Below are 72,089 nucleotides of genomic sequence, written 5' to 3' on the forward strand. Positions count from 1 at the left end.
GAGTACAATGTGAGAATAACTGGAAAAGAAGACACCGAAATGAGAACCAGAGAGAGAGAGGGAAATAAATCAGAGACCGTAAAGGGAATGGGACTCCATGCGTTATGTACTGAGAATAGAGATGGACAATAGAAAATAAAAGGAAGAGTGGACGAGGTTCTCATTCTGTCTTGGACTTGTCAACCTAAAGACACGTGAGATAATTAACTGCAGATGAGTATCTGGAATGCACAAAATGTAGCAACAGAGGGAGCAAACGTTTGGGCAGAACAGAATAGGAATTTGAAGGCCAATATTTGTCTAAAAAGACAAAATTAGAGTGAATATCCTAAGCTAATTTAAAGGCATCAAAGATATTTTTCCCATTTTCCTTTGCTTAGACTCATTATGCCCATACTCATACATGTGTGATTGTGTAAAATGTACAATGTATCTGTACAATTCTGTGCTCATGTATTGCAAGTACTCCCTCCATAACAATTGGCCGCTAGATACAAATGTTAGTATCCACAAAAAACAAATGTTGTGATGTTTTGTGTTGTTCTCATTGATAAGCAACAAACTGTCATAGCATTGCCTGAATTTACCATGACCTCTTTAAGGACCTTCAACCTGGTTTTCTTTATTTCTTCCTAACTCCTCTTTCATATAATGCTGGTCATAATTTTTGCCAATTTTCAATAAGGAATTTATTGTCCTCTAATAACCCTCATCCACACTTAGTACAATTGTTTAAAATGTAGATCCAGTTTAGATATAGATAGGGGCAGGAAAATCATACAGTATAGATCACAATTCAATGGCCTTACACATACTTACAGATGTTTGCAAGAATAGAGACGTTATAATTCTAGAAGTTTTTATCAAGGTAAAAAGATCTCATTTGCATATCAGTCTAGATCTCACATCTAGTTCTAGGCAATCAGTGCCATTCTTTCTGGTTGTATTTATTAGCTTTTTCAGAACCTGCTGCATAAACAGTAATGTATCATGTAGTATTTTGTGACTATCCTCTTTCCAAGGATAATGCTTTTCAGTTTCATTCCTGTTGTTACAGGTATCAGTACCTTATTACTTTACATTGCCAAAATAAATTTCACTGTATGCAAAGGACACTTAGTAAATCGGTATCACACATAATCAAAAATTAAGGGTGATATTTATGTGACATACTTTAATAACTTATGCTAAGTAAAAGTATTTCATCTTTTGAATTGCTCTAATACAAAAACAAGCTCTATTTCACAATACATAGGTATTTATTAATAAATGCACAATTAGTATAAAATTAAATAATAAAACAAAAAAATTGTAAACATTATTAATAATTACATACAGAATAGCAACTATTGTCTTGCTTTCTAATAGATTATCAACAGGCACATCACCTAAGAAGAGCTTACAGGAAACACATCATGCTATGGAGATTAGTATGCAGACTAATAGTTAACTTACAATTCCTTCAATATGAAGAAAACTGGTACTTATAAAAAGTTTAGCCAAAAGAGATAAGTATTTGTATAAAAGCAATCATGATTAGTTACTAGAGTGCCTAAATAAAATAACTCCAATTGGTAAAACACTAATTAATAATTTCCTAATCAACTTCAGTGGAGAAATATATACCTGTTTTTCTCAAAGAAGAACCTAGAAGAAAAAAAGGCAAATTTGAAAATTAATTACAGCTACCCTATTCTCCCAGTTCTCAAAAGAATGTAACAAAGTATTATGTTCTGTATGGGAAATTTATTATCTATACTGCTCCCCTTTGTACTTGAGATATTCAAAGCTTTTTGTGTGCTATGGAAAGCTTTGTGTCACATAAAAATATTAACGGGGAGGGTTAACTTGATTAAAATTCTGAGATTTAGGAATCAAGTATGTTAAGAATATATAATGAATAATTAACAGTGGGTATTAATTTGAATGTAAGAAAGGGGTATAGAACAGTTTAAAAAATTGTGATCCAGCCAGATATGTAACTAGCAGTCTATCTGTAAGCTAACTGAAATCTGTAGATCTTAAGATTTTAGTGACCAGATTGTAATAGGAATGTTCCAGTGTAACAAAGTACAAGAATATGATGGTCAACTAACCATGTAGTATGAACAAACACGTAACAGCCAAGAACTAACGATTGCGCAAGAATCAAAGCACAGAGGCAATTGCAGAAACTTTTTCTATGAAGATGGAGAGCTGAACAAAACCACGACTAGTAATCCAACAATTAGAGTGAGTTGTGGCTCACTCACAAATATGAAATCTCAATTGTGAAAAATGTTTACGGTTTGCCAATTTGGGAAACATCTAATACATCACAAATAAAACAATTCAAAGTCCTACTGAACCTAAGAAAGTTGTATAGTTATACAGAAGCAGAGAGTTAAATAAAAATGTAGCTAAAAGAACATTGTTTTGTTGAGAAAGAAGGAGAGGAGATAATAAAAGAGATAATTCAGATACAACAGAGTTTGGGCTATTAGCCATTTTCTGTTAGTGAGCACTGATTGTAGCAAATTTGCTTTTATTTGAGTTGGAGTTATGAAACTGGTAGAAAGATAATTGCAAAACCTAATGTTCGCTTTTGTTTTCTGTAGATTGAGAAGTGATGGAGACAGAGAACAGCACAATGGTGACAGAGTTCATCCTCCTTGGTCTGACGCAGTCTCACGATGTTCAACTCCTCGTCTTTGTGCTGGTCTTCATTTTCTACCTCATTATCCTCCCTGGCAATTTCCTCATCATCCTCACCATAAGATCAGACCCTGGGCTCTCTGCCCCCCTGTACTTCTTCCTGGGCAACTTGGCCTTCCTGGATGTGTCCTACTCCTTCATCGTGGCTCCCAGGATGCTGGTGGACTTCCTCTCTGAGAAGAAGGTCATCTCCTACAGAGGCTGCATCACTCAGCTCTTTTTCCTGCACTTCCTTGGAGCAGGAGAGATGTTTCTTCTTGTGGTGATGGCCTTTGACCGCTACATCGCCATCTGCCGGCCGTTACACTATTCGACCCTCATGAAGCCCAGTGTCTGTTATGCATTGCTGTTGGCCCTATGGATTGGGGGCTTTGCCCACTCCATTGTGCAAGTGGCCCTAATCCTGCACTTGCCTTTCTGTGGCCCCAACAGGCTGGATAACTTCTTCTGTGACGTCCCACAGGTCATCAAGCTGGCCTGCACGGACACCTTCGTAGTGGAGTTACTGATGGTCTCCAACAGTGGGCTGCTCACCCTCCTGTGCTTCCTGGGGCTTCTGGCTTCCTACGCAGTCATCCTGTGCCGTGTGAAGGGTCACTCCTCTGAGGGGAAGAGCAAGGCAGTCTCCACATGCACCACACACATCATCATTGTGTTCCTCATGTTTGGCCCTGCCATTTTTATCTACACTCGCCCCTTCCGGGCTTTCCCAGCTGACAAAGTGGTTTCTCTTTTCCACACAGTCATCTTTCCCTTAATGAATCCTGTGATATATACACTTCGCAATCATGAAGTCAAAGTCTCCATGAGAAAGTTTTTGAGTCAGCACATAATTTTCTGAATGAGAAAAACAAATCAGTAAGGCAAGAAAAGGGAAAGCCCTAAAAAGTTTTGTCATTCAGACACCAAAACAGTCATTTCTCAGGTGCTGTATTTATCGAGTATTTTTTCATTTATATGAGTAGACAAGTAAGACTATACATTGCTAAGGATTACATTTAAATGTATAAAGCAAGTTAAATTGTTAGTTTAAGACCCTTAATTTCAGATAAAAATAGTGTTGTAAATCCATTCAAAATTGTGACATGGTAGAGATCAATTGAGAAAAGAGAAGCTATTGTTGGTAACCAAGATATGTCTTGTTCAGCAATGATCAGCTGATGCCAAGATGACCCGAAGGAACAATGCAGTTATTTAAGCATGAAAATACAAGACAAAGGAAGATTTGAACAAGGACTCAAAGATATTATGTGTTGATACCTGGGATGGCCAAAAGGAAGAAGAGTACCTGTTGGTTTATGAAATGAGTATGAAAGTAACAGGTCACCTTCTCATATGACGATTTCACTTCCTGTGGATATATTCCCAGAAGTGGCATAGCTGAATCATACAGAAGATCGCTTTTCAATCGTCTTAGCACTCTATGTACTGACTTCCATAGTGGCGACACGAGCCTTCACTCCCACCAGTAGTGAAAGAGGATGTCTGTTTTTCCCACATCCACGGGTATTGTTAGCAGATTTCTGATTATAGGTTGACCTCACTGGAGTTAGGTGAAATGCTTTTTCAAAAGTGCCTTTTGTAAAAGCATACAAGATCAAAAAGACATGAGGATACATCAAGTAAAGCAACACTTTCAACGTCTATTAAAGTGAGTATACTGCACTCTAAATTAACAAGAAACACATTAAAATTTCATGTAAAAACTAGTGTTGCTGCAGGTGGAAATTAGTGCAACAGTTAAGTGGCTGCTGGGAAAACCAGCATTCCATATCCAAGAATGTGAGCTGGAATCACAGCTCCACTGTATATTGTGGCTTTCTATTAATACCAGGCAATGCTTCAAGTACCTCCGTCCCTGCTATCCACATGGATGACTCAGATGGAGTACTAGCTCCTGCCTTTCTCCTAGCCTTGGCTCTGTTTTTTTTTTTTGGGCAGAGAGCAACAAAGGAAATTTCTCTTGCTCTCACTCCTGAAGCTTTTCAAGTAAAATAAATTTAAAAGCTAGAATTTTTGAATTTGAAAACAATGTTTACAAGCATTTGTAATGGTTAGAAATCATTGCAAATGAAAGGCTGGACATTAAACCATATAAATACACGTTCCTTATTTCTAATGCATTTAATATTTATAAATTTACCCCTTATTACAAATGTTATAACCTCCAAAGCTTGTGGGTCCTTTTTGGTCATTTGAGGGCATGTAGAAAACAAGACGAAAAAAAGAATCACCCTGTGTGCACATTCCCTGCTAAGGCGACACAGGGTGACATGCAACATTCTTTTTTTTTTTAAGATTTATTTATTTATTGGAAAGTCAGATATACAGAGAGGAAGGAGAGACAGAAAGGAAGATCCTCCATCCGATGATTCACTCCCCAAGTGAGCACAACGGCAGATGCTATGCCAATCCGAAGCCAGGAGCCAGGAACTTCTTCCGGGTCTCCCACGCGGGTGCAGGGTCCCAAAGTCTTGGACTGTCTTCGACTGCTTTCCCAGGCCACACGCAGGGAGCTGGATGGGAAGTGGAGCTGCTGGGATCAGAACCAGCGCCCATATGGGATCCCGGCGCATTCAAGGTGAGGACTTTAGACACTAGGCCACGCCGCTGGGCCCGACATGCTACATTCTTGCTTAAGCTCTCATTTTCATAAATAAGTATCATTTTCCCAGTCTTCTCACTTTCACATTTCTGGTGCTTATTGTTGCTGATTCTGCTGCTTAAAATACCCAGCTGCAAGAAATTTTGCTGAAAAACTGGCTGGTATTCAAACACTGAAATGTCTTGTAAAGCCTTCAGGCAAAAACAGGAGTTAAACTTCCTGCAAATGTTATTTACACAGCACATAATACTGTTGACCAAAATTACCAAAGCAGCAATAATATGCAATAAAGATATCTTTTAAAATAAACACAAAGCAAGAGTTATCTTGGAAAAATGTTGGGATTATCAAAGTTCACACAAACACACACGCGAATGTGTGCTGAATTGGTTGAGTTTTAATTTATTCAGCATTAAAAGTGGCATTATAAGGTATAACTAGAGCAAATAAGAAAAACTGATTCTACTTTTCAGCAAATAAAAGATAATATAATCAAACAAGTACTAGACAGGAGACTTTATTAGGATTATAAAAGAAAATCTCAAAATGCTTTTTTTTTAGATTGCTTCTTTTCATTTATTGGATGGTAATATTTTTTTATTATATTTTGACAATCTTTACTTAGTTAATTAGGGTAAAAAGGTTCAAGGGCTATAGGGAAGTGGGTAACACTATTGTTTCCACCTCAAAATGCTTAAAAGATTAGACTACCAATAAAATGCCACAATCCTAAATCTGATGCACTCTAAAGGTTAGATTTTCAGGAGAAATTTTGTAGACATAGTATTATTTCTCCCAAAACCGTGCTGTGAAATTCACCAGTGACACCATCTAGGCCTTACGTTTGTTTGTTTGTTTGTTTGTTTGTTTTTAATGGAAGATTTGTAGTGTTACAAAACATGTAATATGCTTGATCAACATGGAAGTTATAAGCTATATATTTCTTCAGAGTGCTTTAAATTATGTTCCTTTAAATAAACTGATAAGTATTATTTTGAATGTTAAAATTTTATGGGAATGGTGTTTTTTCACAATAATCTTTTTTTTTTAAGATTTGTTTTTGTATGAAAGCTGGATTTACAGAGGAGAGACAAACAGAATGATTGTCCATCTGCTGATTCACTCTTTAATGGCTGCAAAAGCCAGAGTTGAGCCCATCTGAAGCCAGAAGCCTGGAACTTCTTTCCAGGTCTCCCAGGTGGGTACAGGTGCCCAAGGACCTGGGCTATCTTCCACTGTCTTCCCAGGACATAGGCACTGAGCTGGATTGGAAGTGGAGCAGCCAGTTCTAAAACTGGCACCCGTATGAGATGCTGGCACCACCTGTAACACCACTGTGTCTGGCTAGCAATAGTTTCTGATTCTTTGAATCTGATATTTACTCAGTCTGTATGTGTGTCTCTGTGTGTATCTGAGAATGTGTATGTGTGCATGTGCCTTTATGATCACTGTAATAAGTTTATAAATTTTATTCATGTTCTCAAAGAGTCAATTTGCCTTCATTTATTTTTCTGTTTCGGTTTTCAGCATTATTGTCTGTTTTTGTCATTATTGTTGCCTTGATTGTGCTTATTTCAGTTTTACTTGCTCCTTTTGGTATTCTACAAAGGTAAACATCAATACTGATGATTTTATGCTTTTTCGTTTCTCATTAAAGTCAGTGTCATGAAATGTCCCTGCAATGCCTGGTGACATATATTCCAACGTCAGATAAGTTGTAAGAGTACTTTTATTTTATACCCTCCATTATACACAAAATTTTTAAAGCAGTTTGAAGGCTTAAATTTAAGTTGCAAAGTTGTGAAACCATTAGAAAAAAATCATAGGAGAAATTCTTTAGCTTATAAGAATGAGCAAGAATTATTTTGGACCAGACTGAAACCACAGGAGACAAAAGTAAAGTTAGACATTGGAAGTTCACCACAAGGAAAAAGGAAGCCTGCAGATATGAAGACAACATTTGCAAATTACATGTCTCAAATTGGATTAGTGATAAAATGCAAAGGAGACAAACAACTCAATAGCTATATATATATATATATATATATATATATATGTAATTTGTTTTTATATGATAAAAGAGAAACTTAAGGACAAACACTAGTCATGCTTATTTTGTGTGAAATTTTTAAAAGATGATCCTATATGAATTGAGATTTGAATGGAAATTATCAGATTCTAGACAATGTAGAAGGGGAGACAAAGACAACAAAAAAAGTAATTAAGATTCCCTACTTTATGGTTAAATAAAGAAAGAAGTTTTAGCATTTGATTGCAAAATAAAAAGATATACATAATGACAAGATGCCATATGAAGGGACAAAAAATATCAATAGAATCTGTGTTAAAGGATTTTCACGTTTGGGGAAAAAAAAGGTTTGAACTCCACAAATACATTTCTCCACACTTTGATTTTTCATGAATATTTTGACGATCCCTTACATGTCTATTTTTAAAGATTTATTTTCCTTTATTTGAAATATGTATTTATAGAGAGAAAGAGAGCCAGAAAGATCTTCCATCCACTGGTTCACTCCCCAAATAGCCACAACAGCAAAAGCTAAGACAAGTCAAAGATAGGAGTCTCCTTCAGGCCTCCCAGGAAGGTGCAAGGTCCCAAGGTGTTCAGCCATCGTCTACTGCTTTCTCAGGCCATAATCTGGGATCATTACATCATTTTTTAAAATTGCTGAAAACTCAACAGTAAAAGGTAAACAAAACGAAAATGTTTAGATGATAATACTGGAATATTTTAATCCCATATAATTTATAACAAATGTGTGTAATTATCTGCCTTCCAAACATAAGATTTTAATTTCTATCACTTTGAAGAATTCCAGGGCCTGCAAAGTGTCTTAAGAACTAATGTTATGCTTGGCATCCATATTAACACTGGTTCTAGTCCCATTACTCCACTTCAGATTCCGTTCCCTGCTTATGGCCCAGACAAGCAGAGGAGGATGGCTCCCAGGCTCCTAAAACTCCGTGGGACACCTAGAAGGGGCACCAGGATCTCAGGTTCAGACTGTCCCAATTCTGGCCACAGGAGCCATCACGGAGTGAACCAGCAGAAGAAAGAATTCTCTATATTCCCCCCTCTCTCCTTCTTTGCAACTCTGACATTCAAATAAAAAATAAACAGATCATAAAAATAAGCAGAGATTGAAGAGGTCCACATATTAATTATCTCTTTAAACCCATTGAATTTAGAAGGCAGTTATTTTCTAAAGACAAAAAATAACTATAATCATAAACATATGTTGCTACAGAAAGTAAAAATCATGAAAGCAAACTTTTTAAAAATGTTGTGGATCTCATTTGTTCTGAGTCATGGTTTTGTGTAAATGGCTTTAGTTCTCCTCTGTATAGCTAAACTTAATATTGGAAAAACTAACATTAGGATTGTAAACTTTATATTCTGGAATTTCTTGGTGACATTAAGGCAATTTCATAAATCTACAAAAACAAGTTTATTTATGACAAGGAGATTTGACTAAGGAGAATACCTAGCAATGAGGCCTGGGAAGGGAATTAATTTTGCAGTTCCATCTTTGAAGTGGTAGGGAACCAAGACCAAAGAACACAGGATCCATAACAGCTGCAGCCAGGAGAGGACAGAGAAGTCATAGACCCACACTGCACTGAACTCATCCCACGACCTACAAAGACCCAAATCAAATGCACTGCACTCACACACCTGAAAACAAAGAATGCTCTTCTCATGCCAACTGAATCCAAGGAGGAGAGGGCTGGCTTCAGCGCTCCCTACGAAATGGTCTGAAAAAAAAAACACTTACCAACACTTACCAAAGAAGCCTCCATGCTTGTGGTAACTTCATTAACAGAGAAAATATAAGTAATATAGACCCCAAACCTGGTCTGCCATAAGACCATGACTTCTTTTGTCCCTCTAGACATGGTCACATCTTCTTCCAGCCATGGATAATCCTAGCATTCCCTGGACGCATATGTCAGACGTTCTGCAGACTGATGACTAAATTCTTTCTTAATGAGAGGCTGTGTTCTTTCTCCTCCCAATCAGACTCCCCAAATCATGGGATTTGAGGGAAATAAAGGCCATAATTAACCACCATGTCAGCCTCATCACAGAATTTTCACCAAATAGCTACTCAATATTATCATTTTCATGCAACTTTGCCATTTCTAAATGAGGCAAGGCGTACATTTTATCTTAGATGAAGTCAGGCATCCTATGCTGCAGTGCCTGTCTCAAGTCTGACTGTTCTGCTTCCGACCCAGTTACCTTGTGAGGCAGGACCTGGAAGGCAGCAGCTGACGGCTCGAGTACTTGGGTCCCCACCATCTGTGTGACAGATCACGGTGTGGTTCTGGGATTCTGAAGTCATCTTTCCCAGCCCTGCCTGTTGAGGGCATTTGTGAAGTGATCCGTGAACTTTCTTGGAAACTTTACTCATTGAAGAAAGCATTTATTTTGCCTTTACTTGAATCAAACAGCCATTAACAACACATTGGCTATATTTATTGCAAGAATATAAATATAAATACTCTTGCAATAAAAAAGAGAGAAGTATAATTTCCTTTAGTCCACCACCCATGGTATGTTTACTTCCTGTGGAAGGGCCCACCAACTAGATGACTTCAGCTGGCACTTTCCAGAACAATGACATTCCAGAGAAAGTTCACTTAGCTGATACACTTGGTGAATCCTTGTTCTGCTCAAATAATGAGAGAGTGAGTCCTTGTTCTGAACTCAAGGGAAAACTAACACATTCATTTTAATGATTCCCCTGGAGTGGATCACCATCCTGAAGGGCAGGTATATTTTTGTGGCTCCACTATCTTTTCTTTCTTTTTCTCACCTGCCACTGACCACTAGGGGTGTTCCTAAAGATCACCGTTACATATTCAGAATCTCACTGTGCCTGTATGTCTTTGAGAGATGACTCCTCAACCAGAACTGGTAGGTTCAAAGAGGGTGCTTAGAGTGTAATGTGATGGTGTGCTTTAGTTAATGATAAGATGTTTCACATATAACTTTTCACTGGATTAAAATCACACTTTTCTGAGGACGAGACAAAGTGTAAAGACAATCTAGAATGTGGATCTATGTATCTGGCTGCAGCAAAAACAACAACAGCAACAACAACAACAACAAAATAACACCACACAAGAGCTACCTGTGAAGATTAAGTACATGCCATTCATGTTCCTGGGCCAAAGGAATGATTCAATCAACAGGCAGAGAAATATAAAATTGTCTATAAGATGGGGAATTGATGGGCATTTGTTTTCTCCTTAGCTACGTTAGCATCTGTGATACCTCTGACATTAGTCTAATAAATTCTCAGGTTTGGGGAAGGGAAGGCATTACTTATTTTCTTTAAATTTTAATTTCTTTCATCAGCTTGTATTATCCAATATTGAGTACATTAATGCATAAAAGATGGAATGCCCTGTGAGATAACAGATTAATCAAAATGATTTCCTTTAACGTCTTTTAATGTTTTCTGCAAAGAAGTCCTGAATTGTTTTTCAGTACAAATCTGTATTGTGCTGATAAGTTCTGTAACCCTTTAACTCTACTAATCCCTCTTCTACTAAACTGATCCTTTCATCTCCAGCAAAAACAACTTCCAATCCTATTATTTTTATTTATATAGAAGAAACCACTCATAGTACTGATCTTAATTGCACAGCTGTATTATGTCAATTAAGCAAATATTTATTTTAGTTTCTTGGCACTTTGGAAAATTTCCTTAGTGCAACCTAAACTTTATATTTCAATTATCAAATCAATATATGCCTCATACTTTCATTGAAAGACACACAGTGAAAATTCATGGTTACATAGTAACTGAGCATTCCTTATCTTTAGTCCAACATTCTTAGCTCTGCCTGTGCAAAAAATGCACATGTAAAAACCTTGTTTTGATGGTACATAAGTGTTGTCAGAATGAATGGTTGTATCTAGTATACTAGATTCCAGTGCACCTCATTGTAGAATTAAGTATACAGGCATATACTCCTTTGAAATATGCTTTTTAATTAAACGTACAGATTTTGATTAAAAATACTTTTTAAAGAAATATGCTCATACAACATCTTAAAAACACAAATAATAACTATGGTGTGCTACTCAAATTATACATTTTACCTGCTAAATGAAATTATTATTTTTTTAGTACCTGAAGCTTTTCTACCATTAGTATTTAGGAACTGTGGATGTCATGCCTTTAATAAACACTTTCATAATCAGTGGACAATTCCTGCATGATTGAAAATGCCGGAGAAAATGACAATAATGACTGATGGAGCATAGATAATTAGGATAGTATATTAATTACAGCAGATAAAATGCTTTGGAGAACATGACTGTCTTCAGAAAATTTCCAGAGTAAATTGGTCCTTTGGTGTGATTTGGTTTGAATATTTCATAATTAACAGAAAATGCACTTCATTCTAAAGAAAATAAGTCTAAAACATGGAATCTTGTAATTCATATGTATCGCACCTGTACATTTATTAAAATATACAAATATATTGAATATATGTGTCACATCAGAGCCTCTCACACTGTGAGATTCAGAAATGGACATGTGGCTAACAAAAATACCCATAAATAGATGTTGAAAAGACTGCAGATCATATGTTCTTGATAGTTGCTCAGAGAGAAACAGGACTTTAAGTTTAGCTCTTGAGGTATTGGGTTAAGAAATGTCATCAGAACACTTGATGAATTATGAGTCAAAATACTGGACCAGAGTACATATTCCACTCATAGCTCAGTGTTCCATCTATACAATGCAGTTTGTGTATGTGCACTGTATGTGTGTGTGCATTATTAAAAATAGCTGCACATTTGAAAAATGAAAGTTCAGAACAAAAGGACAAAAGGTCCCAATCAAAGCTAAACCCTGATACAGAAGTAAATCAACATCATCAGTTCAATGTGGCAACACACAGAATATGGAAGACCCAGGGCACTGGTCCAGAGTCAAGCTAAACACACAGGACATGTCAGAGCAGACCACTGGGCACAAAATAGCCTCTGAAGTCCAGGAAACAGTCAACTATTCACAGGAAGCTGGGAACTCTTCAGAGTCTTTCCCCACACAGAATACAAACATATAGCCAAAGAAAGAAATCTACCCAGGCTCCCAGGAACAAGAGATTCTGGAAAATAACCAATGACTTCACAACAGAAGTCAGGAGCCTAGGGACCACAGCATCATTCACAACACTGCTCTTCCTCCCAGCCACCCACACCACACCCCACATACACACAAAAGCACACTTGTGTTATCACCAAACACTTCCAGGGAGCTTCATCTCCCTATCATTTGTGACAAGGATGATGAGAACATATGACAACGGGCAAGTTAAAAATTACAGGAGTAAGTGAAATTGGTAGATAGTCTTTAGGGGTGACAGTGGAGGTAAGAATATAACTGACAGAAGAAAAGCGTTGTTAATTTTCTGAGTTGAATACATAGTTTAACTTACACAAGTATCTCTGAGTACTTGAAAGGCTGGAAAGAGAAAATAACATATACTAGGCAATAACAATTTCAGTAAACATGTTTTTAGTCACTTTAACATAATCACTTTACTAGCAGTATTTATTTGACACATTTAACTGTTTCAGCAAGTCAACTTTATGGTTCTTAATTTCATGAACTCAAAATAGAAAAAGAAAGAATACATGTGATGGCACAATTTATCCCAGCAAATTATACATGAATACTTTCAGAAAGAGTTTCTCACATTGTGCTTCTCTGACTGAAAACCACAAAAATGTAGTATTGTCAATGTTATTTTCATTAAATAGGCAATGTCTGTTTTCAAGACTACCTCTTCTCGAATCTGTTGAATCAAATATTCACTTTCTGTGTGTCCATATCTTCAAATGTCACAGGTTCATCACTTTCTCCAGATTATCTTCGTTTTTACAACTTGCTGTGGACTCCTACTAGACAAGCATGAGCAATAGCTCAATGATATCCGAGTTTGTTTTGTTGGGACTCACCAGCACTTGGGAACTGGCAATTTGCTTTTTCTTCATATTTTTGTTGGCCTATGCAGCAATCTTGGCAGGAAACATCCTCATTGTGGTCATCGTTACTTTTGACTCACACCTGCATTCAATACCCATGTACTTCCTTCTTGGAAATCTCTCCTTCCTCGATATGTCTCTTTCTACAATCACAACCCCTAAGATGATCATGGATTTCTTCAAGGAGCACAAAACCATCTCCTTGTGGGGATGCATGGCTCAGATGTTCTTCCTTCACTTTTTAGGGGGCACGGAGATGACTCTTCTGATCGTTATGGCCGTGGACCGGTACATTGCAATATGCAAACCCCTCCACTACACAGCCATCATGAACCGCCGAGTGCTCATGGGATCTCTGCTGCTGTCATGGACTGTTGGCTTTGTGCATACTATGAGCCAGATGGTCTTCACTGTCACCTTGCCCTTCTGTGGCCCCAATGTGATAGACGATGTGTTTTGTGACCTTCCTCTCGTTCTAAAGCTCGCCTGCACTGAGACCTATGTGTTGGAGTTGCTGGTGATTGCTGACAGTGGACTGCTGTCCTTCATCTGCTTCATTCTCTTACTCATATCCTACACTATCATTCTGGGGACCGTGTGGCGTCGATCCTCTGCTGGACTCTCCAAGGCTTTGTCCACACTGTCTGCTCATATCACGGTGGTCACACTTTTCTTTGGACCGTGTATCTTCATTTATGCTTGGCCTTTTAACAGCTTTTCGGTTGATAAGTTTCTTTCTGTGTTTTACTCGGTTGTTACGCCCTTATTGAATCCCATTATTTACACCCTGAGGAATCGGGAGATGAATGCTGCCATGGTCCGACTGAGGAGCCGACATGTCAGCTCCAGGCAGTTCTTCTGACAAATGTAATGATAAATAATTTAATGCAAACTCACACAAGTGATATGCCAGGTGAAGTCAGGTGGCATTTGTCCCATTTGTGCATTTTTATAAGCAATCATATTGTACATTGAAATTACAATGATTATGTTTCCATCACTGTCCCTCCATGGCATTTTTTATGTTTGTTTTTAAAGGATAAATTTTTGTGTAAATCTTCTCCACCACACTTTTACATGAAGTATGAATCCTGTGCTAAGTAGAGAAAAGGCCCAGGCGTTTAAATCTGACCATCAATATGTTTAGGACCCCTTCGCATCATATCAAATTATATTATAAACTCATGTTTTGTTAGCTACAGTTCAAATAACAATATAAAAATAAGTCTCCATTGGTACTTGAAATGGTGTCCATCAATAATAAATACATTCATTTGATACTCACATATTTCCACATATACATCTCATTTATTAACTGCTTTTTCTGTACACAACTTTGTTATTTTGTCTTAAAATAATATCATATCAGGCACAGGGTGTTATCCTAATGCCCAAAGTGCTCACCTTATATGCCCCAGGATCCCATAATTACACTAGTTCATGTCTTGATCGCTCCACATCCCATCCAGCTCCCTCCTTGTGTTCTGGAAAGCAGTAACAGCATGACCCAAAACCCTTGGGACCCTGCAGCAGCATGGAAATTTGTAAGACCCCTAGCCCTGGCTTCAGACCATCTCAGCTCCAGCCATTGCAGTCACATGGGGAGGAACCCAGCAGACAGAAGATCTTTCACTCTGTGTCTCCTTCTTGCTACAGTTCTGACTATCCTGTAATACATAAATAAATATTTAATTACAAAAATATGACATCTATTGTTTATGTGTATAATAGATTTTTCAAACAATATACATTGAAGGTGTAATATTATATCCTGAAATGTCTTATAATACATTTATGAAAGCCAAGGCTAACTGCAGGACTCTTCACTGCTTTGAATTTCTGTACACAGAGAAATTACTATGAGGATTTTATAGCACCACTTCTTCTCAACCCCTCATCATTATGTCAGTGATTTCTTTCCAAATATCATGTTGACCCTTTGCACACCAACTTCACTGATACACATAATTAGTGAATTTCAACTTGACCTCCTCTTCCTTGTGAATAGGGTTTCTACTTCCTATTCAAGGGTTTTTTTCGACATGATTTGTCTCTCTTACAACATACAGAAAGGAAAAAATTTTATCCTTTTCCAGATTAATTGCAGTGATCTACCAATTGGAACTTAACCAAGTAATCAAGTTGAGATCAGTAGAAGCAGCTAAAACAAGCCAGACATTGACAAAACCAATGATTTTAGTGAATCATGAATGGACATCTAGTGAAAACTGTAGCTAATGTGTAATTGTAAATTTAATAAATTCAATGATATTGACTTTATGACAAATTGAATCTAATGTGAGAATTGCCACTTGTGCTCGCTGTGTCTTTACTCTATAGGACATGGGATTAAAATCAGAATTCCATATAATGCAGGCATCCCAACACTGGGAATTTACTCAACCCAAATGAAATCAGCATATGAGTGTTAATTGTATATTCAACGTATTGTAGCTCAATTCACAAAAGCAAAGACATGAATTAACCCAGATGTCTACCAGCTGATGTCTAGGTCAACAAAAAGTGCTAGATATGCACAACAAAATACTTTTTAATTATAGAAAACAATGAAATCCTGTCTTTTGCAACAAAATGGAGGCAATTGGAAAACATTATGCTTACTGAAATGACATAGACAGAAAAACCTAAGTGATACGTCTTCCCTAATCTGTGGTAACTCATGCAGAGGGCAGAACAAATATAATCTGTGAGAGTGAAATCCACATTTTAGAACTTGAATATTGTTTATAACCTTTGCCTATCAAATTGGTAAGGAATTCAGCAAACATCAAATAGAAAAAAGACCACAGTTCCCAGGGCTCTGTACACTAACCTTAGCATTCAAATACAAATTCCTGGCAAATATGACCCTTTTGTCTTTGTCATTCCTAAAATTACTGTGAACTTTGCTGGAATATTCCAAATTGTTTTTGAACCTATTTTACTTGTTAGATTTGGGGTGATGCTGTTAATCTCCATGGAAAGATGAGAGAGAATGAGAAAGAGAGAGAGAGAGAGGGAAGGAGAGAGAGGAGACACTGCACTCCCTTCTACTGGTTAACTCCTGAAATAGTCACATATGTCAGAGGTTGGCTGTGGCTGCTGGATGGCAGAGGTCCAACTGTTTGAGCCACCACATGCTCCAAAAGCCTGTAAAGACAGAAAATGAACATTAAAAATTGGTGTCATGGGTAGAATCCAGGTACACAAATATTGGAAGCTTCTATTTTAACCAGTGAGCAAAATATCTGCCCATGTTGTTTTTTTTTTAACGAGACTATGTGGTCACAGTGAAGGAAAGTGAATAAAAAAAGATCAGTCTGTGATGTATAACTTTTGATCATAATCCCAAACTAGTAGTTAATAATCAAGAAATATCTTAAGATTTTAAGAGAAATCTTAGAGAGAAGCTGTGGCTGAAAAACAAAAATGAAATACAAAACTAATCATGTGTATTCATTCAATGAAGACAATAATCTGAATAACATAGAACAAGTAACTTTTCATTCTGTTCAATAAATGACAAATTTTGATGAATTTTCAATATAAGTCTGATATCAAGTTAGCTCAGAAAAGTAAGTACTTACAAATCACAATCACTGAAAGATTGCTTTCTTATGTTCCAGTAACAGGGATAAAGAGCTGCTAATATTCAACACGGCAACCTAACAGTGCTCAAACAAGAAAAACAATGGAAATGAATGCAAAAAGTAAGCACATACATTTATCATCTTACAAATGCAAGCTTTTCAGTGCCTGAACTGAGTAACACACCAAAAATATCACAAATTATGATCAAGTGGAAAGATGTTTCAATGTTTGCAGATAAATAAGTACCATAAACCACACCAACAGAGTAAAGAACAAAATCCATAATGTCCTCTGTGCATAATATATTCAACAGCGTCCAACATTTCTTCTCTGCAAAAATTCTTAATAGCTTAGTATGTCTGTTTAATATTATGAGGTTAGCTCAAAGAAGACTTCACCATCTTCCCTCAAGAACTAACAAGAAATAAATTACATCAAACTCTAGGACCCTTTTTAACCAGTTTGGCATGATCAACCTTAAAAAAAAAACAGCAGTTATTCTTTCTTCATAGGGGTATACAGAAAATTTATATACCTAGAAATATATTCTTGAGCACAAAGAAGTGTTAATACATTTAAATATAAGTTCATACAGAGATTGGTACACAGATGTGAATGTATCTTTATTTCTAACAGTAAAAATCTGGAATCAGTTCAAATGTCTCTCAGTAGATAAATGGGTAACATAACTGATTATGTACATGCAATGCAATACCCTAAGGAGTATAAAGGAATGCATCATTGATACTAGCAGCATGATAAAGATAAAACTATTCTATTCTTCTCTCCTCTATACAGTTCTTCTAGATGAATAGATGTATATATGTGCATATGTATGTATATATATATATATAGAGAGAGAGATTGGTTTTATATTTTGCATGAAGGTTGCCTTATGTCAGAAAGAACATGTAGCATACCAAGAAGTGAAGATAACAGTAAAATATTCATCTCTACTCCTGAATGAAAGAGGGATTCCCAATGAAACTGTTAAATATATCTTGACAATAGGATGCTGCACACTCTACCATTGTCTATAATTACTATGTCATGATACACTAAAATAGAATGATAGGTATGTGACTATTGCTTAAAGACTATACTAATGTAATAATATAGGGGGGAAACAGTGGGGGGAATGATAAATGGGGAGGGTTGTAGGGGAAATACCTGAGCCTATAGAATTATATCATAAAAAAACTAAGAAAATGTAATTGAATGAAAGAAAAAAGATCAAAAACTAGCAGAGATACTTAGTTCTATTTGCATAAAACTCTAGTAAATGCAACAAATAGAAAATAATGCCAAAAATCAGTTGTGTGGGAAGGTAGATGTGTAGAGGGAAGTGAAAGCGTTGATTTAGGGACAAGTGGCCTTGGGGCTGAAACCAGTGCTAACCCTCTTGGCTGTGATCCTTTTACAGATGCATGCATAGATCAAAGCTAACTAAACAAATAATTAAATATGGACAATTTAGCACTTTGGGGTTGTGCCACAATAGAGCTATTTTAAAACCTAAGATTTCAAAAATAGCAAATTTATTTTAAGCTAACATCAAGATTCTTGTTCTTGTGATCATCTAAATAAAATAATTTTAACATATAGTGTATAATTTCTGGGTCCTCGATTAATCACTATATGGAAGTAAGTCAAGGAACTGACCGAGATCTTCTGCCTCTTTGGATGGTCAAGACATGCATTAACACACTCCAACACTACCAGTGTTTTTGATGGTGTCTTCAATTCGTACCAATCACAATATCCCTTCCTATGTAACTCAAATTATAATATTAATTAATCTGATTATATAAATCAAGATCAAAGATCAATATTGCAGAATATATATATCCCCTGATATGTGCTGACCACCAAATAACATCATAACTTTTCTTAATGTTCAATGCCTGCCTGATACATATAAAGTTTCTTATTTCCCTGACCTAATTTTCAGAATATGAACATTTTATCTTATCCTTAACAAAATTCCCACGAGATGTCCAAGGCTAATTATTTCCACAATTCTTGCTCTTTTCAGAGAACAGCATTGGAAAAATTCCACCCTAGGGACCTCTTCAGATGGTGAATATAGGTCAGGCTAAGGGAAAGTACTTCCACAGACACTGTCTCCATCCAAAAATGGGCATGTTTCAAGAACACATCACAAGAGAAGACTAAATGAAAATCTGCTCTTAAGAAATTTAATGTTTAGTAAGTCATCTCACCACTCTCATATTATTTTTGAACAAATCTTTAGAATATGTCTCTGGACTATTGTACTTATATCCAATATGTTTGTTTTTCTCTGCTCTCTTATTCCTCCTGGCATTTCTATCTTATTAATAACAGTACACACATGAAATGAATGCATTGCCTTAGCGATGCTTTCAGAGTAAAAATTGCATGGGGAAAAAAAAAACTTTGCCATATGAAAACTAATAAGAAGGTTTGCTACTGAATGGGAAGTAATATTACTACAGAATTGGGATTTAAAAATACATCCGAAAACAAAGCAAGACAGAACAAGTTAGTGGGAGTAATTTGTACTTTCTGTGTACCTTTGAGAATTTCCCTTAGGCAATTTACTAAAAAGCATGAGTCAAAATTTGTCTGTGTAAAAACATTAATGTTGAGAATCACTTATAATATTAGGCCTATTATAAAAACAATATGCTGGAGATCACTGCATGTTGCATGCGATGAGCACATTTTATCATTTTTGTACCTCTAAGTCAGCAGCACAACCTGTCTTCTCTAATTTTTCAATTTCCCCAATCCTAGAATGAACATTAGTCCTTTTGTGATCATTCTCCCATTGATTGCTTGAGGATTCTGAATGTGCTTTGATTGATTGTCCTAATGTTTCTTGTAGATTCTCTTAAAATAATATTAACTCCCCCAGAGAAGAACAATATAACAGGTGAAAATGTTAAACTCTTATAAAGTATCACATCTAATGTGGTGTTTGCATTTGTACATCTTATAGATCTCTAAGTAGGGGTATGTTGATTTAGACAAAATACTAATAGATATTTTAAATAAAGTTAATTGCATTTATCTTGCAGGCAAAGCTCTCAGCTATTCTATAAAATTGTTTCCAATAAGCCTCATAAAACTTAATACTTCAAGATTTCATTTGATGAAGGGAAAGAAGAAAAATAGCATTTGTTACTTCCCACTGAGTACTGAAGGAGCTGGTTCATTCCCCAAATGACCATAGTGGCTCTCTCTGGTCTAAGCTACAGACTGAAGCCCGGAATTTCACTCAGAGTGCCTGTGTGAGTGACTTGGTCCAAGTGCCTGGACCACCTTCTATTGTCCTCTCATGCATACTGGCCAGGAGCTGAATCAGAAGCAAAACAGCCAGAACTCGAATCAACATTCCTATATGAAATGCCATCATTTCAGACAACAACTTAGCTCACTGGCACAACATTAGACCCATATACGCTTTCCTCCCCATATGCTTAACTCACTTTCACAGTACATCTATTAGTAAGGAAATGGATGCTGTAACAGATAATCTTGAGGACACAGGGTCAATAAGCACAAAGTAAGATTCCAACCTATATTTAAATAATTTAAAAATCTGAGGTATTATCCTTAGTTCTCCTACTATTGTTTAATAGTAAGAGTGTGATATCATTGAGTAGCTAATATATCAAATATTAGCAATTTCAAAACTAATAAGAAAGCATTGTCATTTCTTATTGGTTAGTTCCTCCCTGGAAATACATGAATTCATTCTTTAATAAATTTCTCTCCCAGCCACAGTTAAAGCCCCTGTTTTCCAGTTAGCTATCCTCTGTCTGTGGCTCAACAGGTAATTAGTCATTGATAACTTCTCCTAGAAAAACCTGTGATTCTGGGAAGAAATTCCAAAAAAAGTCAAGTTGTTCCAATTTCTCAAGAGACAAGAATATATTGATGGTAACATCAGAATCTTTTCCATAAAAGTTGAGCATTTCTTTTCTACTTTATCTCAGCAGTCGCACTCCAAGGTATACTTTGCTTACCCAGGTATATAATCTATTCTTATCTTGGAAACAGAACAATGATAGATAAATAGGCAAACACATAATGTTTGATCAAAATATGTTACTGTTTTAAACCCTGGATATTTCCCAGAATCCATATATTTAAATGAAGGCAAATGTTTTTCATCAAAAAATTTGGATTCTAAGATGGTAACATTCAGCAAATCAAAATTCAAGCCTGAATAGTGTTTTACCTTCATCTGTTTCCGCATGGCTTGTCTCTCCTTTTTTAAAAAAGAATTTTATGTAAAAAGAACAGATTTCATGTATTTTATATATACAGCTTTAATAATGTAATATTTTGTATAAATCCTCCTCTTTCCTTTCTTGCTTTTCTATTAATTTTTTTCAATAATGTACTTTGAATTTACCTTACAATTACAAGCTTAATCCTGCTCTAAATGAAGAATTCATTAGGTAGAAAGTAGAAAGACCACTGTCACTGGACATATTGATAAGCACTATAAACAATAATCAGATCTGAAGATGTCAGTTTCACACATACACATTACACTTTCCCTAATCCCTTTGTTTTATTATATTTTACTGTGAGTTCCATCATATTACACAAGATATTCTCATAAATGTGTAATACGCCTGGCATCCTGCTGTAGGACTTGATGTTTTTACGGTATCACACTCAATATTTAGCATCAAATTACTAGACATTTCCCTTCATGCACCTAATAAGCTTATGTTTTAACGCCATTCCCTATGAACATTTGAAAGTCCTCCATTTCATAAATATATTGACATGATGACTTAAATGCAAAATCAGGTATACACTTGTCATTTAAAGTGATTTTAAAAGTTCATAGAAGGGCTTGGCATAATGGCTCAACTAGCTAATCCTTTCCTTTCAAATGCTGAGATCCCATATGGGCCCTAGTTCATGTCCCAGCTGCTACACTTCCTATCCAGCTCTGTGCTTCTCCTCTGGAAGAGCAGCAGAGAATGGACCAAAGCCTTGGGACTCTGCACTTGTGTAGGATATCCAGAAGCTCCTGGACTCCTGGCTTCAGATCAGCTCAGCTCTGACCATCGCAGCCACTCAGGGAGTAAGCCAGTGATTGGTAGCTCTTTCTCTGTCTCTTCTTCTCTCTGAAAATCTGATTATCAAATAAAAATAAATGTCTGTTTTAGAAAGTTTATAGAAAAGGGGATTTAAATATAAGGGAGGGTTGGTGCAACTTTTTGGAAGCCATACATAGTTTTTCGTTGAATGAATTTTCCATTAAATCTTTCATGTTAGTTACCATGTAGTTTTTCTCCTTAAGTCCCAGTATGTGCTTTACAGGGAAATGCTAAAAATTTCATTTTATGATATACTACAGAAATTCAAATGAGGACTGAAGAAATTATTTTATATATAGTAAAGAGGCTCTTTAATGCTGTATCGTGTCATCTGTTATTTCATATTTGTCTTTCTAAACAAATTGCTTATTTTTAAATTTGGCATAGCTATTGCTTATTAATCCCCCCCCCAGACTCTTCTAAGTGGATTAGCAAAGTGAAACTGGTTTCTATCTTTTTTTAAAAAATTAAAAATTTTCAGCTGACTTTCTTTCATCTTCATTCCCTTCAATAATTTCTACTAATACAAATGCAAAAATGCATATTGCTGTCTAAACTTTGAAATCCTGTTAGAGTTAGAGGAATAGAGCTAAGTACATTTTGGGCAGCACTTCTCTTCACAATTGTTATTTTCTCTCATACACACATACTAAATGTCAATTATAGGAACAATTAAGTTGGGGTACATAGTTGTGGAACAGTAGATTAAGCCACAGATGTGACAAGAGCAACCCTACCTCAGAGTGCCAGTTCCAATTCGAGCTAACCCAATGCCAATCCAACTTCCTGCTAATGTTAACTAAGAAGGCAGCAGAAAAATGGTTGAAGTAATTAGGTCCCCACCAGCCATGTGGGAGAATAGGATGAATCCCTGCTTCCTCGTTTCAGCATGGCTGAAACATACACCTGGCTGTTGCAGTCACTGGGACAATGAATGAGAAGATGGAAAAGCAAGCTCTCTCACTATCTCTCTCTCCTTTTCTCCCTCTGCTGCCTTTCAAATAAATGCATCTTAAAAAATAATAAGCTCTCTTTTTCATCCCACTGACTGCTAAGTTATCTTTTTCTCTAGGTTAACTCAGCAGACACGCAGAATACAACATGGATCATGGCAATGAGTCTGCAGTGTCAGAATTTGTGCTTCTGGGACTTTGTCATACATGGAACATTCAGATTTTACTCTTTGTGATATTTTTGATTACTTACATATTTATCATATCTGGAAATATTGCCATCATGACCTTGGTCATCACTGACTCCCACCTCCACTCCCCCATGTACTTCTTTTTGGCCAACCTTTCTTTTGTTGACATGTGGCTCTCCTCAAACACCACACCCAAGATGATTGCAGACATTCTCAGGGAAAATAAGACAATTTCCTTTGGAGGCTGCATGTCCCAGATCTTCTTTTCACACTTCATTGCAGGACTTGAGATGGTAATACTGGTGATAATGGCCTATGATCGCTATGTAGCAATCTGTAAACCCCTCCACTACTCCACTGTTATGAACCTGCAAAAGTGCATTGGGTTAGTGCTGACTGGCTGGACTGTTGGCTTTGTGCACGCTGTGAGTCAAATTATTGTACTTGTACAGCTGCCCTTCTGTGGCCCCAGAGAAATAGATAGTTTCTTCTGTGATAGACCATTAGTGATCAATCTTGCATGCATGGATTCCTCTAACCTGAAAATTTTAATGAATGTTGACTGTGGAGTTGTGGCTGTTACATGTTTTATTCTGCTCCTGATATCCTACACGTATATTCTTCTCAATGTTCACCGAAGCTCTAAGACTGGAGCATCCAAGGCCCTCTCTACCTGCACTGCCCACATCACCGTAGTGGTGCTCTTCTTCGGACCCTGCCTCTTCATCTATGTGTGGCCACTCAACATCACCTGGATGGACAAATTTCTTGCTGTGTTTTACTCAGTTATCACACCTCTTTTGAATCCAATCATTTATACTCTCAGAAATAAGGAGATGAAAAATGCTATGAAGAGATTCAGAAGATACTACATGGATCCTAAGGGAAATACTTACTGCTGAGAACAGAATCCTTGCTTCCTGAGGAATTATTCCACTGTTAGTCTTTCTATGCCTTCAATTAGATTTTTTAAAAATCTGAGTGATCTTTGTTTATTACTTTTTGTTCTATTTTTGTTTTACAAAAGCATGCATCTGACCTGCAGGGTAGCACTTTTATTTCTCTTTAATGTTCTATCTAACTTTGAAGAAATTATTGCTCTAATATTGGCAGCTTCTGTCAGAATTCCTCTTTATCAGTTTTCAAGAGGGAGTGGGATTCTTCTTTTTTATTTTAACCTAACCCACTTTTCAAATATACTAGGGAAAATCAAGTGGAAAAAAATTTAAAAAAAATAAATTAAAGTGGTGAACTGCAGAACCACCATGGAGGCTACTTTTGTTGGAATTCATTCAACAGATGTAACAAACTAAATTAAAGCATCTGCTACTTTTTTTGTTTGTCTCAGTCTTACTAGTAAAATTTAACCTTTAATTTTTTATTTGTGTTACACACTGTAGTATAGAGTGAAAACCATGGTTTACATAGTTAACTTAGAATGAAGATCATCTTTTACATGGTTAGCTATGAAGCTGTCATACTTAACATTTTCAATGATTAGTACCACTTCCCATCCAGCTCCTTGCTTGTGGCCTGGGAAAGCAGTCAAGAATGGCTGCTTCAGGAAGTTCCTGGCTCCTGGCTTCGGATCAGTATAGCACCAGCCGATGCAGTCACTTAGGGAGTGAATCATCGAATGGAAAATCTGCCTCTCTGTCTCTCCTCCTCTCTGTATATCTGACTTTGTAATAAAAATAAATAAATTTTTTTTAAAAACAAAAGAAATATCAGTGTTTACCAGAATTCATAGACAAGGAATAGAGAGAACCCTAAAGAAAACCATCAAATGACAGTTGTGTGTCAGGATCAATAAAAAACATCCCACTATAATGCTGGTATCAATGGTGGGAGGGTTGTACATGTATATAACCATGGGAGCAATATTATATACTGTATCTAAAATGATGAATCTAAATACTTGTATCAAGAAACCAAGAAAGAAAAGCACATATGAATGATACTGCTTTTTACACACCAATGACCATTTCTTGTTGGGGTTCTCATTCAGACTGGATTGCCACTGTGACTTTTCACTTGCTAATTTCTATATTGTCAGATGCATGGTTGCCTAGTACCTACAGCTAGTAATTAAGAAGACGTGACTCCAAACATGCTGGTGGTTCCTAGAGTAATGGGTGCTGCATCACCAAGCTTGGCTAATAACAAAGACTCCTTACTACATCCTAGACTTGCTGGCATGATCTCTCTCACACCCAGCAACAAAGTGTGCTTAGGGCTAGAGGCGTGTCTTCACTCTCTTGAAAGTGATGAACTTTTCAAGGTTGCACACATAGGTCAAGAGTAAGCAACTTGTACACTGAATTATACTTCATTCTTCCATAGTTTTAAAAATCTACACTAAAAAGTACTTTAAAGATATTATAAACTAACATCAGTGTTGTTTTAAAATCTAGATATACTGATCATTTAATACCTAATGCATAATTGTCTGGAACTCCATTTAATAAGATACATTACTGAAATAAAACAGTAAACTAATCAAGATTTTCTTTTTAAAAAAAGTTTATTTATTTATTTATTTATTCAACATTGCATTATGTGACACAGTTTTATAGGCACTGGAGATTCCCCCCGCCCCTCCCATACCCCTCCCCCCCTAGTGGATTCCTCCACCTTGCTGTATAACCACAGTTCAAGTTCAGTTGAGATTCCTTCATTGCAAGCATATACCTAGCATAAAGTCCAGCATCTTATTGTCCAGATAAGTTCAGTGGCCTCTTGGTCTGAAGGTAGAGCTAACAGAGTAAAGTTCCAGTCAGTTAAAAGTCCCAACAAAACATCAGCATCAATATACAACGTTATGGACTTAATTGACATAGTATTGAGTAAACAATATGTTAAAAATAATGCAAGTTCAATTCTTCAAAACATCTGGGTTGAGACAGTATCAATGACAGGTTCAAAAAATAACAAACAACCAAACAAAAATTACAGGTTAAATCAAGGCAAACATGTAGTATCTAACCTTTTGGGATTCGCTCATTTCCCTTAGCACTATAGTTTCCAGTTGGGCCCATTTAGCCACAAAGAACTACATTTTGTTTTTTTTAATAGCTGAGTAGTATTCCATGGAGTAGATGAACCAAAGCTTTCTTATCCAATCTTCTGCTGATGGGCATTTCGGTTGCTTCCATGTTTTTGCAATTACTGATTGTGCTGCTATGAACATAGGGATGCATGTTGGTTTGTCGTGAAACAGGTGTTTTGGATATATTCCTAGTAATCAAGATTTTCTATCCATTTGGACAACCATGACATAAACTGGGATACTCCAACAATCTCAGGGGGGTTTGTTGGTGGTTTTATACCACACCAACAGTACTTGATTACTTTAGCAACTGAAACTGAAATGTCAACTGCATTTCCTTAAGTGGCTCAAGATAATTTAACACATCTGATTTTCACAAGATATAGCCTTAGTGTCCTTATGGGGAAAGCAACTCAAAGGAGACAGACTGTGTTGGTTCTTGTCTCATATGAAGAAAGAATTTCTGTTAAACGAAGTAGTGAGCAAAAGCAAGATTCGTTGACTCAGAAGACTGCCACAGTGGCCTGCAAGTGGGAGCCTTTGAAAGAGAAAGATGGAAAAAGTTAATCAAAAAGGACTCTCTTAACCAAAATTTAGGGGAAAAAGATATAACAGAGCTGCTAACAATCTGAGGTTAGGGACAAAACCCATGAAAAGGGTCGAATTGCAATCCTGACTTGTCTGCCTATTAAAAACTAAAAACTATTGGAAGGTGGCATCAATAACTTTCACTTATTCTCAGGATGAGCAAAGCTCAAAAGCGTGAAATCACTGCTTCCTTGGTAAATTAGTAAGACTGGAAAACCAGAGGAGTGGAATTGCTATTTTACATCCCAAAAGGCAACTTCCGGGAGAAGCAAGTATCTTGCACACTATTAAAGACATTCCCCTTTATTTCATCCCCACCAGGGACCTGGCCCTGTCTGCATATTAACCCGTCTAATTGCTTAAGGGACTTATCATCAGAAGAATGTTTTTAAAAACAACTATTGTTTACTGCTAGACTGCTTCATAGGAGATTTTCTTCTCTCCCTATTCTGATTTCCAGAAGATGCCATGATTGCAATTATTCTTAACAACAAATAAATCCCAAAGAAATGACCAAGATCATTTTCTCCATGAACCTTGCTCTGTTCAGCAAGATCCGTTCAGTCCTGTTAGGTAATTTCACTCCAGGGACCTCTTTGGGTGGTGAATATAGGTCAGGCTGAGAGAAAGCACATCCACAGACACTGCCTTCACTCAACAGGGACGTGTCTCAAGCACACATCAGAAGACAGAAAGAACTAAAGGAGAAACTTTGTGCTTAGTAAGTCATTCCACATTGTTTCTTTCAGATGATTCTTTTTGTTGTTGTTGTTGTTCTAAAGCATTTATTTGCTTTTATTGGAAAGTCAGATTTACAGAGAGAAGAGACAGAAAGATCTTCCATCTGCTGGTTCGCTTCCCAAGTGGCTACATTGGCTGCAGCTGAGACAATTTGATTCCAAGAGCCTAGAGATTCTTCCAGGTCTCCCACACAGTGCAGGGTCCCAAGGCTTTTAGACCATCCTCTACTGCTTTCCCCAGCTGCAAACAGGGAGCTGGAAGGGAAGTGGAACAGCTGGAACAGGAACTGGCACCCACATGGGATCCCAGTGCATGCAAGGTGAGGACTTTAATCATTGGGCTACCATGCCGGGACCTGAGATGATTCTTAAAATCTTTCCATGGATCTTTTTCACACATATTTTGGTAGTTAAGAATGATTTCTTTACATTCTGGAATTTTCAATGAGCAGTTCTAAGATTCTCTCTTCCTATTCTTTTCCTTCTGGAATTTCTTGACACTCTAGCAGTGATGCAATAGCCACCAAAATCCGTGGCCTCAGAGATGCTCTAAGGGCTACTTTGGGAAATCCAAGTCCTTTGGTGGCTACTTGCCCTGCACAACTTTCCACTTGTGAATTTTTCCCTTTCATTTAAGACATTGATCTCATCTGCCTATCAGACAGCAATGTATGTAGTACAATATAACTTTAAAATACAAGCCTTTAAAAGGGGCTATTTTTGAGTGAGAAGGTATATTACCAAAGAAGTGCATATTACAGTACATATCTGAGACAAAGGAATATAGCATGGGTGAGGAGGGAGAAATCTGGTACCTATTCCCTGTTTACCATCCATTGGATCTCTCGGGTAATCTGTCATATTCTCTGAGGAGAGTCTCTGTAAAATATAAACACTGAGGATATTATTCAGGAGCAGTGTTATAGAAAAAAACTTACAGAAACATATTGCCTATGGATAGGGTGAATGTTTTACTTCATCTTTTCACGCTGTAAAAGAGTGACACAATTTTCCAAAATATAGGATTTCCAAAGAGGGTGACAATGTTATTAGTTTCTGGATAGCAAGTATCAGGTATTGACATATTTCTTGCACCATACATCCCATAGTATGATTGCACAGATGCATGGTAATTAGAGAAAATGTGCCAAGAGAAATTTTATTTTTTTTTCATTTATTTATTTATTCATTTTTTTAAAAAGATCTATTTATTCTTTTTTTTGACAATCTTTACATAGTTAATTTGCGTAAAAAGGGTCAAGGGCTACAGGAAAGTGGGTAAGACTATTATTTCCATATTGCTTCCTTCATGTATCTGAGGTAAAGGGAGATATTGAGGGAGAAGCCCCACCCGGTTTCCCACCCACCCCAAGTCCCGCATGTCAGGAGGGATTTTAAAGAAAGTTTTATCATGTATCGTTTGCTTAAAAAAGTTTTTTGGCTATATAATATTATTTTTTACAAGCTTGAAAAGTTGTTCCTTTTAAATAAGCCCTAATTAATGCAAGATAGAATACATAATATTAACTGCTATTCACAGAATTCTAAGTGAGTACTATGTGTTCTGATTCACCTCCAAATTCATTCATTTAAATGTGCTGTTTTATAAAAGAAATAGGAGAGGAAGATGTAGCTTTACCTTCAGGTGAAATATTAGCAACAATAAATTTTCAGCCTACATTTAAACTAGTTCATGGTCATTCTGTTAGTACTTCTAAATAATAGATGATATTAGTAGAGCAATCAGTTGGTTTCATATTTTAATTCTATTTACCACAAACTTTTGAAAACAGCCTCATGTAATAATCAGCTATTATTACGCAGGGTTAATGAATACCAAACTTCTTTTTTCGTGGATATTTTTCCTAGGAATGTATATGTTCCTCTTTTACCAAATCTATCTCAAACACATTTGAGGAATTCGACTTTCTAATAACTCTGCCATTCAATACATATGGATGTAGTTATTAAAATCTTCTCCCAGAGAAGATTGTACTAATAAGAAAAAGAGTGAGTTTTAAGAAAAAGATCAGATTGCTCAAGTTCCCACATCCATCCATCCCAGACCCCCCTCTGCCTGCACTTCCCACAGCACTCTTGATATTCTTTAGATCCCACCTCACCATCTTATGTGTACCTGATTAGAAACACTTGGATAGACAGATTCCTTGCAAAATTTATTCTGTCATTACACTGTTGCAAATATTCTGATGTAGACATCTGTGCTCTGATGAAACATGAATATATTTTGAATAATATCAGAATATTTTCTTTAGAAATTAGATAAATTTTTTTCTATTAGGGAAAATGTTTATTTGTATATTGTGGAATATTGTCTATCTCCTTCGCAATAGCAAGCTTGTATTTCTGTAGAGCTTTTATTCTCATTGCCCTTAAAAATTCTTCTGATTTCTCAGTGTAAGGAAAAGGGAAAACCATGTTCATGATGAAGTCATAGTCTCCATTGTTCCTTTGCTCTCCTGGGAGACACTCTGGAGATTTCAAAGTAAAAAAGGAAACAAATGAAAATTTAAATAATGCCAAGAGAGAGAAATAACAAAGGCAAAGGCAAAACAAAAAAATTGACAATTTTCTTACCAATACTTACCTCAAGAAGAATTCTCAGTTTTAATTAAAAAAAGATCAATATGAGTAATATGATTATTATACCTAAAGTTGAATAATTAGAAATCATTTAGCTTTAACCTCACGTCCATCCTCTACTAGATCAATACACGTGTATTGTTTTCATCCTACTAGTTATGTCACGTATGTATTAAATGAGCTTCTTCATTGTTTCTCATAAAACTAACACTGTCATATGTATTATCGAGGGGGTAAAACGAAGGTTTGATTTTATAATACATCATAGAAGAGGATAATGAAGAGCTGAAGGACTATGCACAGCATAGAGAAATCATAATGTTATGTAATGTCATTAGTACTGTGTTGTAATATTTGTTCAGTTTGCTAAGTAATACCAGTTATCTGGGACTATATCCCACTAAACACATCAATACCTGGAATCAATGAGTAATATTTTATTCTTCATATCCTGTGTTACGATTTCATATGTAACAATGGAACAGTGGTGATTAATACTAGCTGATAGTGAAATTTTAAAAACTAATGAAATTCACTAAAGTTATATAATTGTAATCTCTCTCTTTCTCTATCTCATCAATACAGTCAAAATAAATACTAGTATTTTCAAACTGCAATTGAATACCTGTATCTGACACCTAGAAAAGTGAAACACTGCAGACATGGGACTACTGTAATTGACCTGATTCAAGCGACTTACAGTGGATGCTGTTGGTGTTCCACCTAGATTCTTATTTAAACGCGAGTGGACTGAATCTATTCTCTAGGGCAGCACAAAATCTTTTTAATATATTCCCACAGTCCTGCTTCCATTATTCCATTTTTGTTTGATTTACATAATTTATCTCCCATTCTGTTGTTTGGAGATTCTACCGTAATTACATAACTTTATTGTCAGAGACTTCTTTTCAGAATTATGCATGATACTTTCATATTTGAATACTGAATTTCAATGTGAAGCACAAATTCCAAATTTGAGTTTTCTTTCTCAGCCCACTAAGTAATAATGTCATATGCAGTTACTATCAGAGGACAAACTGAATAAAATGGATTTAGGAAATCAGTCTACGGTGTCAGAATTCGTGCTTCTGGGACTTTGCCAGTCATGGAACACTCAAGCCTTACTCTTTGTGATATTTTTGATGCTTTATCTGCTCATCGTGTCTGGAAATGTTTTCATCGTCATCTTAATCATCACTGACTCACATCTCCATTCCCCCATGTACTTCCTGCTGGCCAATCTGTCCTTCGTCGACATGTGGCTTTCCTCGGTCACCACTCCTAAGATGATCGCCGACTTCCTCAGCGAGGATAAGACCATTCCCTTTGGAGGCTGCATGTGCCAGGTCCTGTTTGTGCATTTTGTTGGAGGAGGCGAGATGGTGCTTCTAGTAGTAATGGCCTACGATCGCTATGTGGCCATCTGTAAACCACTCCATTACACTACCATTATGAGCCTGCAAAGGTGCACTGGGTTGGTGGGGACTTCCTGGACCATTGGCTTTGTGCATGGTATAAGTCAAATTGTGCTTATTGTACAATTACCCTTCTGTGGCCCCAAGGAAATAGATAGCTTTTTCTGTGACAGACCGCTGGTAATCAAGCTGGCTTGCATGGATACCCGTAGTTTAAACATTTTCATGAATGTTAACTGTGGGTTTGTGGCCATTACTTCCTTTGTCCTTTTGTTGATATCCTACACATATATTCTTCTCACCGTCTGCAAAAGCTCTAAGACTGGAGCATCCAAGGCCCTCTCCACCTGCACTGCCCACATCACTGTGGTGGTGCTCTTCTTTGGGCCCTGCATCTTCATCTATGTGTGGCCTCTCAACATCACCTGGATGGACAAATTTCTTGCTGTATTTTATTCTGTATTTACACCTCTCTTCAATCCAATCATTTATACTCTGAGAAATAAGGAGATGAGAAAATCTATGAAGAGATTTAGAAGCTGTTACACAGATTCTAAGGAATACACTTAGGGCCAAGAAATCTAGCAATCATTTGTAAGAGAATTTTACAATTAGCTCAGTTAGTTAATATCCTATTATTTATGCTCTGAGAACTAAATAGATTAGAAATTCTGTGACGAGGTTTGGATGCTAATGCATGACTCTGAGGAAATATTTGCTGCCTAGAAATCCATCAGTCTTCCACGGGAAAATTATCCCTTAATCTTTTTATGCTTTCAACCAGATTAAAGGAGGCTCTAAGTTCTTTATGCTTCTTGGTTTTTTTCATACACAAAGATAAACTTCTATCCTGCTGAAAAACATTTTATTTAATTTCTCTTGAACTTCCACAGAACAATCTTGGAAGCACATCTTTCTCTAGCATTAGCAGGTGTACTCAAAACTTTCATCTAGCTTGTCAAGAAACAACAGAAAATCATTTTTTCTTTAATTTTGTATCTTATTCTACTGATAAACAGAAAAGAGAATTAAAGAAAATGTTAGACTGCAAAGGCAATACATGTGGAGGCTTCTTGAATTCCATTAATTCAATAAAGGTACAAAAGCAAATAAATGAAACTTAATGCTACACCTTTGGTTATCTCAGTTTCACTGGCTATAATTAATCTTTACTATTATGAAAGAAATCCTTCCTTGGCAACAAGACATCCGGTACAATAGAGCTTAAAATTATGGGTATGCAAAACAAAAACTTTGTTGTACTTAAATAGATACTTAAACAGGAACTTAAGCCCTTACATAGTTGGACCATCTCCTTCTGCTTTCCCAGTTGCATTAGCAAGAAGCTGTATTACAACTCGAGGTGCCAGCACTTGAGCAACTACACGGAGGGATTGCTGGCATTGCAGGACAACGACAGAACTCACTGTGCCACAATGCCACACCCCAATTTATTTTAAAAAATGATGCTAACTTTTAGTAGGGTTTACTTTCTGATGTTGTACATCCCAGTAGTTTGGACATATATATAATATTTAAGTGGTTTTACTGCCCTGAAAGTTCTCTGTGTTATGGCTATTCACCAGACTGGAGACCTATACAGTTGGACAAGATGTTTTCTTGGTATATACCCGAGAAAGGATTAATAACTGATGTACAAAAAATTTAAGCAACTCAATAGCAAACATACACACACCAAGCAATACGCACAAATGAATAGTAGATTTTAAAAAATCTCTCAAATGATGGCAAACACATGGCCAAAATGATATTTTAAAAATCATTCACTATCATCCACTAACAATCAAGGAAATGCAAATAAAAGTCAAATGAGATATCACCTCACTACAATCACATTGGTTATTATCAAAACTATGAAAGTGATGGTAAGGATTTGGAGAAAAGGGAATCCTTCTTCAAGTGTCTTTAGCACAATCGGTACAGAAAACAATGAACAGATTAACATATAGTAAATATGTTATAAATACCCATCAGTGCTCTTATCTTAAAGTCTAAAGTTATATTAATAATTTAAAACCCAGAATCCCAGTTAATCAGAAATATTATTTTCTGTAATAATATGAGAGAAAATGGTGGGAGGGGAAAACAAGGAGACAGAAAGGGCAGGGCAAAGGGGAATCCTTACACCTACAAAACTGTATTATGGAGAACAATACAAATCAGTTTTAAAAAAGAAATTATATTGAAACAAGACAATAAATTAATTTACTGCTACTTGGACAGCCAAGGCATGCATGAGGAAATTCACTCGATATCAGAGGCTCCTTGGTGATTTTATATCAATAACAGGACACAATTTCTTCTACCAATAAAACTGAAATACTCATTGATTGCATTATGTAACTCAAAATCAGATAATGCATTACAATTGTAGACGCTGTATCTTTAGTATTAGCATCAAAAATATTTTTAAAACCACTTGTTTAGAGCTGGAACAATTCACATGAGATTCTCTTTTCCTATTCAGTTTTCCAAAAGATGCAATGATTGGAATTATTCTTAACAACAAAGAAGTCCCAAAGAGATGACCAAGATAATTATTTCCATGATTCTTGTTCTGTTCAGCAATATCTGTTCAGTCCTGTTGGATAATTTCACCCAAGGGATCACCCCACGCTGTGAACATATGTGAGGCTGAGGGACAGTTACACAGCAAAGGACATATCTAAGGCACACACCACAGGACCAGACTAAGGGAATCTGATCTTAAAGAACTTTGTGCTTCGTAAGTCATTCCACCTCTCTGATTCTCTTCTTTAAGATGATTCTTACAATGTTTCTATGGATACATTTCACACATGTCTACTTTTCATGGAATTAAAAATGACTAGTTTAAGTTTTGGCATTTTCAGAAAAAATATTCTGAGATTTTTTTCTTCCTGTCCTATTCTTCCTGGATTTTCTATGATCATTAGCACAAGGGCAATCACCACCAAAATATACTGTCTGAAAAACTTGTTCAGGTCCACCTTGGGAGACATGGGGTTTAGTGGCCATCTGAAATAAGTGATCTCTGATTAAACAAGCCTTCTCATTTAAGATAAAAATCTTTCACAGCAGGAGAGCATAAAACATAAACTATGGAGATGAAAAAAAGAAGAGTAAACATGAATAATAAGAACTGATAATATTATAGGAAACTATCTGCATATTCATATTTCCAAAGTTCAAAAATAATTCATTAAAGCGTTCATACAATGCAAATATGATCACAAAAAAAATGTTTTTGATCATCAGCGTATTTCACAGACGGAATGGAAATTGGTAGTTAATTAAATGAGGTAAGTAAATAGAAGTTCATTAGCAGAGTTTCCAGTTTGTGATTCTCTCTACTTTATATCTGAGGAACGCAAGGTTAAGAAAGAGTAATAGAATTTTCCCAAGTTCAAACTAGCATGAGTTTCAAGTAGACAGTAGAATACTAATTCTGATAATCCTGTGCTTTTACTTTGCATTACTTTTGGCTAAAAAATATTCTTTGTATTCTGAGTTTCTTTGGGGAAAGAACATGTCTAAGTCACAATATAAATATATGCTCAAGAGGGTAAAACACATACCTGAAAATAAAGGAAGGTAGCTTGAGCAAGTGGGGCACTTTCTCCCCATTACCTCATTAAATGAATATCTCAATAAATCTGTTCAATTATCTGAGAACATACATCTCATAGTAAAATACAAATAGGGATGGACTCAGACAATTTAGTGGTATTTAAAGAGAAAAGTACAAATGGAAAGTCACTGCATTTAGAAGGTATGAAAAGTTTGTTTCACATCTTCACACTCCTAAGAGAATAGTTTTTGTGTTACAAGTGAGAATTACAAAGATTCTTTAAAAGAATGCTCTATGGCCTCCTTGAGGTTCCATTTACATATTGGTAACTTTACTTGAGAGAAGACAGATTGAAAAGTTATTTTGACTTCTTAGAAAACAAACAGCAAGTACAACCTGCTCCTTGCATCATACATTCTGTAAGGTGGCTGAGTGTGTGTATGTTAATTTAGAGAAACGTTCCCAGTAACTGTTTTAAAGAAAATGTGTCATACATAACTGGATGATCAATCATGCAGATGAACACTATTATCTCCAATGAACTTAAAAACACTATTCTTTTAAATCAATCATAGTTGATCCAGGAGAAAACAATATTATGATTCACTGTGTTCTAAATGGGTTTTTGTGTGTTTTGATTTACCTTCCCATCTGTCAATTTCAATGTACTATTTTACAAAAAACAGAACAAAAACAGAAATAGGGTTAGCTTGGGATAACAAGGTCAGATCACTAGTAGAATAAGTTCTCAGCCTGCATCTGCAAATAAAAATTTATGGTTATCCTATAATTCTCCTAAACATTGGTTTAAAAATAATAGAATAAGTATATAATTTCATAATACTCACAGAAAAGGTACATTACAAAAGAATCATGTGTGCATTCCAAAACTTTTCCATTAACATAAACATTTCAATTCTGTTTGAAGTTCCCTTGTGTATTCAGTCTGCTGATATTATGAAATATTAGCAAAAGCAAAACTGATAAACATTACTCCTTTGTGAGTTTTCCTATAGCAATGCACATATTATGAATGAGCAAATTCATGCCAAGCGCAGTTGGAGTCCTTGTTTTACAAGTTTCTTTTCTATCACTTATTCAATGGGTACAGAATTAGTCATTGGAAGCTTTTGAGTATTGGTAAGAAAAACTGCTTTAAGAAAAAGTTCAGACTGTGCAGGTTTTCCAAACAGATGAGTCGAACACCCCTCCTTTTTACAAGGTCCACTTCACAGTGGTGCTGCTCCTCCTGGGTTCCTACATCACCATCTCCGTGTAGCCACTCAACCTCACCTTGGGGGGCGAGTAATTGCTGTTTTAAAAATTCAGTCACTTACACTTGGGAAACAGAGACATGAATATATTGTGAGTAGTATCATTATATTTTCTTTAGCAATTAAAAAACTTTTTTATTGTATTGGATATATTTATTTGTAAATTGTGAGGCTATTAACTATGTCTTTGTCTGCAGCAAAGATGTGTATAATTTCTGTAGGAAAGTTTTCCTTCTGGTTTGTCTCAATCAGTGCTTCTGAGTTCTTAGTATGAGAGGACTAATTTCCAGGACACTACAATCTTTTTTAAGCATAGTTCCCGCAGCCCTGGCTTCTTAATCTCGTTTTTGTGAAGTGGACAGTGCAAGCTCATCTCAGGCTTGACTTCTTTTAGATTCAGTCACAGTCAATTGTAAGTTAATACTTGGGGTACCAAGAATCAAGAGCAAAGGAGCTTTCATTTGTTCAAAATTTCTGTTTACAGCTAATCTTTACACTCATTAGATAGATGTTAACTTTCGATGTATACACTACACTCTAAAAATTAATGCTTCCTTGCCATCCCACTAACAGATAATCTGTCATATCTAGGTGACTATAGAGGACACGACTGAATCAAATGGATCATGGAAATCAGTCCACGGTGTCAGAATTTGTACTTCTGGGGCTCTTCCATTCCTTGAATATTCAGGTTTTACTCTTCGTGATATTTTCCACACTTTACATCATTATTGTATCTGGAAATATTGTCATTGTGATCTTAATCATCACTGACCCTCATCTCCACTATCCCATGTACTTCCTGCTGGCCAATCTGTCCTTCGTCGACATGTGGCTTTCTTCTAACACCACTCCTAAGATGATCACAGGCCTCCTGCAGAAGAACAAGACCATTTCCTTTGGAGGCTGCATGTGCCAGATCTTCTTTGCCCAGTGCATTGCTGCACTTGAGATGGTGCTTCTTGTAGTAATGGCCTACGATCGCTATGTGGCCATCTGTAAACCACTCCATTACACTACCATTATGAGCCTGCAAAGGTGCACTGGGTTGGTGGGGACTGCCTGGACCATTGGCTTTGTGCATGCCCTCAGTCAAATTGTGTTTATTGTACAGTTACCCTTCTGTGGCCCCAAGGAAATAGATAGCTTTTTCTGTGACAGGCCACTGGTAATCAAGCTTGCCTGCATGGATACCCGTAGTTTAAACATTTTCATGAATGTTAACTGTGGGTTTGTGGCCATTACTTCCTTTGTCCTTTTGTTGATATCCTATACATATATTCTTCTCACCGTCTGCAAAAGCTCTAAGACTGGAGCATCCAAGGCCCTCTCTACCTGCACTGCCCACATCACTGTGGTGGTGCTCTTCTTTGGGCCCTGCATCTTCCTTTACGTATGGCCACTCAGCATCACCTGGATTGACAAATTTCTTGCTGTGTTTTACTCTGTGTTCACACCTCTCCTAAATCCGATCATTTATACTCTGAGAAATAAAGAGATGAGAAATGCTATGAAGAGATTCCGAAGCTACATGTGTTCCTAGGGAAAACACAACTGTCTGGAGACTTAATGTTTCTTTGGTTATTTGGAAGTTAGGCAATCAGCTTTCCCATGTCTTATTCCATGTTAAATGATATCTAAATATTTTAGCAAAAGTGTGCAACCATCCCATTGAAAAACACCTTGTGAATTTTCCTGCAATTTTCTCCTGTCTTTCTTAGGGAGAACATGTTTGTAACATTGACATCACCTTCAAGTTTTGCTTTTGATAAATCAATTTACCTTTTTTGAATCTTTTTTGTTTGCTTAAAATCTGCGTATTTCTATTAGAATGGCAGATCCACAGAGAGAAGAAGACACAGAAAGATCTTCCATGCGCTGGCTCACTACTCACGTGACTGTAAAGGCTAGAGCTGCTCTAATCCGAAGCCAGGATCCAGGAGCTCTTCCAGGTTTCCCACGAAGGCACAAGATCCCAAGGCTTTGGGCCATCCTCTACTGTTTTCCCAGGCCACAGGCAGGGAGCTAGAAGGGAAGTGGAACAGCTGGGACATGAACCAGCATCCATATGGGATTCCTGTGCGTGCAAGGTGAGGATTTAGCACTAAGCCAACACACTGGTTCCTGTATTTTATCCTCTTAACCTAATGTTACCCAAACATTAATGGAAATAGGCAAGGGGGAAAATGAAATATGATTAAATAAAAATGATAAATTATACAGATAATAGCTACAGAGATGGCCGTTAGCTTTGATCTAACTGAATAAGAGGAAAAAAAATAATATAAAACCTAATACTTTTGATGCAATTATTTCAGCCTCAAGGTCTATACTTGCTCTGTAAGTTAATACTATTCTGTGGATTTAAATTCCTGAAATTTATTATTTTTGAGGTCAGGTATTGAAGACTACATGATTAAGTATGATACTAGAATATCTATGTCATTAGATAAAAAGAAAACCACAGCGAATCATTGTATTTTAACAAGTCATCAGTGGATACTTGTATCCAAACATGCATGTCATTTATTTGTCTATGTTCACTAAAGTACTTGCATTTGGAATGTTAGAGAAGCTTCAAGGCACCATCCACAACATAATGACAAAGAGAAGGAAGTATTACCTTTCCTGAGTTCATCAGTATACATTTCTATCCATGCTTCAAGCGAGACATCATATTTTGCTGATTGTGGTGTGAGCATTTGACGTAGAAGTTAATACTTGGGGTACCTACAGCCCATACTGGAGTGCTGAATTCAAGCGTCAGACCTACTATCCCATTCAGCTTCCTGATAATGCACAACCTGGGAGGCAGCAGGAAGGCTCACATGCTTTTGTACCAAGACTTAATTTATGATTCTGACCTAATCATGGTCAAGCCCCTCTGTTGCAAGCATTTGGAGCATTTGGAGCACGTGAAAGTTATCTTTCTGTCCCCGTCTCTCAGACTTTCAAATAATTAAATATAGAGATGTTTTCAAATTTAAAATTTGTAAGTATTAAAAGAAATATTTTGAAAAAGCAATTCTAGCATTAGTATTCATACAGTATTCTTCAATCTAATGGATCTCTAAACTGTTCTTATTAAATTAATTGGTGATGCTGTATAACTCTAATATTAAAAAAAAAATCCAGGCTTAAGATCATAAATAAAGTTTTCAAAGACTCATAGAGAAAGCTCCTTTTTAGTGGTTATTCCTCAAATCCCAGTGTGTAAGTCAAACCTAGGAGGCAAAACTGGGATCACACATGAGTGGAAGAAAGCCAACACTGGGTCATTGTGGCTGCTTTCAAGGTCAATATTTTCAGGAAGCAGGATCAATGCTGGGCAGCCGATCTTGGGCACTCTGATACAGCACAGAGGCACCTGAGCTGCTGAGGGCAAGAGTCTGTCTCCACATCATATGCATTTTTCTTCTTCTAGAATTAAGTCTACTAAGCATATTGCAATTTAGTTGTAATAATCAACATTAAAATTCTAATACAAAAATATGGCAAATGTGTGATTTTTATATATGTAAATGTGGAATCAAAAATCACAAAAATTAGCAGGATGAACAACGCTATTGCAGCACTTGACTTCCAATTCTTTACCTTCTGTTATATGTCTTACCTAAAATGCTTTTATGAGATTCAAAAATATGAATTAAATTTTCTCAGGGTAACATACCTGTATTTTTTTCTTTGTTTAAAGCTTGGAGTTCACCTTGATTTCCAAGTCTACTCATCTATTCAATGATCTTGATGAATATAACAGAAAATTAACTCCTAACAATTACGGTAAAAGAATACTGCAAACCCGGATAAAATAACAAATAAAATAACTGCAGAAAGTGGCATACATTTCAGTCTAATGAGATTATGTAGTGCAGATTTATGAGTGTGCAGTTGAAGTGCATAGATGCATACCTGCTTGTTTATAGTATTTTAGGCTAGCAATCAACTGTTTGCCTGTCCTTTGATTGTGAAGTAACTCATTCTCATGTGTACACAAATTCAACCATTATGTCTTATTCTTTGTTCATTTCAGGTAAACTTTCCTACTCAGAATACTAAGCATCTCTATATGAACTTCTTCAATAGTTCAGCTTGAGTATTAAGTGCTATTTGTGTAGCTTTTTCGAATTTTCTGACTAAATGGTGTAAAAGGGAAAAACATGGATTGTATTGTCTTATAATTAAAAATGTTAAGTCAAAATCTAAATAATCCATAAGATCACAAAGCAAGAAGACAGCAAACAAACCTCATAGATATATATCCAATTACAATCCACTTATTAGTGTATTTTAAGTATCAAAACACACAAAGACAATAAATAAAAGGAGAAAAACAAAAAATGTCAAAGCACGACCACTACTCTCTTCTAGACTTACTGTAACACTAGATAATTAGTATAAGTCACACTGGAAAAAGAGCAGATACATAAGTCAATAGCATGGAACAGAGACAATATATAAATAGAAGTACAGTCAGACACTGGTTTCTGACAAAGGGCCAAATATAGCATAACAGTTGAACCTCTTCATCGAAAGACACTGAAAAAAATAAATATCCACAAGCAAAAAAAGTAATATACTCCCAGACTTAAAATCCATCATAAGAACTCAAAGAAATTACAAACACAAATCTAAAACTCCTAGAAATGTTAGAAATGTATGTAAGCTTTGAGCTTGGTAGTAACTTTTTTAGGTAAGACACCAAACACACAATACACGAAACAAAGATCTATATGGTGAACTTCAGCAAAATTTTAATAATCCAGCTACAAAAGATGATACTGAGATCATGAGAAGACAGTGACAGGAAGGAAGAAAAGGCACACACACACACAGAGTAACTATAAGAAATGTTATCCTAAGTATTCCGCAGGGAACCCCTCAACTTCAAAATAAGAAAGCAACCTTACTAGAAAACAGACATTATTAGATATTGCACCAAAAGAAGTATATAGTTGGAAAATAAGTGCATGAAAATAATACTACATCCTTTGGCACTGCAGAAATGAAAATCAAAACAGCAATGAGGTCCCATTATGAACAAATGAAAGCAGCAAAAATCTAGCTTATTGACAACATTAAATGCTGGTGAGGAGACAGAGCAAGAAGAAACTTCACTACTGGTGAGAGTCCCAAATGATGTCATCTTGAAGGACATTTTAGTGGCTTCTTGAAAAAAAACAATACCACTCAGTTTAGGGTTCAGCTGTTGTGCTGCTTGGTGTTATTCAAAAAGAATCAACAGTCTATGCCTGGTCAATAATCTGAAAACAGATGTTTCTAACAACTACAACAGATTTATATGTGTTCGCCAAAACTCAGGATGACACAAATGCCTTTCAGTAGATGAGTGGGTATGCATGAACACACAGTGGAATACTATCCAGCAATAAAAAGAAAACCATTACTGATGTACATGATATGCTAAATATCAATTTAAGTAGGTGAAAAAGCCAGACCATCCCAACCAAGAATGTAAGAGTACACACCACTATGCATATTTTATATAAATTCTAAAATGTAGAAATTGGCAGTAGTAGCCCAATACAAATTAGTTATTGGGGAAGGAGAATGTGTTTGCAGCATTTGCTCACTGTCTTGCTGGTGATGGCCTTTCCATGGTTCTACATGTGTGTATGCTTTAGATATGAGCAGTTAATGATATGTCAAATGTTTCATAATAAAAGTGTCTTAAAATCTCAGTAATCACCATAAATAAATTGTAGACTAACATCTAAGTCTTCCTTTTGAAGGTTTATTTATTTTTCTTAGAAAGGACAACTTTAAGAAAGAAGGCAAGACAATGATATTTCATCCACTGGTTCATTCCCCAAGAGGTCCTAATGGCCGGAGCTGAGCCAATCCAAAGCTAGGAGTCAGCAACTTTTTCCAGACTTTCCATACAGGTTCAGGGTTCCAAGTTCTGGCTGATCCTTAACTGCTTTCCCAGGCCACAAGCATGGAGCTGGATGGGAAGTAGTGCAGCTGAGACACAAACCAGCACCCATATGGGATCAGAGGGTGTGTAAGGTGAGGATTAGCCAATCGAGTCATTGTACCAGGCCCAAGGTCCTGCTTTTAAATAGAAAAAAATAGATTAACAAATTTATGTCACCGTTTAACACTAGATGTTAAGTCATCGCAGATAATATTTTTGAAAATCAGTTAACAAATATCATTCATCTATTTAGATAGCCTTAAAATACACTAGTCTTTAGAATTATAGAGCAGATTTTAACAAATGTTCCTATTTCATACCAGAATATGATTTGGCTCACAGCTGAAATTAGAAATCTGAAATGAAGGACTGGCACATTGACTCAATCAGCTAAGCCTCTTCTACAGTGTTGATATCCCATGCAGACAATAGTGCATGGCTCAGCTGCTCCAATCCTCTTCCAGCTCCTTGCTTGTGGCCTGAGAAAGCATCAGAAGATGGCCCAAACCTTGGGACCCAGAACCCATGTGGGAAACTCCAAGGAACTCCTGGTCCCTGGCTTCAGATCGGCTCATCTCCGGTAATTGTGGCCATTTGGGGAGTGAACCAGCCGCTGGACATTCTTTCTCTCTGTCTCTCCTTATTTCTGTTAAAAAAAAAAAATCTGCCTTTCCAAAAAACGTAAGTGAACTTTTTTACAAAAATCAGGGCTAAGATTGCAAGAGGTCAAGTTTCAGTTTAATATCCCAGACAGCATCTTTACATCACTTACAGTGATCATGTTTTTAAACTACAATAATTCTAGCTGGACTGATTTATTGAGGTTTCTCTTGTCTCTGCATTCGATATTCCAGTGCATTGCCAATTGATATCACTCTTCACAAAGTCTCCAGGAGATATTCTAAGTAAAAATATCCCATTATTCTTGTTTTTCCCAGAACATAGAGTATGCACATTTCGCCCAGGGGACCTCTTCAAGTGTTCAATATATGTATGGCTGAGGGAAAGTGCTTCCACAGTTCCTGTCTGCACTCCACAGTCAAGTGGTCTCAAGTACGCATCGGAAGGCAAGAAAAGAGCATCTGGTCTTCAGGAAGCACGGTTTGAATACATCAGTTCATTACTTTGTGACTGATTTCAAGATAATTTTTAAACATTTAAAGTTATTATTACAAAAAAAAAAAAGAATTCACGGGGAGATGCTGTACCTAAAAGGGAAAACATTTTGCTGTCATGTTTTATTTTTTCTCAATTTATAAATAATAACTGCATATAATGTAGGGTACAACTCAATGTTACAATAAATGGGAGGGACCTCAGAAAGTCCACAGAAATGTTTACTACTAAATAATATGCATAAATTTCAGCAATTTTTCATGAATTCTATTTTTCTATGAGCTTTTCAGAGTTTCCTCTTATTTGCTATTTGAAATGTCTGTCTTGTATAATATCTTACTGTGAGTGAGGCATTTCAATTTTCACTCTTAGTCATGTTAAAGTACTTCATACTATGTATTTACAGAGTCACCTTGCTGTGCCTTAGAGTAAAGAGCTTTAATTCCTCCTGCCTGAGACTGGATTCTTGGACCCACATCCTCTCATTCCTTCTCCACCCTCTGTTTGTGTGTGTTTGGCCTTTTAGAGTACATGTAGAAGTGAGACCATGTAATATCTGTCTTTTTGTAACTTGTGATCATAGGCGGCATCATTATATTATTATTCCTTGTGCTACATCTCCTAAAACGGAAATTCCACATATCTCATTTCCCTAACTTTTCAACTCCATTGATCCCAGAATGACTATTCAAGTTTGTAACAATTTTGAGTTAAAAGTAAGCAATTCAAAGATGCATAAATGAGATGCCCCATTGCCTCTTGTGGTTCTTTTTAAAATTCTATAACCTCTCCTGGCAAGAGCAAAAGTAAGAGTAAAGGGAAAAAATATTGATTTCTTGGAAAACAAGAGATTGGACATGTCCTCAATATGGAGGATACATGTGTTTGATATTTGAAATTTTATCCTACATCTCCTTTTTTTGCAGAAAATATGCTTTACCTAATTTCTTAAGGAAAACTATTCCTGTTTATAATCTATACCTCTGAATTCTAGCATAAAGCAGGAAGAAAATCATGTCCATTATGTAGTAACTGTTTCCATGCCCGACTGTCCTTGGTATTGCTTTAGAGATTTCAAAACATAATTTACTAGATTTAAAGCGAAATAACAAGAAGAGAGATACTTATTAAAAGAGAAATGAAAACAGGAAATTATCTTTCCAATGTCCAGCTTAAGAATAATGCTCATTTTACAAAACCGTCAATATAAGGGGATGTAAATGAGTGATGATAACTAAGCTTTTTTAATTACATTGCATTATGTGACACAGTGTTATGGGCACTGGGATTCCCCCAACCCCTCCCTGAACCCTCTCCCCATGGTGGATTTCTCCACCTTGCTGCGATAACTAAGCTTTTCTAAAATGTACTTATTTATTTGACAGACAGGACCCAGCAAGTGAGGGAGAGACAGACATGGAGAGAGAAAGAGAAAGTGAGCATGCTGTATCTGGTGAATAGTTTCAAAAATGCCCACAAAAGCTGAAGTTGGGTCAGTCTGTAGTTAGGACTCAGGGGCCAGGGACTCCTGAAACCCAAGTACATAGCTCACGATCTGTTACCTCACCCATGGATTACCAGGAAACTGCATCAAGCTTTGTCTCATTCTATCACATATATATTATATCCTTCTGCCTAATTTCTTTCTGAATTATATATCATATTTTTCTTTTTCATTTTGTTTGTTTACATTATTATTATCATTTTATGATACAATCTCATAGGCCCTGGGATTTCCCTTATCCCCTCCCCAGTTCCCTCCCCCCACCCACTGAGTTCCCCTGTATCATTACTAAAGTATAGTTCTTCATACACAGTCATATGTCGATTATTGTGGGCATGGACAGTGACAAAGTCCAGCATCCTATTATCAAGGTATAGTGAACAATTTCTTTGGGTGTCCATCTTTAGTCTGGAAATAGAGATGCATAGTGCATTGTATCCTCATCTGGATATGATAGTCTCCATGACACAGTTACACATGACATCCTCTTAAATGAAAAGCCACAATACAAAATCAACCATAGGAAGAAAAATAGAAATTTACAACACCATGGAGTTAAATAACATGTTACTAGATAAGAAAGTCTCCATTACACAGTTACTATACAGCCCCTTAAACGAAAAACCACTTGCATTTCCTAACATATTGGTTACTCAATACCATGTCAATTAACTCCATGATGTTATAAATTGTTAGTGATGTGTGTTGTAGCTTTACATTGGAGGGGATGATATTTTCCAGCTCTACTTTCAGACCGGGGAAGATCTCCCAATGAAACTGTTGAATTTATCTCGACAATAGGACCTGGACTCTATGCATGGTACACACCCGCAATGAAAGAACTATGACTGGATATGGACTGTAATGTGGAGGAATCTAACATGGGGGGAAGGCTTGGGGAGGGGTTGGGGGAAATCCAGAGCCTATGAAACTGTCATAAAATGAAATTTTAAAAATCAGCAACAGGAAGAAAAAAGAAATTAACAACACCATGAAGTTAAATAACATGCTGGTGAATGATTAATGTGTCACTGAAGAAATGTAGAAGAAAATCAAGAATTTTCTTGAAGAAAATGATGCTACTGTGTGATCTATTATCTCAATATTTAGAATGATAAACTAAGCATTTAATTTTTTTATTTTATTACAGTAAAAATTCAACTGAACCTTGCAGAAATCTTTATACATGGTTAAGAAAAACAGCAATATTGTATCAGGGCATTTGTAGGGGAATTCAATATCACCTTACTGTCATCTTCCTACATATATTTTTGTAATTTAATGTAATGTTGGTGGTACTTCACCACATTTTTACTGGATTCAGAACTGAAGCTAATTTCCTGACAAAATTTTGGGTTTTTTTCAGCCTTTAACCTGCTTTCCTCACTCCTTTTTCCTAAAGTCTCAGTCACTTTATTAACATTCCCGCCTTAAGTTCTATTTCTAGAAAAATTAGTCTTAAGCAATTAACATCTCTTTGGAGCATAATACTATATGTTGGTATTCCATGTTTCTCTTCCCATTTATTTTTCTCTCTCTCTCTCTTAGATGCAGCTTTCAGTGCAAAACTCTAAATCTTTATTTCTAGGTTATTTTAAAGAACACACTAAATGGATTTAAGAAATCAGTCTACAGTGTCAGAATTCGTGCTTCTGGGACTTTGCCAGTCATGGAACACTCAAGTTTTACTCTTTGTGATATTTTTGATGCTTTATCTGCTCATCGTGTCTGGAAATGTTTTCATCGTCATCTTAATCATCACTGACTCACATCTCCATTCCCCCATGTACTTCCTGCTGGCCAATCTGTCCTTCGTCGACATGTGGCTTTCCTCGGTCACCACTCCTAAGATGATCACAGACTTCCTCAGGGAGGAAAAGACCATTTCCTTTGGAGGCTGCATGTGCCAGGTCCTGTTTGTGCATTTTGTTGGAGGAGGCGAGATGGTGCTTCTTGTAGTAATGGCCTACGACCGCTACGTGGCCATCTGTAAACCACTCCATTACACTACCATTATGAGCCTGCAAAAGTGCACTGGGTTGGTAGTGATTTCCTGGACCATTGGCTTTGTGCATGCCTTGAGCCAAATGGCTGTAATTGTGCAGCTGCCTTTCTGTGGCCCAAAGGAAATAGACAGCTTCTTCTGCGATATACCACTGGTGCTCAAGCTGGCTTGCATGGATTCCTCTAACTTGGAGATTTTAATGAATGGTGACAGTGGAGTTCTGGCTATGACCTGCTTTATTCTATTGCTGATATCCTACACATATATTCTTCTCACTGTCTACAAAAGCTCTAAAACTGGTGCATCCAAGGCCCTCTCTACCTGCACCGCTCACATCACAGTAGTGATGCTCTTCTTTGGACCCTGTATCTTTATCTATGTATGGCCACTCAGTATCACCTGGGTGGACAAATTTCTTGCTGTGTTCTATTCAGTTATTACACCTCTCTTAAATCCAGGCATCTATACCTTGAGAAATAAAGATATGCAATATGCTATGAATAGATTTAGAAACTATTACATGGAATCATAGTGCATATTAATACTTAGATCCCAGCATGTGAGATTCAAATTTTCTGTATATTGTTCTTATAAAATAATTGATAATTCAGAGGGCTTGCTTTATGAGTACCTTTTTTCCTAGCTTAATATGTAGAAATAGGGTTAGTTTTAAGTCAGTGAATTTTGACATTTCCAATCAACTAGGAAAATGTGAAATGTTTCTCTAAAGTCCAAACAGTAATGACGCTTGTTTATGGACATTTCATCAAAATTATCTTCTGTGTTTTTAATAACATTAAGTGAAAACACAAATCACCATAGCCCATTCTCATTTTCAATTTAATAAAAATGTTTTTTTCCTGTGCGGAAGGGCTCTTTCCCCGGGAAACAAGATAGAAATGTGTACTCTTAATATGCACATCTTTTCCTAACCATATGTACCTTCAGGCTAAATCACCATTCGTGAGTTTAAATAACGCCTAATTTACCATTACATTATTAGGTAGCAAATTTCTGCTGACCAGGAATTTTGTCTTATGTCAACACAAACGAAGCAACAGTGTCAAGACCACTGCATTCAGTGGTCTGAATGCATATGCAATCACCCAGGAGAAGCTGATCTATCGAGTACAGAATGGTATATTGAAGATACCTGTTTGGCTCTCTTCATCCCATACACTTTGGAATAAAGATGAAGTAGCAGAAGAAATTCTTCTCACTATTATACTTAATTACATGTTCACAAATTTTTTCCTTGTCATTCTTACAATGTTAAGGTCTGTTGGCTTTGGATTGCATTTCTTCTCTTTTTAGCAAGCAAAAAAAAAATGCTATAGGAAATTAAGATAAACTGCAAGTTATTCTGGGCAGTCAATTACCTCTAAGTTACTACTTTCAACATAGATGACTCAAGATCTGAGGCCACACGTTGAGCAATGTACGTTTTTGCACCACATTTCTATGGATGCACCATGAGACTATTCCTCACTTAACAAAATTGTGCAAATAGCATTAAAGCAATAATTCAAAGTAACATCATAACCAATAGTCCATTCTGAGTAATATAAAAAAGTTAACTCGGCAAAAAGTTTAAAATGTAAATCATTATTTATACTGACAGTTTAAAATATTGTACAACACAAATTATAAATAATGAACACGGGTAACTCAATGTGGAACCTATGGATGCTTTCTTTCAAAGAAATTAATTATTTATAATAGAAACAAAAGATTGTGCATGTAAAGTATGGCAATGAGCACTCATTTTGTTATAAATCTTTCAATCTGTTCATAGAATAAATTATTTGCATTGATTATGACTATGTGGCTTTGGTACTCTGATAAACTTTAAAAGTAACGTGTGGGCAACTAAAAATAAATAACACACACAATGTGTACTAGCTGTATTGTAATGTCATAAGGAATATAACATAATTTTAAAACAAAGATTGAAATATGTCACAAATTACAAATTTTGATTATAAATATCCAAGATCACCTATAAATATTTAAGATTTCCAGGCCTTCTATATTCAAGTCATATACTTGATCCATATGATGGTGAATATAACAAACAATTTGTATGGCTGTCATCTTATTCTTGAATTTATGTGAATATAAAATCATCCATGATATTAGAGCAGCTTGAAAATTCACTGAATGACTTGCACTTTCATATATTATTTAGTTGTTCCTCAAACTCAGGACTTAATTACTCAGTCTCTTCATTGCCTTCTTCATATCTTTATTCCTCAAGGGATAGGTGGCAGGACTGAGGATAAGCATAATCATAAAGTTAAAATCATGATCATAAAATGGCAAGAAACTTATTTGCCAACATTATGGGAAATGGCCACACATAAACTGAAATGCAAGGTCCAAAGAACACCATTTACCACAGCAATGTGTGCTGAGAGGGCCTTGGACAAACCACCTGACGAATGTTTCCTTACAGTGACCAGGATGAAAATATAGGAGATCATCAGTAAGAAGAAAGTGCCGGTGGAAATGAACCCACTGTTGGCAGTTACCATGAATTCCATTCTGTTCGTGTCTGCACAGGCAAGTCTGATAAACTGAAGAAGGTCACAGTAAAAGCTATCAATCTCATTAGGACCACAAAATGGCAAATGGACAACAAAAGCCAACTGGGCCACCGAGTGAAGGAGACCAATAACCCAAGCTCCAGACAAAAGCAGAGTGCACATCCGTGGGTTCATGATGGTCAGGTAGTGGAGGGGTTTGCATATGGCCACATATCTGTCCAGGGCCATGGCTATCAGTAGCACCATCTCAGACCCACCCAGAACGTGCAGGGCAAATATCTGTGTGACACATCCCTGGAATGAAATGGTATTGTTCCCAGAGTAAAGGTTAATGTTGAAAGACATAAATCAATCAATGAGAGGTTTCCTAAAAATTTGCCAAAAGGAAGTACATGGAGGAATGTAAATGAGGCTCAAGTATCTCTGCAAACACAACCAGGAGATTCCAGTACAACTGTCATCAAGGTAGAATCCTACAGCATAGAATGTCACTGAGGCACAAAAGTGGAATAACCATAGTTGTGCTTTCACAAATGCTTAATATCTTCAAAGTGATGAATGTAATAAAATAATCCAGTAGAGAGATTAGCCGTGGTTCCGTATTGTCCACATGGAATAAATTTGTCAATACATGGTGCTGACACCGAACAAAATTGACAAAAATGAATTTGATTTTTTAACTTAGAAATGTAATAAAATGATTTTAAGTGGATAGTTAAATTTTTAAAAAATTAAATAAATAGAAAAAGAGGGGATGGGGTTGTGGTGTAGCGAGTTAAATCTTCCTCCTGCAATTCCAGAATCCCATGAGTGCTAGTTCTACTCACAGTTGCTCTACTTCCAATCCATTTCCATTCTAATTGCTTAGGAAAGGAGTTAAAGGAAGCACAGTGCTTGGGCCCCTGCCACCCATGTAGGGGAACCAAATGAAATCCCACACTCCTGATTTCAGCGAGCCCCACCTTGGCTATAACAGCCATATAGGGAGCAAACCAGTGAATATAGGATCTCTCTATATATATCTCTTTTTCTCTCTTTTTCTCTCTCCCCCATTGCTCTCTGTGTAACTCTACCTTTCAAGTAGATCTTTTGAAAATAAAAAAATAAATGGAAAACCAAAAAAGTACAAATAAATTTAGCAATTCTTTATGTGAGAAAGATCTTTCTAATCGTATACCAAAGTGCACAATTCACACAAAAGCAATCACATTTTCAGACCCCAAAATTTAATTCTTACATATTAATATCTGAAGATGAAAATCAATGTGTTAGGTAATAATAATCTCAGTTTAAGCAAAGACATGAACACTGTGCACAAAATAAGAAAAAGTCAATAAAAATGCTCATAGTTATAAGCAAAATACTAAATCTTTAAAATAGAATGATGTCAGGTGAGGGTTTTGCTTCTTAATTCTGCAAGCTGCTATCCAATTGTCCCAACAGCATTTGTTGAAGAGACCAGGCTTTTCCCTGGATTGTTATCAGTTTTCTTGTCAAACATCAGTTGGTTATTCATGTGGGGGCTCCCTCTGGTGTTTCTATTCTGTTCCATTGGTTTTCTTCTCTGTTTCTTTACCAGTACCAGACCATTTTGAAGACCACTGCCTTGTAGCATGTGTTGTGGTCTGGAATTGTAATTTCTCCTGCTTCATTTTTATTCTTCAGGATAGTTTTAGCTATTTGTGGTCTCTTGTTTTTCTGGATGAACTTTTGTATCTTCTTTTCTATTTCTGAGAAGAATGTTGTTGGGATTTTGGTTGGGATTGCATTGAATATGTATATTACTTTGCTAATACGGACATTTTGATGATGTCACACTATACAAAAATCAGCTCTTAATTGATCAGGGACCTAATCTACACCCAGAAACCATCAAACTATTAAAGGAAAACATAGGAAGCTCTCTCAAAGAAATAGAAGTGAGGAAAGACTTATTAGAAGAGATGCCAAAAACACAGGCAGTTAAAGACAAAATAAACTAATGGGACTACGGCAAACTAGAAAGCTTCTGTACAGCAAAGGAAACAATTAACAAAGTGAAGAAGAAGCCAACAGAATGGGAGAAAATCTTTGAACACTACACAAATGATAGAGGAATATCCAGGGTTCACAAAGAGTTTCAGAAAACCAGGGACAGTAAAAAAAAAAAAAAAGTTTGAAGAAATGGGCAAAGGAAATAAACTGACATATTTCAAAAGAACAGATTCAAGAGGCTAAATGACATACAAAAAGATGCTCAGATGCTCAGGCTCCTAACCATCAGGGAGATAAAAATGAAAACCACATCGAGGTTCCACCTGACTCCAGTGAGACTGATCTACATTCGGAACTCTGCTAACAACACCTGCTGGCATGCATGTGGGGAGAAGGTTTCCCTCCTTCACTGTTGGTGGGAGTGCAGGCTAGCACAACCACTATGGAAATCAGTATGGAGAGTGCTTAGAGAACTGCAAATAAACCAGCCATATGACCCAGCTATCTCACTCCTAGGAATACACCCAAAGGAAATGAAATCTGCATACGAGAAGAGGATCTGTAATCCTGTATTTACAGCAGCACAGTCTACAATAGCAAAGACATGGAAACAACTGGGGTGATACACTGTACTAGACCCTGTACTGGCAAACATGCAAGAATCAGATCTGGGATCACAACAGATGAAATTTCTATGGTGATTCCCTCTACTGAATAGCTGGACTCAGAACTCCAACCATGGAGAGATTTGCAGGTTCAGTGGTCTGACCATTGAATGCATGTGCCAGAGTTGGACCGCCTCAGTAGCTTAGATGGAGCAGTTACAGCATTTCCATTAGACATGGAGGATATTGCAAAGCTTTGGGTCTGCACAGGATACCTGGTACCACAACAGAGGATGGAAGACAGAACAAATTGATTAAGTACCCCCAACCAAGTGTTGGCAGTGAATATCTGGGCAAACAGAGACTTAGGGTAGACTATGTCAGCAAATGGACTCTGGAGAAATATCATCATGCTTGGAGTGGCAATATTGGCAGTAAATATTATGCACATGTCATGCAATATTTACCATATTTTTAGCTATTATTTTCATAGTTTCATTTAAATCTTTGTAAGTATTTGCCTTTCTGTATTGCCCTTGGTTCCCATTTAGAACACACACACACACAATACGTTTGCATGATTTTAGTTACCAGATCTTTTTCTAAATATCTTCCAGCACATACTTATTACTGATTGGTAAATCAACATGCTTTTCTGTGCTTCCTATTGAAAAATTTGATGTGTTCAGGGATAGTGCAACAGCTCAATGGCTAAATCCTCACCTTGCAAGTGCTGAGATCCCATATGAGTGCCAGTTCATGTCCAGCTGCTCCACTCCCAGCTCTGTGCTTGTGGCCTTGGAAAGCAGTAGAAGATGGCTCAAAGCCTTGACACCCTGGACTCATGCTGGAGACCTGGAAGAAGCTCCTGGCTTCAGGTTAACTCAGCTCCAACCATTAACACCACTTGGGAAGTGAACAAGCAGATGGGAGATTTTTTTCTCTATCTCTCCTACGTTTCCAATATAAATAAGTAATAACAAAAGATTTGATGTGTTCTATTTGCCAATTAGCAGTTAAACTGTTTTTTATGTTCAGATGCATTTGGTTTGTCTAATTAAATTCTGACCACCGGTTTGCGATTTTTCTAAATAACTCGGTAAGAATTGGCTTGTCCTATAATGGACTCCTTACATGGTGCTTCCACAGGAGCTTGCACACTTGAAAGTCTTTTTTATAATCCTGGAATACATGCAAAAAATATTAACTGTATGTGAAATTTTATCCCTCATCATATTTGTTGGAATCTCCTGTAATGTGGTTTCATTATTTCTTGTTTTCCGTATATTATTATCAGAAAATCAGATGTGAACTTGATTTTCTCTCTAATCTGGATATTTAAAAATTTTCTAGAAGCCTCAAAAGATTTGTTTTAAATATCTAATAATTTTATTAGAATAGATCTTGTAATTGACCCACTGAGGTCAATTTCTCAAATTTTTGCAAGTATATTTCAATTTGCTTGAATATGCAGACTTTGATTGATTTCTTCCATTTTGTTCCCAATAATAAAAGTTTAAATAATAGTTTTATTAAATTGCCTCACTTTAAAATTATTTATTTCCCTGCTTCTATGCAACTTTCACCCTCGATCCATTTTACCTCTGCTTTAATTAGGTCCAAATTTCTTGGTTCTTTTCAAAGCTTAGGCCTTATTACAACATGGACCATTGCATTCCTTTGGGCAATCTTGTAATTGATCCTTCCTTTCTGAAATGATTTTTTTCCTTTCATATCTAGTGCTGTGTTAAGGCAGTTTTTGGTTTTAAGCCCAATTGTCTTCATCATTGCTGTTTTGGGATTTTGGGTTTCTGACTCAGGGTGCTCTTTTCCTATATTGATCTGCAAGTATAAAGACCTGTAAGTTAGGATGGAACTTTACCATATGTTTTTTTTAATAATTTTTTTTGAATTATGTGCTACAATTTCATATAGACTGCGATTTCCTCCCAAACTCCCAACCCCCAACTGATTTTCCCCCATTTTACTACAGTGGTATAATCTTCATAAGGAATTGTAATTCCATCACTCTCTTATTTAAGTGTACCCCCAACATTGCTGGTACAAAGTCACACAGTTCAGCATCCCATTGTCTACACTTGTCCAACAGTTTCATTGGGAATCCATCTTTCATCTGAAAGCAGGGATGCATGTTGCATTATATCCCCACACATAGTAGTTTTGTCTGTCTTTGACCAGAATCAGTGGCAGCTTAGGTCCATATTTCAAAAACCTTGGAAAACATCAGCCATCTAAGTATTCTTCATTGTATATACTTGCTCCTGAATAATCAGGGACTTTTTGGTCTAAGTGTTCATTTTGTATGTTTGTAGTGTATCAGTTTCTAGCATCATTTTAAATTGATCACCTCAAAGACATGCAAAACTTTTAATCATGTAACTGAGTTCAGTTATTAAAATGAATAATAGCTTAAAATAAGGAAACAACATGACAAACCTATCAGACTACAATGTGAAAGATATTGCTTGCCAAAAATTTATCTGTTTATAGAACCCATCATTCTCCTTACTCTAATATTTTGCAACATTGTGACAGCTGAAAATATGTAACCACATGTACCAAAACTAACTGCAAAGCATGGCACTGAAGGCTGCAATTTAAAACTATTCTATTTATTCAGTGAAGAAATCAAAATGTGGAACAAAGGAAAGAAGTACGTTTTCAATATTTTAAAGTCACACAACTACATAAAAGTCATTGAACGCAAAGAAGTATTTAGTTACACTTTTGGTTACTGAGTTGGAATGAACTGCCACATGTTTTTGAACTGATGGGCTAAGGAGTATTAGTTATCTCCAGACAGCATGACTCTTAAACACGGGTGTTTACAAGATAACTTTCAGTACACCGCACTTCACAACTTCCAAGTTGTTTAGGAGATTTTTCTCAGACTTAATACTTGACTACTCAGTCTCTTCATTGCCTTCTTCATATCTTTATTCCTCAGTGTGTATATGGCAGGATTCAGGATAGGTGTAATCATAAAGTCCAATATGGCAAGAAACTTATCCACTGACACTGTAGGAAATGGCCGCATGTAGACAAAGATGCATGGCCCAAAAAACAAAACCACCACAATGATGTGAGCTGAAAGCGTTGAGAGGGCCTTGGACAAACCACCTGACGAATGTTTCCTTACAGTGACCAGGATGAAAATATAGGAGATCATCAGTAAGAAGAAAGTGCCGGTGGAAATGAACCCACTGTTGGCAGTTACCATGAACTCCATTCTGTTCGTGTCTGCACAGGCAAGTCTGATAAACTGAGGAAGGTCACAGTAAAAGCTATCAATCTCATTAGGACCACAAAATGGCAAATGGACAACAAAAGCCAACTGGGCCACCGAGTGAAGGAGACCAATAACCCAAGCTCCAGACAGAAGCAGAGTGCACATCCGTGGGTTCATGATGGTCAGGTAGTGGAGGGGTTTGCATATGGCCACATATCTGTCCAGGGCCATGGCTATCAGTAGCACCATCTCAGACCCACCCAGAACGTGCAGGGCAAATATCTGTGTGACACATCCCTGGAATGAAATGGTATTGTTCCCAGAGTAAAGGTCAGAAAGCATCTTAGGGACTGTTAATGTTGAAAGACATAAATCAATCAATGAGAGGTTTCCTAAAAGGAAGTACATGGGAGAATGTAAATGAGGCTCAAGTATCACTGCAAACACAACCAGGAGATTCCCCAGAACGATTACGATGTAAGACACTGTGGAGAAGGCAAGAAAGAAATGCTGTGCAGGACTGGAAGTAGATAGTCCCAGGAACACAAATTCAGAAACCTCAGTGTAATTTACTGCATTCATTGGCCTTGTCTGATGTTACCTAAGAGACCAAAACCAAAATTATAGCAGAAGGAATTTATTATAAACAATACTGAAAGAAGTAGATTTCAATCATTTATAAATTCTTGTTAAAAATCTCACAGGAACAGAAAGTGTTGTAAAAAGTCATGCACAAATTATCCATTAAATTCACTAGCAATCATCTAAAATGTGCCAGGAACCATGTGAAGTTTTGAGGTAAAAGATTGATTCTGACTTTGAGCAATGCCAAGCACATGGTAAAAAATGCAGATATATTTTGATAACTTATGTTTTTAACTAGAATGATTATTTTGTTATACACAGACTTTTATTTTTACTGATGCAGTTCCATAAGCTCAGGGATCTTCCTCTCAACCTCCCTTTTGTCTCATTCCCCTCACCCTTCCACCAAATAATTTCCCCTGTATGTTACAATAGTATAGTCATTCAACCACAGTCCTAAATCAAGGGGGATAAGTGAGTGCTATAGTAATGATGCAATTTATGTCTTTCCACTAAGGGGAGTGACAAATTGATAAGCAAACTGACCAGTACAGATTTTGGAATTGACTTAACACCCTGAAACAGAAAGGCCAATGGGCCAGCAATGAGCAGCTAACAGCAGGCTGGATTGCAAGGTCAGACCTAGGGTATGATGAGAATATTACTCACTGAAAGGCTAACGACATTAGCTTGATAGTTTTTTCTTTCAAAATAGTCACAATATAAAGAATGGAGTAAAGAAAGCCTACACCACCTTTTCAGGAAGAACTTAATCAAGTGAACAGGATAAACACTTATCAGTAAAACAAGAAAACAGTGATGTTTGCCTCTTGACGTAAATAACTCTCAAATGAATTTTTTTAAGTGTTAATTTTTTTAAAGAAGGAAAGTATAGGAATGCCCATACAAAAATTAAGTTGCAAAGCTAAGCATTTCCTCCTAAGTTTACACATAATTAAATAAAACATGGATAATGTCCAAAATATTAAGCTAGAAATAATTCTACAAAGGTAGCTACAAAGATAGTGCTCACATTTGTAGATATATATAGTTACTTTATGCAGAAATATACAAATTATAAAAAATGTCTAAACATCTTATAAAGTAACCGTTAAAATACAAGATAAAAATTAAATACTTAATATGCTATAAATTTTCCCTACAGATATAGGAAAGAAGTATGATAAATCAATTATAAAGACATTATAAAAGGTGCATTCCCAAAGGTCTAATAATCATATGAAAAGTAAACCTCATACTAGTAATCAAAGGGCTATAAATATGAAATATGTGGTGCTTCAAATACATTGACAACCTAACAAAATGTCAATGTTATTGTAAATGAGGCTATACACATAGACATTCAAATGAGCTGATAATGTTCATGAAAATTAGTATCCCTCTTCAGAAGGGGATATTTAAAGTAGACCACATAGATGAAAAATGTTACTTATTCCAATTATCCTTCCTTAAAATTTTTAACCTGCAGATCAAAAATAGATAAACTAAAGATTAAACCAATTATTCACATAAAAAGAAAAATAATAAATGGCATTAATAGTCATAATAAATAATTAAAATACATATTGATCACAAGTTGAATCTCATTTATAAATTAAAATCTATATATGGAAAATATAATAGAGTACACTCGAACAAAGAGAGTTTGCAATATAAAATCTGCAGGAAACCCATTTTTTAAAATATGTCTGAAAAAGAAAGTTGGTTCTATTTCTTATCAATAAATTCTTAATCACACTTATATAGATTTACTAATTGAACTATATTAATTTTTGCAGTGGATCAGAATAGGTCATCAATTTTATCAAGTTCAATCTGCTATTTTTCTTGAAGAAATTTTCTAGATTGCTTTACCTTCAATCACCCACACATTATAAATGATTATTCCACATATGAATTGAATATTATGGTTTATAATATTAGTACCATGACATAAAAATTGAATAAAATATCCATTCCAAGGATTTGTCAGTATATTAACATCTTTACAAATTTTGCTCATAGGTTACTTTAACAGAATGTCTAGATTGCTTTCCATTTTCTTGACCAAATGGCATTAATCCTATGTCATAACTAACTTGAGTACTATGGTTCTCCACTGCTGTACTCAATCACGAAATTTTCCTTCAGACCTTCACCGCTGTGTGATTGAGTTGTCACTCCCCACCTGCCATGCCACTGGGTTCCTGATGTACCTGCTCAACAGAGGAGCAGCAGAGACCAGCAGGTGCACTATGAACATTAAAGACAAGAATTGATGTGAAGGGTATTCAGGACACATACAGGATTGAACATCTGAGGGTTACAGTCATTGAACAGATGCTTTAGCTTCAAAGAAATACCACACGGGTGATTCTACAAGGTCCTGAAACAAGGACGCTGGACAGAAATACCTAAGAGAGAACAGAGCAATGCTGAAGGTGAATGGCAATGGATGAGATCCGCGAAGGACCTATAGCCAAATCTCCTCCTAAATAATTTGAAAGTGCAAATGTGTGCTTTTTAAACATGCTGTGGGCAAAAATGGAAAGTCAATCTGTATCCTACGGTGCAAAATGAACAAAAATGTTTTAAAATCAAAAAAAGATGCAAATACTGACCTTTTCTCCTGAAAGAAAATGAATAGTTCTTCTGTATTTCCCTTCTTTTAGCCCAACTGTTTAAAAATTCTTGTTAGTGCTTGCTTCGGCAGCACATATACTAAAACTAAAAATTCTTGTTAATAAAAATTTCTTCATCTAATACAATCCAATAGGATTGTTATTAGTGAATCAGAACATTATCATTCATTAAAAGATCAACATCTTGATTCCACAAAACTGAAGTGTCCACAGGTAACTCATTTCTTCTCCAGCTGATTGTGACTACTACACAGGTAAATGAAGCCAAATGAAGAAGACCAGAGAAAAAAGGGACGTAGAGAAGCAGGGAGGGGAGAATATAGGGAAGGATAGAAGCGTGCCAGAAGGACTAGCATAAGGATTCATGGAACTATATCATGAAAAATATGGATAAATAAGTAAAACCTTTACTTAGGAACATTTTTTTAAGCTTCCAAAGGAAGCAACTTTGGGTACAACTTGCACATTTCCTGGGGTTCTCTCGCCTACTCACTACTTACAATCCCTAGTGCTTCTGCCCCAGGACATGCAGCACAATAACAACGTTCTGAAAGCTTGTCTACTGCCCATTTCTAGCATATGGAGCAATGAAAATCCCAACATCTGGGGGAAAATATTTACGTGGGTGGATGTCCGGGAAATGCTTGTTGAAAAGGAAATTGAAATGGAACCAGGCAGAGAATATTGTGGTACAGGTATTATGCAATTCATAATTATTGATAAAAATTTAATAAGCTCTTCTATTTGATTCTATTCTCCACTTACCTGAACACACACACACACACAAACTCACACAGAGGACACCAGAAAGCAGTATTGTCAATGTTACTGAATCTACAAGTGATGCTTCTCTTTTTGATGCTACATTGCTAACACATCTCACAGCAGCTCCATCACTAACAAACAACCTACCAACAGGTTTGGAGGAAAGCCCATGGCCGACAAACTGAGTCCCCAGGTTATGTACCATGGGAATAATACTTCTGAATTACATGTTCTCCAAGACAAAAATATGGAACTGTTGTTGAGAAATGAAAATTGGAAGTTTTTCAAATGAAAAACTATGTCTCATAAACCAGAACAGCAGCATGTTGACAGAGAAAATCAACTTCTGATATTTTATTATCTACTGGCAAAACAATTTACATCAATATTAGTAAAAAGTAAGAAAGAGCTAATAACAGGCTTATTAAACAAAAGCCTAATGGAATTGTTTAGAATGCATGATAATATAACATGCAGGGAAACATTTTTCTCATTTATAGATATTTAATCCTACTTTGATATGATAATCACATATATTGGTAAAGAATACTATACTACCAAATATTTATACCCAGTTACTTTCTGGTTTCAAAGTCCATAGTTGTAACCACAAGAACATTCAGCCTCTTAATGATTGCAGTGAGTTAGAGATAAGAGTTCATAAGGCTGGTTAGTTTTTAACTCTTCTGAACCTTTTTGCTGTGTTTTTATTTATACTAGGAAAGACTGGAAATGCAATATTCTGCCATAGAAAATGAGGAAATGAAGTTGTGACTCATTTAACATTATTAGCAATTCTTGTTCCCAACCATGAATTCAATCCAGGGGTCTTTTCACTTAATAATGGTTGACATTGAATGGACTAAATGATCTTTAGAAAATGAAAAACACAAGTAGAATAAATGTCTCACATCCTTAGCCATAGGTATTGAATATTATATGTATGAGACCTCAATTTCAGGGCCCTACATGGCCTAGTGGCTAAAGTCCTCATCTGCTCACACCATATGGACACCGGTTCTAATCCCGGCTGCTCCACTTCCCATCCAGCTCCCTGATTGAGGCCTGGGAAAGCATTCAGACAGATCAAAGCCTTGGGACCCTGCACCTGCATGGGAGACCAGGAAGAGGCTCTTAGATCCTGGCTTTGCATCAGCTCAGCTCTAGCCATTTCCTGAATCAGTAGACAGAAGATCTCGCTGTCTCTCTTCCTCCCTGTACATCTAACTTTCCAATTAAAATAAATAAATCTTTAAAAAAGAGCTCAATTTCAACATATCGTTTAGTAAAATGTATTTTTGCTACTTTAATCACCATTAACTATTTCCATTATACTGAATTTTAGTCTAAATTGTACATGATACCAAAACTAAAGGCTTATTATCAGAGAAAAATTAGTAGGTTAATAGTAATCTATTCTTTTAAACTAAAAGTATATTTTACATAATATCAAAGGAAGAGAAAATTGAAACTGAATTAATCATCTTGGGGGAAAAGGTGCCGACCCAAGGTTTTTAGAATGACTAAAAGCTTAACTCATATTATCATACTATATCTCCTCTTTTTTGTTGTTTTTAACATTATTTCTTCTATCAAGTTAGATTTCACATAACAAGTTGATCTTCACAAGGTTTTAAGGATATTATTCAGTTCAGTTTTATTTAGTGCATTCGTAATATTTTTCAACTATCACCTTCATGAAATTCTAAGATTTTTGCATCACTACCCCTTACCCACTCAGTAGTCATGCCCCAGTTCTTTCTCTCCCTAGCCTTTGAAATTTACAACTCTTTTTTATGACCCTAAGAATGCATCTACCTTGATATTTCATTTGACTGAAATCAAAATAGTGTGTAAACTTTAGTGTCTGGTTCTCTTTTACGTGTGGTAAAAAGCATTCATCCACACTGCTCGTTTTATCAGTTCCCTTTGTATGGTTGAATAATATTCCGCTGAATGGATACATTACCCCTGCTTTTTTTTTAAGATGTATTTATTTTTATTGGAAAGGCAGATGTACAGAGAGGAGAAGAGACAGAGAGGAAGATCTTCCCTCCGATGATTCACTCCCCAAGTGACCGTACGGCCGGTGCTGTGCCGATCCAAAGCAAGGAACCAGGAACTTCTTCCAGGTCTTCCATGCCCGCCCGGGATCCCATATGGGCGCTGGTTCTAATCCCAGCAGCCCCGCTTCTCTTCCAGCTCCCTGCCTGTGGCCTGGGAAAGCAGTCAAGGACGGCCCGAAGCTTTGGGACCCTGCACTCACGTGGGAGACCCGGAAGAGGTTCCTGGCTTTGGATTGGCACAGCACCGGCCGTTGCACTCACTTGGGGAGTGAATCATCGAGCGGAAGATCTTCCTCTCTGTCTCTCCTCTCTGTATGTCTGCCTTTTCAATAAAAATAAAATAAATCTTTTTTTAAAAAAATTTTTTCAAGAAATTTCAGATTGATTTTTCATTATGTGTATTTCATTTACTCTAGCAGTGCAGAAAGATTTTAATTTCTGTTTTCTTTTTTTGTTGTTTTCCGTTTTGGACGGGTTTTTTCTCTGTTTTGAAAAGGGTTATTCAATGTGTTTGAATAGCATTGTGATATTTTATTTCATTGCCCTCATGACTAACACTATTGAGCATCATTTCATATGCTAAATAACCATATATGCATATATGTGCATACACATGCACAAATATCTTCTGTGGAGAAACACCCATATGTAATTCAATATTTACATTTTTATTCTTGAGTTCTAAAACATCCTAAAGTTTTCTAGATGTAATACCTTTATTAGACATGTTGCTGCAAATATTCCTTTCCATCCTGTAGGCTGTCTTTTCTCTTTTTTATATAGTGTCTTTTATTAAACACTGTTTTTATTTGGATAGTTTAAGTATCAATTTAACTGCTATGTGTTGGTGTTATCTATACAAAGTCATTTTCAAATCCATGATCATTCCTATTTCTCAGTTACTTTTCTCCTAGCAGCCTCAGCACTTACATTTAGATGGTTGGACCACTGACGTCATTTTTGCACATCTTACTAGTACCTATCTGTCAGCTTTCCTAAATAAGTTCCTTCCCCCATTCTTCCCAGCCTCTGGTGGCTACACTTAACATTTTAACTTCTAAGAGACTTCCTTTCTTGGTCTCCACATATGAGTGAGATCACATGATAATTGCCTATCTGTGCTGGCCTTATTTCAGTCAACATATTGACCTCCAGTTTCATCCATGCTGTTTTAACCACAAGCTGTTACCTTTTCCGTGAGTGAGTAGTATTTGTGTACATATGATCTCATTTTCTTCAACCATCCACCAGTGGATGGATACTTAGGTGGTTCCCATTTCCTGCAGGTTGTGACCAGTTCTGCAGTAAACAGAGTAGAGGTTTCCTTAACAGTTACTTCAGTACCTTTGAATATATGCCAATCAGAGGGATCAGTGAACCATAGTGGAAGTTCTTCAGTTTTTTGCAGAATCTCCACACTGTTTTCCACATGGTTGTGCTAATTTGCATGCACACCGACAGTGTCCAAGGATTCTTTTCTCCACATCATTGTCAATTTTTGTTATCTTTTGTCTTTTTCATAATACCTGATTTAACAGAAATAGGTTGATATTTCATTGTGGTTTTACTTTCATTTCCCTAGTAGTTGCTTTGCTTCTTTTTTATGAGTTTGTTGGTCATTTGCATATCTTCTAGAAAGATATCTTTTTAGATCTATTGTCCATTTTAAATTTTTTTTTGCCTTGGTGGTTAGTTTCGTACACTTCTGCATATTAATGCTTTATCAGACAAATGATTTGAAAATATTTTGCCATTTTTAGGTTGACTCTTTAGTCTGGTAATTGTTTCCCTTTATCTCCAGAAGTTTTTTAATGTAATGAAATTCCATTTTCTATTTTTGTTGTTTTTGTTTCCTATAATTTTATAGTCTAACCCAAAAATCTTGTCCATTCCAACATATTAAATGTTTTCCGTGTTACGGTCTGGTACTTTCAAGGATCCTGGTCTTACATGTAGATTTTTCTTTGTAGAGAGAGGGCTCTACTTTCATTCTTCTGTATGTTGAGATTTGTTTACCCAATACCATTTTTAAAAGACTGTCCTTTATCCAAATCATGTCCTTCAGAATTTTGTCAATGATCAATTGTTGTAGATGCAATGGTCTCTGTTCTATGTACGTAAGGAAGATATGAGATATATATAGTCTCTGTTCTTCTGTTCTATTGAGAGTGTGTGTGTGTGTGTGTGTGTACAGAGGTGTGTGCAGAATATGAATCCAGAATATATAGTTTCAACCATACAGTGATGTTTTCACAGCTTTAGAATACATGTTCAAGTTTGATAGTGTAAGGTTCCTGCTTTATCTGTTAGCTCAAGATGATTTCAGTTATTTAGGATCTTTCTGGGATTTTAATATATTTCAGTATTGCAGTTAGTGGCTCTCAGAGCAATCCTACATACATTACTTAGTCTCATTACTACTCTTTTATCTTTTTCTTCACAATATCATGTCTAGGGGCACAAATTCTCTGATCCAGGCTGTTTAAGTTTAAATGGTTTCCTTCTACTAATTATCATTGTTGACCCTGGAAGATTTACTTAAACAATAAAATTATTTTATATGATAAATTCCTTCAAATCTATGAAGGTTATCATTTTATTCTGAATTTTTACCCATTTTACATATTCTTGTACTAAATGAATTATTAAGGGTTCAGTGTGATGACCCAATTGGCTAATCCTCCACCTTCAAGCACCAGGATCACATATGAGTGCCAGTTTGTTTACCAGCTACTCCACTCGCCATCCAGCTACTTGCTATTGGCCTGAGAAAGCAGTAGAGAATGGTCCAAAACCTTTGGACCCTGCATCCGCATGGGAGATCCAGAAGAAGCTCCTGGTTCCTGGCTCCAGATCAGCTCAGTCCCAGCTATTGCGACCACTTGGAGAGTGAACCAGCAGATGGAGGATCTTACTCTCTGTCTCCCCTCTCTATAGATCTTCCCTTCCAATAAAAAGTAATTAATTGATTGATTAAAATAAAAGAAATAAATGAATTATTAGGTAACAATTTTTTAAAGAAGCTTTGGTTTTCAGATGATAGCCATTATAAATTGATAAGATAAAACCATATTGTGATAACTTATTGCTGTTGTTATTGTTTACATTTCCCTAATGGCTAATGATCTTGAGCATTTTTTATGTGTCTGTTGTCAATTTGTATTTCATGCTTTGAAAATTGCCTGTTCACATCCTTTGAACTGAACTATTTATCTTACTGTTGTTCAGTTTCTTGATCTCTCTATGCATTCTGTATATTTAATCCTTAATCACTGGAAACTTGCCAGTATTTTCTCCCTTTCTATTAGATGCCTTTTCACGTTGTTGACTGTTTCCATTGGCTGCAGAAGCTTGATGTAATCCTGTTTACCCATTTTTGCAATAATGATCTCTGCTTCCAGGATCTCTGCCTACTGCTATGATTTGCCAAGCACCAGAAATATTTCATGAATGCTAGAAATCCTGAAGGAAATTCTTCAAGTTATTGGAGTATGCTTATGTGTTGTAGCTATCATGCCTCATTTGTCTTGTCTTTGCTAGTTGATCTGCCTCATCACAATATTATTTTATGTTTTCATCATCATGGCCGCATAGTGTGGCTGGTCCATTGGCCAGGAACATCCCAGTACTTCTGGATCTAGCCACTTGTTTCTTAATATCCACACTGTGATAGCTAATTCACTATCCCAGTAATGTTCAAGATAGTTAAAGCAATCATTTAGTTAGAATAAGATCTGTCTTATATTATTATAAGGTAATATTATTATAAAGTAATGTTCAAGATAGTTACAGTAATCATTTAGTTATAATAAGACCTGCCATATTATTATTAGCTGTTATTATCTATTACATAGGGAGAAGTTTAATAGTTGTTACTATCAGTTAACAGATGTAAAGTATCTGTTAAGAGAGTTTATCAATGTAGCATTGGCAATATTGATTTACCAAATGTCCTGAGTCCATATTGCACAAACCTTCAAAACTGCTTCATCTACTTCACTGAAACCACTTCAGGAAAATTGTAAATCCAGTGACCCTTACTAAATAATGGCTTGTTTTCCCAGATCAGCATGCCCGAGGCTTTCAGTTTTGAGCAAGCACTACTGAATTATCAATTCCCTGACACTTCTTAACTGGGCAATACGAAGCTCTTCTACAACTGAGCAGGTATATAATCGAAGTTATGACTCCTCTAGTCTTATCTCTTCTTGATAAACCTGAAACACATGATGCATGCATGCTTGAATACAGACAAAAAGGAAGTGACCATAAAGTTTATGCAACTATTTAGGACAAGTGCAGTCTCTCATTACTCAGAAGTAGTAGAATGTCTGTTTGGTAAAAGTTCTTGAAGAAGTAGGACAGAAGGGAATGACTAGAAGGAAGCACTACCTTCACAGCCAACTTCCTGGACAAGCATACATGGAGCTGATGTAAAGGCATGTACTGAAACCTCTCTTCACATTACACGGATTTTTTTTCAGAGCAGTTACCATATTTCAATAAATGTTAATCTCATATTGTCCAGAATATCCACAAAATGGGATCTCAATGGTTTATTTCTCATTTTATTTGAAGTTTGCATGCCCAAATACAGGTAACTTATACTTCTACACAGAAATTTTTCTAGGCTGTGTTTTGATACCTAGGACCTTTTATTTACTTGTTTTTCATTTTAGATAGTCAATGGACCCATCACTAATCCAATTGGTGAATTCCAACTACAATAATCCCATTTGTGTCCCTCATTATCTTCTCAAACCTCAAGAACCCATCCCAAATCTCTTTACTTTTGAACAATAACTGTTTTTAAATGAGATTGAACAATAGGTTCAATTGGATACTGAAACAGCATTCCATAATGCGTACATTTAAAACCATACATGTTATTAACATGTTTGCCCATGATTATTGAATTTTATGTATCTTTTCAAGCATTCTAAAGTGATAGAGTCTTGACCGTAAAAGTGAATTTACATGACAATTTGAAAATGAAAAGCAGACTTGCAATATTTTCTCTATTATTTGGAAAGGTATTGACAAATGCATCTTTACTTAACATGTTCAAACCTAGAACATGGTTTGATTTGGAAACTGTCAAGACCCTGAGGTTTTTTCCATTCTCCATTAAAACCACACAATAGTTCAAGGCTTTTTGTCTTGTCATGGGTTGCTCACTACTGGGCATCTGATGTCACTCAAAGAAGCCATCTGGATTCTGTTGGGATGTGAATTGGCATCTCAGTTGCAGAACCAGATTTTCCTTTTTTAAAATTCTGAAAGAGATGCTTGTTCTCAAACTGTGCTTAATTTTCACCATCAGAAACTTCATAATTTTATTCACCCCACTTCTCTGTGACTATGGCAAGACACACTCTTGGGTGATATTCTCATTCCAGAGAAACACTGAAAACTACAAAGTCCCAGAGGAACATAATAAAAGAAGCTTGAACAGTTCCTGCCTGTGGAATCATTCTCCAGATGGACCCACGCCTCATGCTCCAATGAACAACAGCCACAGCAGGAAAAGTATTATTATCTGGTTCTGATAACTTTGATAGCAATGAGTTTCATTTCAGACTCTAGTTAGAATGTGGACAATGCTTTATCCATGAAAAATCTCTACTCAGTACAATGTCTCTCTGGTAAGATGCAGTCTATTTAGAATTCTTGTTTCTTATTTTCCTTCACCTATAATATTTAAGACAATTTCAAAAATGTGGTGATGCTGTTTCCACACACACTCATTGGCATCATTGTGAAGTACTCTCCACTTCTCATGAATATCAAGGGTCTTTTTCCTACTAGCTACATCATGGAGCTTTGGGGCTTCATAAGCATCAAAGGAATGCTTTCTTTATGGTCTTGCACATTCTTAGATGACATAGTTCAGGAAGAATTGCTCTCATGGATTCAGCGATTGGTGTTTTTACATGAAGGGACTATTTTGAATACTAACATGTAACTGTAATGAACAGAAATTTCCCAATAAGAGAAAGTTGATTGTTGATAAGAGCAAGAAGAAACTAGATAGAAAATACAGAGCATAAGCTCTCAAAGGCTTTAACTCTTAGTGCTTACATGGAAATGAAACTGTGCTCTTGAAACTGAACTGTAAGCAACGCAGGCTAACATCAGAGAGGGAGGAATACTGGAGAAAAGAATATTGGGATGTATTCTAGCAATAATCATGCTACGTCTCAGCTCTGCCACTGCTGACTGGCTACCCTGAGAGTCCAACTCACAGTAAGACCACTTCACAGGGTTCTAAAGAAGACTACAGAATGCAAGTGAACATTTCTGGTGTGTGGAAGATAACCAGAAAGACAAAACTGCAGAGACTGGTTTTCAAAGGATCTTAAAATCAGCAGTTCAAAAACTAAACATAAGCATGGTCTCTTTTTCATATTAATTTTCCTAAATTGTTATTTGCTTCAGTCAGTATTTCTTTTTTATTTTTGCTACTTCCAGAGAGATTTTTTATTTTAAAAAAATTATTGGCATATAAAATCTTATATGTCATTTCTGTTACCCCGCAAAGCATAACACAGTGCTGAGTTAGAATCACAGATCCAAAATATACTTGTTGAACTGTACATGAATTAAAATATCCAACAAACAATAAACCAGAAAACTGAAGATGAAGATGAATAATGAACCTCCTCATGCTCGCAAATGTGGCGTTAAGCCATCTGGCTTTTACACATACTCTTGGAATCTGAATGTCTATCTCTCACACTTCAGGCATCCTTAAAATTAATTATAACTATATTATGAATATTGCTATGCATGTGGATTGCTATGGTAGTAATAATCTTTCTTCTGTAATTAAACTAAAGTAATATAACTTTAAACAAAGTAAAAAGATGAGAAGACAGGGATAGGATTTTGTTACTCTGGTATAATGTACAACATTCAGAATCTATCAAATTTTCATCTGAACTTCCCAGTAGAGAATAATGAACGCAGGAAAAAAATGTTCAATAAACTCCTGTTGATTTGACTAAAAGGAAATAAAGCCCCCTACTATATCTAATACATACTAATTTTGTTTTTATTTCCATCCCTGGTATCTGACCACACTTCTGTATATCAATAACAATTTCTGCAATATACAACAATGAAACATAAACTATGTAAGTGGGAAAATGGGAGCCATTATCACCAAAGCAATAGTATTATTGTAGATACAAGTATATTTTTATACACCTGTTTGGTCATTTGTACTTTTTTCTTTTATCAATTACTTTTTCCTAGACCATATATTCATAGTGAAGGCTTTACTATTTTTTAATTATTTGTGGAAATCACATCTATTCTCAATCAAACTAACAACATTGGTCTGAACAACATTGGTCTGGACCCTGATTCTAGTAGATGTGTGATTAACTGCTATGTTGGACTTATACCTTTCACCAAATTGTCTTCTTCAGTTGTAAAATTAAACTAATTGATATTATAATTATAAAAATTGATTAAAGTATATAGAAAAATGAAAAATACAAAAATATTTTTGTTGATTCTTAGCTATGATGAAGAGATATGAATATCTGTAAAGAGTAATCAGGAAGTAGCAATAAGTGATATCATGTGACAAAGGCTTTGAGAACAGGTTGTAGAGGGAGAAACAGAGGACAAAGGGGCTAAGGAGAAGGAAAGGGAAGAAGGGGAAGGGAAGACACAGGAGAAAGATGGGTAGGAGGGAGTAGGTATACAAATTGAAATAAAGAAAGCAAATGAAGCAAGCAGAGCATATATGTATTATCCAGTGTGACAGAGTTAGGTCTTTAAAGGAGCTAGGTTGAATCACAAATAGGAGTGGATTAGAGACAGCTGCTGTAACTTGCATCTAAAGAATCACTAGTTCGTATCTGTCATTTACCCCAACATTGGAAAAGAATTCTTCTCTGCCATTGATCATGTGTTCTTTGCCATATCAAAGACAGGAAAGATAAGCACAAATGATTCCCTATGGAGATGCTACAATTATCTAATTCTGCAAACATGTAGCTAGAGTCAGATGTAGCAAGGGTTTTCTCATTTCCAGCACGAAACTCTTTTTTTCAAATATCTCAATTCACAGTTCTTCCCCCAGTTTTTGCCACAGACTTCAGTTCATGTTAATCCATGCAGAGTTTTTTAGATTTTAGTTTCTCAAAAGTCATCTTATGTTTTAGTTGCAATTCAGTACCAGATTGTGTATTCAACAGTCCTGGATCACCTCTAGAAAAATGAGCTTTCAAATACAGTAAAGTGAGCAAATTCCTTAATGTATCTATACTCAGGAATACCAGGATTCACTTGTGATTGTGCTATGCCTTGGACTTAGAATAAATTCACACAAGTTTTATAAGATTTAAGTTTCATGATCAGAGAATATCTCTTAGTGTTCATGAAAATTTAACAAACACATGGTATTTATTCCTTTTTTAAAGATTTATTTATTGTTGTTGGAAAGGCAGATATACAGAGAGGAGGAGAGATAGGGAGAAAGATCTTCTGTCTGATGATTCACTCCCCAAGTGACCACAGCAGCCAGACACACCCGATCTGAAGCCAGGAGCCTCTTCTCGGTCTTCCACATGGCTGCAGAATTCAAAGGCTTTGGGCTGTCCTGGACTGCTTTCCCAGGCCACAAGCAGGGAACTGGATGGGAAGCAGGACCACCAGAATAGAACCAGTGCCCATATGGGATTCCAGCACTTTCAAGGCAAGAACCTCAGCTGCTAGGCTATCATGCCAGGCCTCACATTTATTCTTTTTTTGAGCTAAGCTGATGAGAAGCCAGGAGCCAGGAGCCTTTTCTGGGTATCTCAGTTGGGTACAGAGACCCCAGTACTTCAGTCATCCTCATGATTTCTAAGGCCATAAGCAGAGAGCTGTATTGTAAGTAGATCAGCTAGGACTAGAAACAAAGCCCAAATGAGATACCAGTGCGATGAAGGAAGAGGATTAGCCTGTTTAGCCACTGCAGCAGCCCTGACATGTATTCTTTTAAAGATGATTAGTTACCTTCTTCTTAACTGGTTTATCTGGTTGCAGTTAGTTAACTATGTTCATGGTCAAAATAACTTTTACCATTTTCATCAAGACTTGTGATATCACCTTTGTTTTCATTCATTAGATAGTTATGAATTCATTAATATTACTGATCTTCAACAATGTAGTAAATATCTTCTAATAGATTCTAAAATTTATTTTCACTTATTTCAAAGGTAAAAAGAGACAGAAATTCCCCATTCATTGCTTCACTCACTAACTTCCTGCCACAGAGAGGGCTAGGTCAGCCCAAATCCAAGAACCAAGAACTCAAACTGGGTCTCTCATGTGGTAGGCAGGAATTCAGTCATTTGAGCAGTCACCTGCTGCCTGCAGAGTGTGCTTTAATAGTAGGCTTGAATCCAAAGCAAAGCTGCAATTCATATCAGGACACTCCAATATGAGATATATGAGTGTTCAAGGCAGTATCTTAACTGCTGTGCCAAATGTGTACTCGTAATATTTTTAACTTAGACATTGGAACTGTTTTCCTACTATATATTCCTTTGCAAAGGTCTTTGTAATAAGGGGTATTTCATCCCAGGTCCACAGTACAGAAGGACCCCTCATTCTCAATACTTTCATCATTTTTTTTAGGTTCACCTTGTGTGTGTTTGTTTCATTCGATAACACATTGTATCTGTGATAATGTGTTGATGCCATACAAAGAGAAAGCTGAAATCAGAGTGTGCTCAAATGCTTTTGTGCTCATCTTCATGCCTACTACAATTGTCCTGTTATTTGATGCTATTAACAGCTCTCACTTTCTCTTGCATTTCATCATTTACACAAGTGTATGTAAGGTAATTTTTCTGTAGCAATACAATCAAAGCTGAATGAAACATTTGAACATTTCTTCATTGTTATGTTTTACTAAGACACTTCTGTATCACCTACATTGCTTGGTATTGCTATACTTTCTGTTTGCTTTAGAGTAACATTTTATGGCTTTGTTAATGTGAATTAATGCAAATTTCTCCCTCTGTGTGTTTACATATATCTTGGGATATTAATGAGGTTGGAATGTCTGGACCCTACAATGTGTCAGCGTTAAAATTCACAAGATAAGTGACAAATTTATTTCCAATGTGATTATACTACTAGTCACTTTCATTAATAGTATCTAAGAAACCCTGTTGATTTTGTTCTCTTTTCTCAGAAAATCTGATGCCAAGACTTTTGCTTCAGAGGAATTTGGAAGTGGACTAAATGGAACGAGCAAACCAGTCTGTGGTGTCTGAATTCATTATTCTTGGCTTATGTGAATCCTGGGAGCTCCAGGCCTTCCTCCTTTTAATATTTTCTTCACTTTATCTAACCACAATTTTAGGAAATATCTTTATCGTGATCGTAATCATTATTGACTTTCATCTCCATTCTCCAATGTACTTTCTGTTAGCCAATCTCTCATTCATTGACTTCTGTCTTTCCTCAGTCACTACTCCAAAAATGATCACAGACTTTCTCAAGGAAAACAAGACAATCTCCTTTGGAGGATGCATGTGTCAGATTTTCTTTGGACACTTCTTTGGAGGGGGTGAGATGGTACTGCTCGTGTCAATGGCATATGATCGTTACGTAGCTATTTGCAAGCCTCTCCATTACACCAGTGTCATGAACAGACACATGTGTATTGGAT

The 72,089-nt window shown here is 36.3% G+C and overlaps 8 protein-coding genes and 1 pseudogene across 9 annotated transcripts in view; 7 read left to right on the forward strand and 2 right to left on the reverse strand.

Moving 5' to 3' along the window:
- The first annotated feature begins 2,608 nt into the window (after window positions 1–2,608).
- LOC121149181 (olfactory receptor 4N5) lies at window positions 2,609–3,535 on the forward strand. Its single transcript, XM_040969657.1, has one exon. It carries the CDS (start codon window positions 2,609–2,611, stop codon window positions 3,533–3,535), a length of 927 nt encoding a protein of 308 aa, XP_040825591.1.
- Window positions 3,536–12,013: 8,478 nt separating this feature from the next.
- LOC121148834 (olfactory receptor 4L1-like) lies at window positions 12,014–14,196 on the forward strand. Of its 2 annotated transcripts, XM_040969167.1 has the most exons (2): window positions 12,014–12,024; window positions 13,266–14,196. In XM_040969167.1, the coding sequence occupies exons 1-2, from the start codon at window positions 12,014–12,016 to the stop codon at window positions 14,194–14,196; spliced, it is 942 nt and encodes a 313-aa protein (XP_040825101.1). The 2 variants fall into 2 exon arrangements, with proteins under 2 accessions (XP_040825101.1, XP_040825102.1); XM_040969168.1 differs by lacking the exon at window positions 12,014–12,024 and having other exon boundaries at window positions 13,261–14,196.
- Window positions 14,197–23,134: 8,938 nt separating this feature from the next.
- Window positions 23,135–24,079, forward strand: LOC121148361 (olfactory receptor 4K14-like). The gene has a single exon (XM_040968423.1). It carries the CDS (start codon window positions 23,135–23,137, stop codon window positions 24,077–24,079), a length of 945 nt encoding a protein of 314 aa, XP_040824357.1.
- Window positions 24,080–31,201: 7,122 nt separating this feature from the next.
- LOC121148933 (olfactory receptor 4F4-like) lies at window positions 31,202–32,143 on the forward strand. The gene has a single exon (XM_040969310.1). The coding sequence runs from the start codon at window positions 31,205–31,207 to the stop codon at window positions 32,141–32,143; it is 939 nt and encodes a 312-aa protein (XP_040825244.1). The 5' UTR covers window positions 31,202–31,204.
- Window positions 32,144–37,034: 4,891 nt separating this feature from the next.
- LOC121148362 (olfactory receptor 4K3-like) lies at window positions 37,035–37,961 on the forward strand. The gene has a single exon (XM_040968424.1). It carries the CDS (start codon window positions 37,038–37,040, stop codon window positions 37,959–37,961), a length of 924 nt encoding a protein of 307 aa, XP_040824358.1. The 5' UTR covers window positions 37,035–37,037.
- An 8,622-nt stretch (window positions 37,962–46,583) lies between these two features.
- Window positions 46,584–47,510, forward strand: LOC121148839 (olfactory receptor 4K14-like). Its single transcript, XM_040969173.1, has one exon. The coding sequence runs from the start codon at window positions 46,584–46,586 to the stop codon at window positions 47,508–47,510; it is 927 nt and encodes a 308-aa protein (XP_040825107.1).
- A 1,676-nt stretch (window positions 47,511–49,186) lies between these two features.
- Window positions 49,187–50,504, reverse strand: LOC121148363 (annotated as a pseudogene).
- Window positions 50,505–54,996: 4,492 nt separating this feature from the next.
- LOC121148944 (olfactory receptor 4F15-like) lies at window positions 54,997–55,935 on the reverse strand. The gene has a single exon (XM_040969325.1). The coding sequence runs from the start codon at window positions 55,933–55,935 to the stop codon at window positions 54,997–54,999; it is 939 nt and encodes a 312-aa protein (XP_040825259.1).
- Window positions 55,936–71,659: 15,724 nt separating this feature from the next.
- The window catches only part of LOC121148364 (olfactory receptor 4F4-like), a 933-nt gene continuing 503 nt past the window's right edge, over window positions 71,660–72,089 (forward strand). Inside the window, exon 1 of the mRNA XM_040968425.1 lies at window positions 71,660–72,089. This exon is cut by the window's right edge and continues 503 nt beyond it. Within this exon, the coding sequence (XP_040824359.1) occupies window positions 71,660–72,089 (430 nt within the window).

The sequence above is a fragment of the Ochotona curzoniae genome, unplaced genomic scaffold (assembly GCF_017591425.1).
Source record: "Ochotona curzoniae isolate NIBS_2020 unplaced genomic scaffold, NIBS_Ocur_1.0 scaffold_4701, whole genome shotgun sequence".
Classification (NCBI taxonomy): Eukaryota; Metazoa; Chordata; class Mammalia; order Lagomorpha; family Ochotonidae; genus Ochotona; species Ochotona curzoniae.

Bases quoted from the DNA above. Each gene is read 5' to 3' on its own strand.
- LOC121148933 (XM_040969310.1), top strand. From the start codon at position 31,205: ATGGATTTAGGAAATCAGTCTACGGTGTCAGAATTCGTGCTTCTGGGA.
- LOC121148944 (XM_040969325.1), bottom strand. From the start codon at position 55,935: ATGAATGCAGTAAATTACACTGAGGTTTCTGAATTTGTGTTCCTGGGA.
- LOC121148839 (XM_040969173.1), top strand. From the start codon at position 46,584: ATGGATTTAAGAAATCAGTCTACAGTGTCAGAATTCGTGCTTCTGGGA.
- LOC121148362 (XM_040968424.1), top strand. From the start codon at position 37,038: ATGGATCATGGAAATCAGTCCACGGTGTCAGAATTTGTACTTCTGGGG.
- LOC121149181 (XM_040969657.1), top strand. From the start codon at position 2,609: ATGGAGACAGAGAACAGCACAATGGTGACAGAGTTCATCCTCCTTGGT.
- LOC121148361 (XM_040968423.1), top strand. From the start codon at position 23,135: ATGGATCATGGCAATGAGTCTGCAGTGTCAGAATTTGTGCTTCTGGGA.